This window comes from Schistocerca serialis, chromosome 6 (genome assembly GCF_023864345.2).
Source record: "Schistocerca serialis cubense isolate TAMUIC-IGC-003099 chromosome 6, iqSchSeri2.2, whole genome shotgun sequence".
Classification (NCBI taxonomy): Eukaryota; Metazoa; Arthropoda; class Insecta; order Orthoptera; family Acrididae; genus Schistocerca; species Schistocerca serialis.
The window spans coordinates 530,779,840-530,851,928 of NC_064643.1; positions in this window are offsets into that span (position 1 = coordinate 530,779,840).

A 72,089-nucleotide genomic window follows, 5' to 3' on the forward strand; every position below is an offset into this window, starting at 1 on the left:
CTTATTTCCAATTATGCAGTTGTTTATGCCCAGTAATAATTCGTACTTATTTTCTGTCGTGTATAGTTATTATTACTTGTGTTCTCGTATTGTATCTTTAAACTTTTGTATTCACCTTTCTACATCTTTCTGTCAGAATATTGTTTTTGTAAAGTAAAATTTCTCATTCTCAGTAACGTCACTGACATCACCTTGCCTTTGAAATTCTGGTCCACCAGACCGCAGGGTAATGATAGGTGTCACGTATAATTTTGGTATGTGAATTTTTGGTATCTGAATCGATTGTGAGTGGGCAGCGATGTTGTAAGCTGTATTGCAAAGCTAAGCTAAAATCTTTGAGCTGCGCGAGGGTGCAGTGAGGGAAGACAATGTTTAGCTCTGGTAGCAATTGGAGTCGATCTACAACTGTGTTAGAGTTAAGGAGATAATTTTAAGCAGTGTTAGTGTGGAAGCTATGGCAATATTATGATTCAAATTAAAATTTATCTTTTGTTCAATCAACATGATTATGAAATGATTTGTGAATGAAGAAATCTAACGGGATGTTAGGTAATTACAATAATGGTCTTATTAGTTTTTTACTATTGCTGCGCCATCGAACGAAATTGGTTATTGTACTGAAAGCTGTTACATTTGAGAGATAGGAAAGTGATGTTGAGAAGTTCAATAAATTTAAAAACTGCCTTGAGCACTTTTTCTCAATATATGAAGAAAATAGAGTGTTGCCATTTATGCGCACATTTCATTTTCTTACAACCTTTCTCTTACAATTCTTTCTAATGGATGACCCAACCACGTATATTCAATTTGCAATTAACAGAGAACTCATTGCACCTCTCGAGTGTCTCTGTGTAGATACAGTAATTTTCAGCTTTAGCACAGTGGCACACAAGACAGAGCAGTACTGCAACGTGTTATCCCGAATTGCATAAATTAGAGGTAAGGAGAAAATATTTTGATTGTTTTATTTATTCAATCAGGGCCAACTTATGTTATTCAGAGACAGTTTTTGTGATCAAGTTTTGCAAAACCAAATACTCTAGGCTTCATGTCCAAATTAATTATTCAGGCAGTTTATACCGTTCAAAATTCTTGGAGTCAGATTGCTAATTTTTACAGTATGAAAGACTTCTCATTTCATTATGACAATTAATTATTATTACTGTGAAGCCTGTCTTTCACTTTACGACAGCTGATTTACTATCACAGCTCTGGCTTACAACCAGAGTACTTGAGCTATATATTTTTTATTATTTAGATAACTTTCAAGAGTGGCACCTGAAATCTCTGTCACCCCCTACACATGACGCCCTCTCTTGAGGCCATGTGCAGCCCGGCACAAGAAGGTATTACTAGTGACCTTCAGATAAGATCGTGATCTAATCTCATACAGACACTAGATAACTATTCTGCAGTGAGCCAAAAGGTTTGTGAAAACATCAGAAGCGATAAATACCCACAAGTCCTGTCATCCATTCGTACTTCACAAAATGTCATCAGTGAATCTTTCATTACAGTTCATCTACCCATCTGGTAAGATTAAGATTAGAAAACCCAGATGGATAAGATTAAAAAGGTGTATCGCTTCAATCCACAAGAGTACTCTAACTTCTATAAGGAAATATTGCAGTGGCTCACAGTGTCTAATGAATATTATGGTTCCAGTGACTGAGAGAGATGATTATAATGTCACTACAAGACATGTCAGTATGTGATCCATTATTATTACTGTCATTAATAGTAGTATAAAATTATTATTTTTTATTATTGGACAGCAGTTGAGTCCCATCTTATTCGACCTCTCAAATACACCATAGATGAAATATCAGGTAGGATCTTCTTTTTTTTCTTGTTTGTTCTTGTCGTCCAGTACAGTGCTTTGATTTGTGAAAACACACACACACACACACACACACACACACACACACACACACTACCCGTTTGGTACAAAATCCAGACGTCATCTGAGTGTTTTGTGTTTTCTCAAAACCGTCCAGAGGTGTCTTAGGCACATTTAAGACTCACCTGTTCAAATGTTTCACCAGTATTGTTGTCCATGATCGTGGAAGGCTTACAAAAAACTACTGATATAGCCAAAGAAATGTCGAAGAAATTGTCTACGAGTTTCGAATGATGTTATAATGTGAAAAGAAAATTTTGTTTCCAATGTGATTTAGGAAGTGAAGGTAACGTGGAATACAATGAATTATTTGCAAAAATTACAGTGAAACTGATGATGTCTTAATTTTTGCTGAGAAAAATTGTGATAGGAGAAGGTGAAAGGTGGCTACACTGAGTCACAGCGCCAGAGATTGCGCCAAAGAGTTTTATTCCGCCGCCTCCACTGGCAGTGCTTGTTCAGAAGTTGCTGTGGGAAGTAGTGGTTCAGAGGTTGCTGCAGTCAGTGCTTGTTGAGAGGATGTCGATAGCAGTACTAGTTGTGAGCATGTCGTGTGTAGTTGTTCTGATGGGCTAGACAGCTGATGCTGTTCGAATGGGGATGTTGTAATGATCAGAGTGTATTTTTCGTCAATATATATGAAGGTAAAAAAAACATTTTTTTTTAGTTTTAAATTTCCTAACTAACAATGCCTCTTGGTCACAGGTTCAGTCAACAAAGCATCTGGCTTGTGTTCATGTATTAGACTGTAATTCGGGTTTCTATGTGCAATCATAGTATTTCAGTTTTTTAAATTACTTCAGTGTAAATGGTATTTAAAATATCTTGTCTTATTGAGGAAGAACCGTGCCAGATGTGTACGTTGAATCACACTTCCACACACAGAACAGTTACACATGTGCTTTGTTGTTTCGTAGGTTTTATAGTTGCTGGGGACTTAATTAATTAATTGTGTTAACGGAAATTTCCTTTCATTCTTGTTGTTATTCTATGCAGTCAGATTGTGGAGTAATGCTAGTCAGGGCGAACCGGTTACGAGACTGCGTAACCGGACAGACAGCTACTAAATCTAAAATTAAAAATATTTGCATTATATTTAATTATGCCCCCATGCCCGTGGCGACCGCTGCTTCGGATCGTCCCTTGGAATTCTTTTGATAGTAAAAATAGCAGACAGTAGTATTGTTGTAGCAATTTGTAGTTTAGTAATTGTAGTCTATATTGCATGTGTACATTTGGTAATTGAACATTTGTAGTTGTCTTGTCATTCTTCTGACGGTATTTTTGCAGAATTTAATTTTTTATGTCTTGTATACGGGTTTGACAATTTTGGGCAATTGTGAAGGTTTCAATTGTTCGTTAGTCGTGTTTGACGGGAAGCTTTTCGTGTGAATAGTATTGTTGGTGATAAAGTGTCATATTGTGTGTAATTTTCGTATAGTGACGAGTTTTGTATGTTTTGTAAATGATTACGCGATCGATGAAAAAGGCAAAAATGATGGATAGTCAGAATGACGAAATTGTTAAGATGGCGAACACGCCAACACAGGAGAACAGTATGATGAATAATGAAGGAGAAAATAATTTAAGAAGCAGGGAAAACAGTCAGGAACCAGTTCAAAACTTTTCACAATCAACAAATTTTCAGAATAAGAGATGAACGACAAAAGATTCTGGAATAGTATTGAACTCAGATAGCTTTACAGCTTTGACAGAAGAAGTTGGTTTTGCGGGAAATGTTAGGAGCGAAAAGAATTTCGAACAAGTTAATATGGAGCAGTTGATGAGTGCAATACTGAATTTGGGATCTGAATTAAAAACAGATATGGGAACATTGGCAACACGGTTAGAAACTGATATGGGAACAATGGAAACATGGTTAGACTCACTGGGATCACAGTTAGGATCTGAATTAAAAACAGTGGCAACACGGTTAGACTCACAAATAGGAACAATTAAAACAGAGATGGAAACAATGGAAACACGGTTAGACTCACGAATAGGGACATGTTTCAAAAATATGAAAGATGAATTAAAGAAAGAAATTAGAGAAGAAGTACAACCGATTTTGAATGCTCTCAATAATAGATTAATTTCAATAGAAATTAGACAAAGGAACAGGATAGAGAACAGGAAGAAAGAGATCGCGTGATATTACAAAAATTTTCAGAGTTAAATTTACAACGTGCACACGATAAGGAAGAAATATTTGAGAGAATCGAGGAATCCATACCAAATGACAGAATAAATAACCTAACACAACAATATGAACAGTTAACTACTAAATGTGTCAATACTGAAACCCGAGTCGCGACACTTACGGAAGACGCAAATAAACAGAAATAAAAAATAGGTGACTTATCGGAAAGAGTTGAGGAGATTTCAGATAAATTGACAAATCTTAGTTTACATGGGGACAGAGATTCAGATGATACAGCTCCATTGCCATTTGCAGAAACAGAAGAGTACCAGAGCATAAATAATCATGTTGAAAATCAGGGAAAATTTAATGAACGCATTAAAAGGGAATTTGAGGCATTACGAAAGCAAGTCAAACAAATTGAAGGCGAAATCGTAGGAAAAGACAGCAGAAGAAATTTAGAATCACAGATAGCAGAGGGCTTTGAAGAAAATAATTTATTTCATTTACGAGATGCAACAAGAGAGCGCCAGGCGCGCGAACTTGACAATAATCGACATTCGGACTGGGACAGATGCGGTAGGTCTTTGTCGCCACGAGGCAAAAACTTTGACTATAAACACTTTTTAAGTGTTTGGAAATTTAAGATCTTTCACAATTCTAAGAATGACTTACATCCATGTTCATGGTTAGATCAATTTATGTACGCACTTCCACCAAATTGGCCACTAAGTCACAAACTGGAATTTATGCGTTTAAGTCCTCAGGGGATTCGCCACACTATGTGAATATGTGCCGTAGCGTGCACAGGGCACCGAGCTGTCGTGGTGCTATTTCCATTTTAGTTTTCTGCACCGCTGCCTACTCTTTTACTATTCTTTGTATCTATCAAAACAACTCTTCGACTATCAATCTATCTAGAAAAGGAGTCAGCAAAGAATAACCGGATATGACTATTTTACCCAAAAGTGATTTCGGAAATTACCGTTTGGACTTACTGTATCTTCAGCAGCATTCATTCGTAGTTTAAACGAAATTTTACCTGTTTATCTTCGTGACAATATTACTTCATATGTTGACAATATTCTTATTGCTAAACGTTCTTGGAGTGAGCATAACAAAATTTTGGTTTCATTATTACGTATTTTTGCAAGAGTTGGCATTACAGTGAACTTGGAAAAATCTGAATTTGGTCGTTCTCGGGTGAAATTTCTTGGTCATATTATTTCTACAGAAGGTATTCTTCCTGATGCAGAGAAACTAGATGCTATTCGTAATTATGCTCTTCCTACTACAAAACGTGATGTTCGTAGCTTCCTTGGTGTCTGTAATTTTCTTAAACACTTTGTTGGATTGGAAAATTTGGCCACACCTCGTTGATGTGAACTATCTGGAAAGAATTCTAATTGGTGTTGGTATGAGGAAGCTCAATCGGAATTTGAACAACTTCGTGATGCTTTAGTTGCTGCTCCACTTCTTTCACATCCGGATTTATCTAAAGATTTTTGTTTGGCGACGGACTCATCATACAAAGGCCTAGGTGCACACTTATTTCAAGAGATAGAAGAAAACGGCGTTATAGTACAGAAAACTATTGCATTTGGAAGTCGTGTTCTCTCTAAATCAGAAAAGAATTATTCGATTACGGAACTTGAAGCCTTGGCTGTTGTTTGGGCTTTCACAAAATTTCGGACATGTTTGTTTGGCAGACATACTAAGGTTTACACCGATCATCGAGCTCTGGAATTTCTTATGTCAACAAAATTAACTCATGGAAGTTTGTCACAATGGGCACTGTATCTACAGGAATTTGGTTTTAGTATTGTTTACACACAGGGTTCTTCAAATATTATTGCTGATGCTTTATCACGTGCACCTATGGGTTTGAAACAAAGTGCTGAAGAGGGCTGCAAAGAAAACAATTATTGTTTGATGTATATTCAAGGTGTTGCGTTTGAAAATTTTATTTCGTCTTCGCTCCAGGACATCGCTAAGGAGCAAAATAAGGATCCAATCTGGAAGGACATTAAGGAGAAGTGGAGGAGAATGGAAAGCATAGCGATTAGACAGTATTATTTAGTTCGCAATGATATTCTTTTTAAACGAAAATCGGTCGACAACTCTGTTTGGTTAGTTTGTATTCCTGATGAGTGGGTTAATAAATTGATTTGGTATACACATTTCAGCTATGCGCATTTTGGTCCCAGAAAATGCTTTCATAAATTACAAAAAAATTGCTACTTCAGCAATATGGAAAAACGTATTCGATCTGTTCTTGCCAAATGCAAATTATGTCAAAAGGCTTAGCCGCCAACCATTTCTCACAGAGCACCGTTGTTTCCTATCATTCCAGCGAAATTAAAGGACATGGCTGCAGTCGATTTGTTCGGTCCAGTGGTTCGTTCTACTAATGGTTTTGCGTACATTTTGGTAGCAGTGGAATTGACATCAAAATATTTGTGTTTTACACCTTTACGCAAAGCAACAGCTCGTTCAGTATCTAATGCCTTCATCAAACATTTTCTTAAAGAAGTGGGTCATGTTGATAAGGTTATATCAGATAATGGATCACAGTTTTGCACTAAAATTTGGCTTCGTACTCTACGGCGTCGTAAGATTAAACCAATTTTCATTTCTCTTTTTCACCCTCAATCTAATGCTTCAGAGAGATGGATGAAGGAAATCAATAAACTGTGTCGACTTTATTGTCATCAGAATCACAGAACTTGGGATCAGTATCTTCATATTTTTCAAAACATTCTGAATGAACTCCCTAATGATTCAACTTCTTTACCGCCTATATTGATATTAAAAAACAAAGCACCGACAAATCGCATTTCTGAAATAGTTCCTTTTCCGCCTACACAGAAACTGCGGCATTCTGAAGTTGTTAACCCGGCTCTACAAAATATTGCATCTGCGGCTGCTAGAAGAGAGAAATCAGCTAAACGTCCTGGTCGTTTAAAAACCATGTCAGTTGGTCAAAATGTGTTAATTAAGTCTCATCGTTTGTCTCAGAAAGGAAAAGGCTTGTGTCGCAAATTTTTTCTGCTTTATAACGGTCCATGTAGAGTTCGCAAAATTAGTAGAAACTCTCAAATCTCGACGCTCCAAGGGAATACATCATATATCTAACGTTAAAATTTTTGTGGAATGACATACTTTTGAGAAACTAACAGCTACATGTAAACATGCAGAGAATACAAGGATACCGCGCTGTGTTTTGGCGGCGGCACATCCTCAAAGCAACAGTCAAGTCTGTGCGCCGCACAAGGCAGTCGTTGACCGCCAACAATTACTTCCTACGTCAAGCGCCTACAGCTGATCGAGCGCTCAGTGCGAATGCACTGACAGACGTAAACAAATACACAGTTTAATTTCTCCGATTAAATTCAGTATAAAGCTCAGTGACTTGATAAATTATGTTATTAACTTTCAGTATTTTTCAGGATACGGTTGTATAAAATATTTAAGAACTTTAGGTAAATTCTGTGTGTGTCAGACGTTAAGAGGACTTGCTATCGAGAAAATTTCAGGAAGAATGTAATTTCGAAGAAGAAACTAATAAACTAAAAAGGTAACTATTAATTGAGTTTATTTTTCAGGTAACATATTTCCACTTAGGTACATACTTTAGACGTAATTTGCTGCTCGCGATTACGTGATTTATACTTTGAGTTGACTGATTTTGACAATGATTGATTAATGAACAGGGTTGTTACTTATGTACACTCCTGGAAATGGAAAAAAGAACACATTGACACCGGTGTGTCAGACCCACCATACTTGCTCCGGACACTGCGAGAAGGCTGTACAAGCAATGATCACACGCACGGCACAGCGGACACGCCAGGAACCGCGGTGTTGGCCGTCGAATGGCGCTAGCTGCGCAGCATTTCTGCACCGCCGCCGTCAGTGTCAGCCAGTTTGCCGTGGCATACGGAGCTCCATCGCAGTCTTTAACACTGGTAGCATGGCGCGACAGCGTGGACGTGAACCGTATGTGCAGTTGACGGACTTTGAGCGAGGGCGTATAGTGGGCATGCGGGAGGCTGGGTGGACGTACCGCCGAATTGCTCAACACGTGGGGCGTGAGGTCTCCACAGTACATCGATGTTGTCGCCAGTGGTCGGCGGAAGGTGCACGTGCCCGTCGACCTGGGACCGGACCGCAGCGACGCACGGATGCACGCCAAGACCGTAGGATCCTACGCAGTGCCGTAGGGGACCGCACCGCCACTTCCCAGCAAATTAGAGACACTGTTGCTCCTGGGGTATCGGCGAGGACCATTCGCAACCGTCTCCATGAAGCTGGGCTACGGTCCCGCACACCGTTAGGCCGTCTTCCGCTCACGCCCCAACATCGTGCAGCCCGCCTCCAGTGGTGTCGCGACAGGCGTGAATGGAGGGACGAATGGAGACGTGTCGTCTTCAGCGACGAGAGTCGCTTCTGCCTTGGTGCCAATGATGGTCGTATGCGTGTTTGGCGCCGTGCAGGTGAGCGCCACAATCAGGACTGCATACGACCGATGCACACAGGGCCAACACCCGGCATCATGGTGTGGGGAGCGATCTCCTACACTGGCCGTACACCACTGGTGATCGTCGAGGGGACACTGAATAGTGCACGGTACATCCAAACCGTCATCGAACCCATCGTTCTACCATTCCTAGACCGGCAAGGGAACTTGCTGTTCCAACAGGACAATGCACGTCCGCATGTATCCCGTGCCACCCAACGTGCTTTAGAAGGTGTAAGTCAACTACCCTGGCCAGCAAGATCTCCGGATCTGTCCCCCATTGAGCATGTTTGGGACTGGATGAAGCGTCGTCTCACGCGGTCTGCACGTCCAGCACGAACGCTGGTCCAACTGAGGCGCCAGGTGGAAATGGCATGGCAAGCCGTTCCACAGGACTACATCCAGCATCTCTACGATCGTCTCCATGGGAGAATAGCAGCCTGCATTGCTGCGAAAGGTGGATATACACTGTACTAGTGCCGACATTGTGCATGCTCTGTTGCCTGTGTCTATGTGCCTGTGGTTCTGTCAGTGTGATCATGTGATGTATCTGACCCCAGGAATGTGTCAATAAAGTTTCCCCTTCCTGGGACAATGAATTCACGGTTGTTCTTATTTCAATTTCCAGGAGTGTATATTATGCATCGCTTGGCTGCTCTGCTTTTTCACTGATGTCATATTTTTTTATTATGTGCCTGCTGTGCTTATTTATTTAAATTATAATTGTCACCAGATTAGTCGTGCTGATATGGTTATGTATGTAAGTTATACTTTGTGATTTATCTGCTTGCGCCTTCATGTTTACTTATTAAGATTACATATGAACATTTATTTGCTTATGCTGATATGATGCTAATGACCTGTTTATTATGTAAGATATATATTTGCTGCTTTGCGTATGGATTGCATATTTACACATTTTTGTTTCGTTGTCATAACTACTCTTTATTTGGTATATAGAAATGCTGATATACTGTGTACGAACATGGAGTTTAGGTCACACTATGGTATTAATTATAGATTGTTCGCTTGGCAGAGCCTTGCTCTAGGGATTGTGCTGCATCCACTTGTTGACATTCTGTTCTCTACTGGTATATTTACTCGCTATTGCATGTTTTGCTTACGCTCAGTGCTTTATATTTTAAGATAAGAAAATGAACTGCTATAATTCTATGAACGACATTGGTACAAGAAACTTCATTGAAGTCACATGAGCTGGAGGTTTTATGGAAGCTGTATAAATTTATGCTAATAGAAAGGAAGCTAACGACATGAAATACCAACACTAGGTTTAAACCATTGACAGTTATTACACTGCATTCTTCGTGAGCAATTGAAATAGCAAGTGACACTTGACACAAGAAATACTCCACATGTTTGCTTCTGTTTTGCCATGATTCTTAAAGTGGTGTACACACTGTGAAATATTACGATCATTCACACTCCGTACTCGTACTTACTTACTGAAAGTTATTCAAACTAAAGGCTGTTAGAGGTCATGTGTGCATTTCTTTTATTTAATGATGGACAAGGTAAGCAAAATGTATTTTATAATTCATAATGAGTAGAAGATTTGGGTCAGGTGGATTACACAGAGGTTGTGTGCGGACATTGTGTCTTCGGATTGTATGGGATGATGAATTGAAGTTTGCACTAGGATTTTATCTGTACTTGTTCGAGGAGACTGACTAGAGGAAAGAGTTGTTATGGAAGTGAAATGATATTGGCGATAAGGTTTATATGTGTCGACGTATTGAAGAGGTATTATTGAGGTATTGAGACTGTGTGAAGTTGATGATTATTGGAGTTTTGGTGGACAACAGGTAAGGTAAATGATATTGATGATAAGGTTTATATGTATCGACGTAAGAGGTATTATTGAAGTATTAAGATTATGTGATACTGATGATTATTGGAGCTTTGGTGGATAAGAGGTAAAGTAAGTGAGGAGCATATTTTTTTTGTTGGTTTATATGGAACAAGGAGGATGAAGATGACAGACTAGAACACTCAAGTGGAAGGAAGATTGTCCACACACACACTTTGTTAAATCAAAAAGCAGTATACACTTTTTTTCTTTTTGGAGAGAGGAAGTATTTTCCTATCTTGGCACAATGACAGTTGTTCAGCAACTGTACATTTTGATTTGGCTTGGCAAACATTGGTCTTGACATGATGACTATGACATTGACTAACTATTATTGACTGTTATACACTGCTGCCACTACTACTTAATATACATGTTGAACATCCAATTTCTGACAGAATTGCATTTACGCAGTTAACACTATTCAATTACACAGTAGTACTTAAATGTGGATGAAAGATGAATGAGTGTGTTTTGTGTGTTTTCCTTTCCCAATCCCAAATAATTGGTACCGACCTATCTCCTAAATATTATTTTACTTGTTTGTTATGGCTTGCACTGAAACCCACAAATATTATACGTTTATTGATACTTGTGTATTTGTAATAGTTAATATGACAATTATCTGATACCATTTGTGTGTTTATTATAATTTGTATGTTTAGTGTAAGAGCATTGATAATAATTTTGTAAAAGCAATTGTGTGTGCGTTCAAACTGTTGTTCATGCTTACACGTATTAACATTGGTGGGTGCCACTTGGAAATGTTTAATTTCTGCTGATAAACTCTGATGAACTGTCTAATTAGTGATAGTGAATATTATGGACTGTTACCTGCACTTGTTCAACATGATGGGTGCCACTTGGAAATGTTTAATTTCTGCTGATAATCTCTGATGAACTGTCTAATTAATGATAGTGAATATTATGGACTGTTACCTGCACCTGTTCAACATTACTGGGTGCCACTGTTGGAACTGCTTCTACTGAAATGATGTCACTTGTTGCTGTCTGCACATGTTCAACATTGCTGGGTGCCACAAATGGAAGTGATTCTACCGAAATAATGTCACTTGTTGGTGTCTGCACCTGTTCAACATTGCTGGGTGTCACTAATGGAACTGCTTCTACTGACATAATGTCACTTGTTGGTGTCTGCACCTGTTCAACATTGCTGGGTGCCACTGTTGGAACTGCTTCTATTGAAATAATGTCACTTGTTGCTGTCTGCACCTGCTCAACATTGCTGGGTGCCACTGATGGAACTGCTTTTACTAACATAATGTCACTTGTTGGTGTCTGCACCTGTTCAACATTGCTGGGTGCCACTGTTGGAACTGCTTCTACTGAAATAATGTCACTTGTTGCTGTCTGCACCTACTCAACATTGCTGGGTGCCACTGATGGAACTGCTTCTAATGAAATGATGTCACTTGTTGGTGTCTGCATCAGTTCTACATTGCTGGGTGCCATTGATGGATCTGCTTCTACTGATGATGTCACGTTTTGGTGTCTGCGCCTGCTCGCCATTGCTGGGTGCCACTGTTGGAGCTGTTGATGAAATGTTATGAGACTGCTATATGCACCTGTTGACCATTGCTGGGTGGTACTGTTGGAACTGTCAACTCCTCTGAGGAGTGCTACTTGTTTATTGAAAAGATTTTTTGTGAAAATTTGTATAAACTGATTTTTTGTGTATTTGCTGTTTATGAAATGTTATGAGACTCTTACCTACACCTATTCGTCATTGCTGGTGCCATTGATTGAATGATACTTGCGTAAACTATTATGTAAAATCACATGCATTCAAGCATTTGTATTCCTTACTGTATTTTATACATTAGGTTATTGAAGGGTCAGTGCAAAGCCAAAATTTATCTAGTTATGTGATATTTACTTATTAATATTATCTTTTATTTTTGTCTGTATTTTTTTTTGGACGAATTTGGTGGTATTTTCGCCACCAATGCTGGCAAAAATACCATCAAATTCTAGCCCGTGGAGGAGGGGCATATGAAAGGTGGCTACACTGAGTCACAGCGCCAGAGATTGCGCCAAAGGGTTTTATTCCGCCGCCTCCACTGGCAGTGCTTGTTCAGAAATTGCTGTGGGAAGTAGTGGTTCTGAGGTTGCTGCAGTCAGTGCTTGTTGAGAGAATGTCGATAGCAGTACTAGTTGTGAGCATGTCGTGTGCAGTTGTTCTGATGGGCTAGACAGCCGATGCTGTCCAAATGGGGATGTTGTAATGATCAGAGTTTATTTTTCGTCAATATATATGAAGATAAAAAAACATTTTTTTTAGTTTTAAATTTCCTAACTAACAATGCCTCTTGGTCACAGGTTCAGTCAACAAAGCATCTGGCTTGTGTTCGTGTATTAGACTGTAATTCGGGTTTCTATGTGCAATTGTAGTATTTCAGTTTTTTTAATTACTTCAGTGTAAATGGTATTTAAAATATCTTGTCTTATAGAGGAAGAACCGTGCCAGATGTGTACGTTGAATCACACTTCCACACACAGAACAGTTACACTTGTGCTTTCTTGTTTCGTAGGTTTTATAGTTGCTGGGGACTTAATTAATTAATTTTGTTAACGGAAATTTCCTTTCATTCTTGTTGTTATTCTATGCAGTCCGATTGTGGAGTAATATTAGTCAGGGGGAACCGGTTACGAGACTGCATAACCGGACAGACAGCTACTAAATGTAAAATTAAAAATATTTGCATTATATTTAATTAAGCCCCCATGCAAAAGTCCTAGGTCGTTGTCATGAAATAAAGATTTTTTTAGGAGACCCAACACGCCGATATGTTCATTGCACGTGTAGAACATAATATTTTCATCATTGACACCAGATAATGCAAAATAGTTATTCTTAAAACTAATTTCAAGGCAATAAAAAGTGTCTTCATTTCGTAAATGATAAACAGTTAAGGTAATGAATGTTATTGAATTTCAAATGCATTTATTATTTCTATCACTTTTTATTGAAAGATGGTGAATAAATGTTTTTATTCCTGTTAGTGAATAATGTTTCGGACAATATTTGCCATTCACAAATAATAAATAACAATTTTATCTATATTTGTTATTCGTCATTCGCCTAAATTTTTTCCTGACTCCGGTGGTAAGTAAAGCGCATCATGCATGTGCATATTGTAGTTTTTTTCTGCCTATGTGCGAGTGAATGTAAGTGAATGGCATATATGTGGCCATGCACAAGCATACACTCAGCTACCATTTTTGTCACTGTGTACAAGTGCTCACTTGGTTGTCATTGGGCGAGGCAGCATCAGCAATCTTCGGCAACTTCCACCAAAGTATTGAAATTGTACACATGCTCTCTTTCTCTCACACACAGTTGTCATGTGGTTGGGCACGTGCTTGCAAGTGTTTTTAGTAACCACAGTGCACAGATCGGTGTGCTGGAGGAGCGATGGGCCAGCAAGGGTCATCAACCCAGTTGGGTTTGGCTGACAGGTTGTGCTCATCTGCACAGTCCTATAAGCCAGCTGAGCTCTTCTATGACAGGTTGTGCTCATCTGCAAAGTCCTATAAGCCAGCTGAGTTCTTCTACGTATCATCTGGGCTATTCCATGAGGCAAGGGCTGAGCAGGCTGAAACGTGCACCATGCATGACTCTACTGGATGCCGCCGAAGTCCCCTTTCTACATGTGTCTCATTTTGGTCCTCCTCTGAAAGATTCAGTCAGTACTCCCTGGCAGATATGAGGTGTGTTCAAAAAGTAGTTGGGGATTTTACAAATTTTCGTTGCTGTGCTGATAAAAATCCCTAAAAAGTACGCGAACACTATTAGCCAGGGAGGTTACATATTTATGAAATAATTTTTACTACTTCAGTCAATTTTTACCAACATTGGCATGGTACGTTTCAGCAGCAAGGTGCCATTATTAGCTGCATTACAGTTACATGTATTTTATTTATTTCAAGTTTCTGCTACAAGTCACTTTTTATTTTATGCTTAATCTAACATACTGCAACGTGTTTCAAACATGTTTTGTTCATCTTCAAGCGTTTGTACATACATATATACATCGAGAAATGGTACTTAAAAATAAACAGTCTTAAACTAGATTAATCTAGAATACTTTGTTTTTTACTGTAGCTGCTGGTGTGGCATTTGGGGGGAAGGAGGGGGCAGTGTATATCTAGAAATCGAAGTCAGTGATGTCTTCTGCTGGTTTTCTTCTTTGTTGTTGACTATGTATATCACAGCCTGTATCGGATGCTGATAGATTTGCGTCAGTTATGTGTTACGAAGATAGTGTGAAAGGCTTTCATATGACAGTTGATCACTTACAGTTACATCATATTCCTGCTTCACTTGCGTCACTGGTGTAGTGGCGGAGTTGTTGATTGACATTACACTATTGCACATTATATTTGTCACTGATTGCCACTGAACAAATTGCTTCGATGTTATACACACAACACAAGATGGGGGACTGTATCGATTATCGAGGTTTTCTATCGATATTCTTGGTTCTAGTCAATTATTTACATTGACATTTCTTGAATCTATTGAGTTAGAAGTGGCTTAAGACTGTTGAAGAATTTTGAGTTTTTGAATACGGTTATTTCATTAAGAATGTTATCTCCATGCTTTGTTTATGTATGAAAATTTCAATTTCTTCCATGATATCCATTCTTTTACGTTTTCTTATTTTGTGTAAAATTTCGAGGTTGTCTTCGATTTTCAAAGGGTGGCCTGTGTCTTTAATGTGAGTTGCTACTGCTGATTTGTTACATTTATTTTCCTATAATAGGTATGTAGATGACACCCTAATTCTATTTGATGGCACAGAGGATGAAGTGACAAACCTTTTTAACAAATTCAATAGCCTACATAAAAATATTCAATTCACCCTTGAATAGGAAGAAGACAACACCATACCTTTTTTTGACATAAAAATATAAAAACAGAACCAAAAGGTAGCTTTCAATGTTTACAGAAAACCTACTGGCATGGACACCACTATACCAAACTCCTCCACACAACCCTCCTCCCATGAAAAAGCTGCTTACAGGTCAATGCTGTACAGAGCATACAAATTTCCACATCAACATACAGAACTCCAACAAGAAATAGAAACAATAACATATACTCCAATGAACAAGGGATATGACCATTCTCTAATTAATACCATGTCACAACAGATAAAAAATAAAATGAACAAACAACATCAAACTACACTCACAACTGACGGTGCTCCAGGAGTCAAATACGTAAAAATGTCATATCTTGGAATGATATCTGACAAATTAGCAAGACTATTCAAAAACACAGAAGTAAAAATTAGCTTCAGCACCAACAACAACCTATGTAGGAAGCTTATTCACAATATAAAACAACCAGATACAAGTCTTGATGCATTTGGCATTTACAAAATTACCTGCAGCCAATGTAATAAATATTATATCAGCCAAACAGACAGAAATTTCAGAACACGATTCAAAGAACATTTAGACCGCTACAGGCTTGATAAATGTAACAAATCAGCAGTAGCAACTCACATTAAAGACACAGGCCACCCTTTGAAAATCGAAGACAACCTCGAAATTTTACACAAAATAGGAAAACGTAAAAGAATGGATATCATGGAAGAAATTGAAATTTTCATACATAAACAAAGCATGGAGATAACATTCTTAATGAAATAACCGTATTCAAAAACTCAAAATTCTTCAACAGTCTTAAGCCACTTCTAACTCAATAGATTCAAGAAATGTCAATGTAAATAATTGACTAGAACCAAGAATATCGATAGAAAACCTCGATAATCGATACAGTCCCCCATCTTGTGTTATGTGTATAACATCGAAGCAATTTGTTCAGTGGCAATCAGTGACAAATATAATGTGCAATAGTGTAATGTCAATCAACAACTCCGCCACTACACCAGTGATGCAAGTGAAGCAGGAAGATGATGTAACTGTAAGTGATCAACTGTCATATGAAAGCCTTTCACACTATTTTCGTAACACATAACTGACGCAAATCTATCTGCATCCGACACAAGCTGTGATATACACAGTCAACAACAAAGAAGAAAACCAGCAGAAGATATCACTGACTTCGATTTCTAGATATACACTGACCTCTCCTTCCCTCCAAATGCCACACCAGCAGCTACAGTAAAAAACAAAGTATTCTAGATTAATCTAGTTTAAGACTGTTTATTTTTAAGTACCATTTCTCGATGTATATATGTATGTACAAACGCTTGATGATGAACAAAACACGTTTGAAACGCATTACATTATGTTAGATTAAGCATAAAATAAAAAGTGGCTGGTAGCCGAAACTTGAAATAAATAATTTTCCCACAAAGTCACGGTTCACAAACATAGACATAATGGCTGAAAATAAATACATGTACTTTAATCTGAAATGTTATGAAGTTTATTTGCTTGGTGTGCTTATGAGATTATGTACTGAAATTTAACCTTGTACACACAGATTCATTTATTTCAGTCCATACAGTACCTTAAGTGTGTTATATGTTTAAATCAGCTCATTATTGTTCATAGTATTTTTTCTGGGTGTGTATTTGTCTAGGAGAAAGACATCATCTAACACTTCACCACTTTTTACATTCCAGAAACGCTTTACTGCTAAGATGAACATATTAATTATGCTTATAAAAAAGACTGTAGTTTCATTTTTTACTATCTTATCAACTGAAATACGTTTATCTTAGCAGTTAATAGTCTTTGAAATGTAATTTGCTGAATGGAAAGTGTTACGTGTTGGTGCTGTGGTCTGTGCACCAGACAAATACATAACCAGCAAAAATGTAATAAAGAACATCAGTGAGGTCGTTTTAACCTACAACTCATTTAAGGTATACACTGAAATGAAGGACTATTTCTGTATAGGGTTAAATTTCAGTACATAAAGTCACTGGCTTACCTAACGAATACCTCATCACACTTCAGATTAATGAACATGTAACTATATTGCACTCAGTGATTGCACCATGCTGCCGAAATGCTTCAAGGTAATAAATATTAGTAAAAATAGACTAAAGCAGTAATAATTGTTTCATATATTTGTAATACAATCACAGACTTTGACCTTTTCAACACAACATGGATAAATCAAAGTTTACATGTTTTCCGATTGTGTCAGTGATTCTTTACTTTGTACAAAAATGGATCAGAGAATCTGTATTAAGTTCTGCTATACGAATGGAGTGAAGTTCATCAAAGTGTTAGAAATGTTAAATACCGCTTTTAGCGGGTCTGCTATGAGTAAAACAAATATTTGCGAGTTGTATAAGCGTTCTGAAAATGGCCATGGAAATGCTGAAGATGACGCCCTGAAAAAACTGAAAGAAGTGAATATGAGCGATTGCCAAATCACAATCAGAGAAGTTACTGATGATGTCGGTATATCAGCTGGGTCATCCTATGACATTGTTTTGGATGTTTTAGACATGAATAGTGTGGCAGCAAAAATGGTTCAAATATTTGTTGAATTTCAAACAGAAACAGAAGCAAATGGAAATTGCTCAGGAGCCGCTAGGTAACATCTACAACTGTGAACAACTACTGATATGACGTTGAACCTAATGGTTTGACCTCTTACAGGGAGAGGTCCCAAGTGGAGGACGAACATTCTGAAACCAAAAACACAGAGATGTAGGTTAAGATACCAAGTATCACACCCTGCATGCATCCACCTTGGTGGGCCCTCATTTGCGAATAATTACCGAAAAAATTTCGAAATTTTTTGTGCTGCTCAAAAACGTTACAAAAAACGTACCACATCGACTGGTTGCGTGGTGTAGTGGTTGGGCTAACAGGTTCACAAGCAGGAGATTGTGAGTTCGAATCTCTTCAGGTGTAGTGATTTTGTTAATTTTTAAGTCTTTATGAAAATGACCTTCATCATTATTTTTATTCAATTAACTGCTTTAAATGTAGTTTTTTTATTTCTAACCATGTGTCACATCATTTTAATCACTGTACAAACTTTTTCATTTGTTTCATTTTTTCTTTATATCATTCTTTGTACAATCGGAATTTTTCTAAATATGAATTCAGTTAAATGTATCTACCGTAGTATTCAATTGTTTGAAAATTCCGCTCATTCATTTAAAAAGCAAAAGACGAAATAATCTATTTATACTGACTGTGGAATGGTGTGAAAAATGTATTTTTCGTTACCAGATGTGCAATTTTTTTCACAGTAATTGTCATACAAACATGTAACACATAACCTAAATACCTGTTGCAAAAATAACGCAAGCGCACTCAGTGGGAAGAAAGGTACAAACGTGAAACTTTACTAATAAGTACTGTGACGTCCGACACGCACAAAATTCAAGTTTGGTGACAATGTGCATGCCCACAGATTCTGCAACGGCGCTGAAATCTGGCGGGAGGGCGTTTTTTTAAATAGAGAGTAGTGGACGAGCTGTACACCTGACAATCACGTCTTGACTTGTGAAGGACGCCAGGACGCACAGAATACCAGGTAGAACTGTTAGTTGTGACATTTCTCACAGTCAGTTTGAGAGGGGCCTAATGTAAGGCATGAAAACCGCAGGCTGGTCGACAGGCTGTGTGGCTCACCAAGTCGATCGTTCGGAGTATTCTGTCAGACGATGTCGGGAGCAGAGGACACTAGATGGCAAGCCACGTCTGATATAACCGGCTGGAGTGGCCATGAAGAAGACGAGGCGAGAATATCGAAGGATTGTGCGACAAGCAAAGAAGGATCCTACAATGACTTGCTCCACGATACAAGCAGAAGTAAAGGTGCCAGTTGTTCAAAAATCATTTCCAGAAGTCCTGTGGAAGCGAACTTGAAATCCAGGCAGCCTTGTCGTGTACTGCCATTAACACACAGAGATCAGCGATTCTGCCTACAGCTGTGCCGAGCCAGAATAATGTACACTGCCTCAGATTGCCAAAACGTGATATTTAGTGAAGAATTGCGATTCGTTTTGGGGACGGGTGATAATCGTTCAGCAGTGTTGAGGCAGCCTGGTGAACGGCACAGTTCGACCCACGCTATCGCGCGCCACAATGACCGCACAGATAGCGTAATAGTCTGCAAGAGGGGGGGGAGGGGGGTCGCGCATAGCTTACAGTAGCAGGTCCCCCCTCTAATTGTGGTACACGGAACCCCAATAGGCCAGGGTTAGGATGATAATGACATTCTTCAGCCTCATGTGGGACCTTTCCTATGCGGTCTACCAGGGACATTTTTTCTGCAAAATTATGCTCATCGCATACAGCTCGAGTTGCTCAAGACTTCCTATGTTATTTTCCGACTCTTTCATGACCGGTCTGCTCCCTGGACTAGTCCCCTGTAGAACTTGTGGGAAGCCAGCTGAAACACCAAATGCCACCATGTCACTCTGTACATGGTCTGGAGGTGGTTGTTCAAGATTTGTGGGCCATTTTTCCTCAGGCCAACATCAGACATCTAATCAACTCGATGCTGACCTGTGTTGTGGCATGTCTCGTATTGCAGCAAGCATGCCTTATTAATGTTGCACTGTATTTGTCTACTTGTTCTCACTTTCTTTGTTTACCAGTCTTGATTTGAGATCAAGTGAACCTCTCGTCTATATCATTATGTCTAATAAATTTCATTTCTATTCGATGCTCCCCTCTTGGTGCTCTACTTTCAATGTTATTGCGTGCACATTTGCGAGCAAGATGTGACCACATCCATTTAAGCGCTTGAAAATGAGATAAAGGTCGAAACTGATCGTTAGTAGTAAATAAAGAATTCATTGTAACTAAGCAGCTTGGTGGAAGTGGTGTCATTCTTTAAATTTATTGTTGCCATAGTGCCCAGAGGCAAGAAATGAATTCAGTAATAAGACTGCTCCCTGTTGACATTGGCACAATGTTCTGCCTTTGTGATGTGTGTTCAATGGAATTTTTATTTTCAGTATGAGTTTCGTTTGTTCTTCAGTATAGATGTTATTATTCAGAAGACAGAAAATGGCCTCCAGTTAAGAATACATCGCCTTAATCCAATATACAAATTTAAAATCTAAAATTCTTGCTAAAAATGTTAAATAAATAGCCTTCAAAGGGAAATTTCCTGTATGCTACAAAACAATGGTAGATAAACAATACTTAGAACTTTTATCGTACTTTCAGCTGTTAGGCTGTGATAATAGCTATGAACTTGAAAATGACATCACTAATAAATTAAATAGCTTTTAAATGATATGTGACACAATACAGAGAACATTGGCTGACGAGACAAGGAAGGAAATAAAGCTACAATTTAAAAAAATATTAGCTACGTCTGTTCTGATATATGGAAGTGAGTGTTGAACATTAACTAATACAAACAATGGAAGAATACACTTATGTGAAATGGAATTTTCAAAAAAAAATTAAAAGCTGTGAAACTCACACAAAACAACACTATAAGAGAAGAACTTCATATAACAAGTATCCATGAAATAGAAGCAACATATGAAGAGAATGGGGAAAACATAAGTTAAACAAATAATACATTATAAACTGAGAAGAAAGAGAGACGTCAGACAATCAAAGAATAGGTGACTTCATGCAACACAGAACAGGCTGTAAGCTTACTGCATGAGGTGAAGACTTCAAAATTATCTCCATTTGAGAATGATTTGTCCAATCTACGAAACAGTTCTGGAACTCAGCCTTTGGAATAGCTTTTAGCTCTCTCTCAGCGATGCATTTTTAATCTCGTCTAAGCCTGTAAAACGATGCCCCTCTCAGGTTTCCTTTATTTTTTTGGCACATACAGAAGTCACTTGGGGCCATGTCTCGAGAATGTGATGACTGGGGCATCATTACAATTTAATTTTTGAACAGAAATGTACAAACAACCAACTAAACGTAACCAGATGCAGCATCGGGCTGCAAAGGCCATGAATTGATTCTTCACAAGTCTGGGAAATTTTTTCGGATTGTTTCACATGAACAGCTTTAAGGTTGTAAGTAGTACTCCCTGTTGATCGTTTGATACTGTAGCAAGAACTCATGGTGAACAGTGTCATTAAAAGTGAAGAACACTGTCACTTTCTGAGGTTTTCTTTTTTCAATTTCGGCGATCCAAAATGCTCCCACTAACAAGGAGAGGTCCCCAGCGGTGGGATCTACTTTTTAAAACCATCTATACAGTTACGTGGGTTACGATCCCAGGTATCACACACTGTGGCCACTCATCCTGAAGGGCCCTCGTTTGCGAGAATCTCACTAAAAAATTTCTGTATTTTCTGTGACACTCAATAACCTTAAAAAAAGTTGCACTCTGTAGTCTGGTTGCATAGTGTAATGGACAGGTCAGTAGGCTCTTTTGCTGGAGGTTGTGGTTTCAAACTTCCTGAGTGCAGTACTTTTTTATTTTTAAATCTTTATTGAACTGACTTTGATCATCATTTTATTCAATTCATTGATTTAAATGTAATTTTTTATTTCCATTCCTTTGTCACATCATTTTAATCATTTTAATCATAATATCAGCTTCTTCATTTGCTCTCATTTTTCTTCCTATCATACTTTGTCCACATTAATTCTTTGTTCATGTGTTTTTAATTAATTTTATGTATTAATTTCGATGTAATTTCTTTTGTTTTACCACCCCGTTTTTTTCGCCCAAATTATTGCGTTCATTATAACTATTTCTCAGTTTGCCTAAATCTGTCATTTAAATCTTCACTTGCGTTGGGAATAGAAGTCAAAATGAATGGGCAAATCTATTGGGATCATTAGTACAGGGGGCATGAGAGAGACCTTTCCAGCTGCTAGATCTGTAAGGATAGTAGCTTCATTGACTGTATTTCACATGATTTTAATCCAGAAACAGATAGGATTATAAAGTTAGCCATAAATACGACTTTCCTGTAATCGACTGTTGGATCGTATCTGAATGCCAAACGTTCAATTCGAATTGTCATGTTTGGCCGTTTGTTTTGTTGACGTCCAAAATTATTTGGTTGAAGCTCCAACTGAGTCGATCACAACGGTATCCTTTGCTCCGGAGTCATAAAGGGTCGCACTTGAGAAATTCTCATTCGATTTGTCTGCAAACGCTGTCTACACTGGGTATCTGTCTCATTGACTCGACGATCACGTAGATGGCCTGTGTTGCGAGTACGTCAACTGATATATTGACGCGTCACCTGTGGCCTTTTTCCCGAAGAAATAAACCACAAACTGAAATCAATTGGATGTTTGCAACACACCAAATTACCGCGAACTGACATCAATTCAACCTTTGTAACATACCCAATAAAACACTGAAATATTGCTTTCAAGTGTATTTTGTAGCAAAATATCAATATTCAATGCGGAATTTTGTTGTTGTTAGTAATATGTGCGAAGCAGAACTGTCAAACCGACCATCACATTTCTTTATTGAGATTTTCGTACAAAAATACCACGCAAATTACCGACTTTTCCGATGGATTTTTCAAAAATTTTCTTTCGTACGAGCCTTGTCCTGACAATTACAAGGGACACTTCATGAATAAAGTACATAAATTTTTTTATTTACACTTTTATATTTTTAGCATCTCTTTACAGCAGTCATCCAGTATAGCCTCCTTGCTTCTCTATGGTTGAATCTCAACGTCTCAGAAGCTCTGTTATTCCATCCAGGACACAACTTCTGTTCATCTGTCGAATGGTTCGGGTACCGGTGGTAGAATACTGTTCCAGAGAAAGATAACGACGTCCAGGTAAAGGTTTTTACAGCTCTGGAAACAAGTTAAGGTCTGATGGACTCATGTACGGGCTGTAAGGAGGACTCGGGAACACTCCCCATCGTATTCGCGCAGTTTTCGGTCTACAACATTGCCGACATGTGGGCGAGCGTTGTCGTGGAGAATGAGTGGCCCAGTCTCGAGTGACTGAGGTCGGAGTTGAGCAATTTTCTGCATTGGTTTTGCATGAAGTTAGGATAATACACTGCTGTGACACTTGTTCCACATGGGACTCTGTCATGATGATTCCTTGATGATCATAGCAAAATTTATCATTTACTTACCTCTGATTGAGCGTGTCGAAATGTTTTTGGACGTGGAGAATATGAAGCTCTCAACTCGCAGGACTTTGATTTCAATTCCAGTTCAAAGTCTCTAGTCCTCGTTTCATCAATAGCGACAGATCGACAGGAAAACCTTGACCTATGTGGGACCCATCTCGAGGAATTTTTTTCTTCTTCAAATCGTCGGAATATGGAATAGCGATGCTGGGGGAATTCCTGAGGTTCAAATGGTTCAAATGGCTCTGAGCACTGTGGGACTTAATTTCTGAGGTCATCAGTCTCCTAGAACTTAGAACTAGTTAAACCTAACTAACCTAAGGACATCACAAACATCCATGCCCGAGGCAGGATTCGAAACTGCGACTGTAGCGGTCTTACGGTTCCAGACTGCAGCGTCTTTAACCGCACGGCCACTTCGGCCAGCAATTCCTGAGGCTTCAGAGTGCTTCTCACAAATCGCACTGCGATCTTCTTCGTTAGAATCTACTATAAGTTTCACACTTCGTTGATCTGTCGAGGTTTTTGGTTTTCCAGGTCATGAATTATCGTCTATGTACATATGACCAGCACGAAAACGATTAACTCAATGTGAAACTGTACTATGCTCCACTGTAAATTCACTACAAAGGCACTTCGGATTTCTGTCGGGTTTTTAGCGCGTAAAGTTTCGGTCTTGATGTACAACCACTGGTTACAGTACCCGAGACCCCTGCAGCGTCAATTTCTGCCTCTCAGCACAAAGCAAAAAAACAAACACGTGCTTCTTCATCATGCTTCCAACTACATCTGACGCAGTTTTCATTGTTGCTGCATCAAACAATCCACAGTAAAACTACCATGTGCATTATTTATGCCTTGTGGATAACATTGGAAGTTCACTCTGAGGCATTTTGCGGATGATGCTATGGTATATCGAGAGGTTGTAACAATGGAAAATTGTACTGAAATGCAGGAGGATCTGCAACAAATTGACGCATGGTGCAGGGAATGGCAACTGAATCTCAATGTAGCCAAGTGTAATGTGGTGCGAATACACAGAAAGAAAGATCCTTTTGTAACGCTGGAAATGTATATCCTCCTATTTCCATCTATTGTACTATAAATTTTTTTTTCCTTATTTTGTTACCTGAAGATATGACATTTCTGTGTCTTTATATATTGTAATTGTTTATGCATTTATGTTGATGTATAATTGGTTTATTTTGTAAATATTATTTGCATTTTTACGCTGGGTCTTGCCTAGGGAAAACTATGCTATCGAACGATTACATCGATAGGTCGTGTGGAGAACCAATGTGTTGAGGATCTTTGGTAGTGTTCACTCTGCCGCATGGAGCGCAAGCAGGGAGAGCCTGGCTGGAATAGGGCGGTGGAGTATGTGTGTTGTGCGACGCTCCCGCGAGTTGCCGCGCTTTTGGGGTTTGGCAGCATGTAATTGCGCTCGACTTACTATGATAGTGTCTGACATGGTGTCGCGGACGGGAAGCATTAGCTGGCACATATCAAGAGCCCGTTTCGCCTGGTGACCGTGTCGAGAAGAAGGCACGCCAACATTCAGCTTCTGCAACAGCGACGGCCGACAATGAGTGACTGTCGCCACCTCCCCAATCGACCACTTCAAACCTTCAATCAACCAACAAGGAAAACCGGAAGCACGTAAACTTTTAGAACTGTATGGCAGACCTCAGCTTTTCAAACTGTTCAATTCGCCTCACAAAATTACAGCAGCGTAGCATGAACCTTTGTTGCTCATTGTCCCAATTACATTACCGAGCAGGGTCCCCTCCTTTTCCGGAATGAACCCGAGTGTCGTTAAAATTCAAATGCCAGCATTAATGGAATATCATTCCATTTCACTGTTTTTTTTTCAAAGTTCAGTTAAAGTATTCATAGCTTTCTACAATATTTAGATTACACAAGCACAAATTAAGAGTGCGAGTTTTGTTACCATATTTTAGCTTACCTGTGACTGCAGCTCAGTTTGGTACGTACTAAATTTTACTATTGTTAATTGTTCAGAATCATTTAATTCAAGTTCAAAGTTAAATCTCTTATTTCTAAATTGCGTAGATTCAAGTAGCTTTTGAAATGATTGTTGAGGTAGCCCAAGACTAATCTTATTTTATTGAATTTCGTAGTGCTTCAGAAACAAAGTTCACTATTAATTTCAGTCACTAAATTAACTTTCAATTTTCTGGTTTTATTAATTCTTTTGCTAAATTAAGTCAGAGTGTAGCGAAATTTATTACTTCTGACACACATTCAGTTTTCACACAACACGTGTCAACCTTCAGTTGCCACGCTTTTAGTGCTAATTATATGTGCATTAATCTTTCATTTTCAGTTATTATAGTAGTTGTCCATAGGACTGGCGACCATAATTTTCCCCAAATCTCAAATATTTAATTAACGCCAATTAATTGTTAATGTAACGACCACACATTTACTTTCTTTATTAATTTTACCCTTTTCTCACAGTTAATTTCCACCAATTTCATTTGCATTTTTACTTTTATTTAGATGTAACCCATTCCTCCCTCTTTACTGACAAATTAACTTTGGTGTCGATTGCTTTTCCCAAATTTCCATTAGGTGCACGTGATTTAATTTTTCAGTGTCACTAAGGTTGATAAGTGATGGGAGGTTACACTTTATCATTTAGCTACAATACAGCAGGTCAGCAACTGGAAGCAGTTAATTCCATAAATTATCTGTGAGTAGGCATTAGGAGTGATTTGAAATGGAATCATCATATAAAGTTGATCGTCGGTAAAGCTGATGCCAGACTGAGATTCATTGGAAGAATCCTAAGGACATGTAATCCGAAAAGAAAGGAAGTAGGTTACAGTACACTTGTTCGCCCACTGCATGAATATTGCTCACCAGTGTGGGATCTGTACCAGATGGGGTCGATAGAGGAGATAGAGAAGATCCAATGGAGAGCAGCACGCTTCGTTACAGGATCATTTAGTAATCGCGAAAGCGTTACGGAAATATATAAACTCCAGTGGAAGACTCTGCAGGAGAGACGCTCAGTAGCTCGGTATGGGCTTTTGTTGAAATTTCGTGAACATACCTACACCGAGGAGTCGAGCAGTATATTGCTCCCTCCTACGTGTATCTCGTGAAGAGACCAAGAGGATAAAATCAGAGAGATTAGAGCCCAGACAGAGGCATACCGACAATCTTTCTTTCCACGTACAATACGAGACTGGAATTGAAGGGAGAACCGATAGAGTACACACCGCTAAATCGGTCAAGGTGTTCTCAAGTGTCGATCTTTCACAAGTGCGGCAACTGATTTTTATTTATACAGATGATACTGCTGAAATACTGAAGAGATTTTATTTGTGTAGTAAGGACCTATACGCCACTGGTGCAAGTGGCCTGCCGAGTCTGACTGGAGCCAGAGGGATGTGTCAGTTTGCTTCGGATCGGCTGGAACACACGAGAGTGTAAGCTAGTCGTTGTTGTCGTGGTGGCGGCGGCCAGCGGCGGCTTCGGCCGCGTCGCCCAGGGCGGCGCCGACGGTGGCGACGGCGCGCACCGCCGTCCTCGCGAGGCGGACGACGACGTCCAGGTGGCGCGGCAGCACCTCCGTGAGCAGCCAGCGCGCCGCGTCTGGCGCCAGTACGCCGACGGCGAGGAGCGCGCCCGCCAGCGGCCACAGCAGCGCCAGCAGCAGCCGCAACGCCGCGCCCAGCAGCGCCCAGCCGCACACCAGCGCCGCCGCCGTCACCAGTTGCGCAGCCGCTTCCGCCGACATCCTCGCGGGCATGCCCCGCCTCTGTGTAAAGGGGTGCGCGGGAAACGAGACTGTCAGTAGCGTCTGCGAGAATAACGTGGCCGGCAGATGCGCAGTCGGCAAGCCGCGGACTGAGAGAGCGGTAGTGGTGGGGGTTATCGGCAAGTACTGCAGGGGAAATGCCGAGCGCTGGAGGGGAGTGCTGTTCTAAACTGAAGCCTACGCTTACGTTTTTTGTAAGTTACTGGCCATTAAAATTCCTACACCACGAAGATGACGTGCTACAGATGCGAAGTTTAACCGACAGGAAGAAGATGTTGTGATATGCAGTTGATTAGCTTTTCAGAGCATTCACACAAGGTTGGCGCCGGTGGCGACAGCTACAACGTGCTGACATGAGGAAAGTTTCCAACCGATTTCTCGTACACAAACAGCAGTTGACCGGTGTTGCCTGGTGAAACGTTGTTGTGATGCCTCGTGCAGGGAGGAGAAATGCGTACCGTCACGTTTCTGACTTCGATAAAGGTCGGATTGTAGCCTATCGTGATTGCGGTTTATTGTATCATGACATTTGCTCCTTAAAGTAGTAAAGGAGTTTTGCTATTTCGGGAGCAAAATAACTCATGATGGTCGAAGTAGATAGGATATGAAATGTAGACTGGCAGTGGCAAGGAAAGCGTTTCTGAAGAAGAGAAATTTGTTAACAACGAGTATAGATGTAAGTGTCAGGAAGTCATTTCTGAAAGTATTTGTATGGAGTGTAGCCATGTATGGAAGTGAAACATGGACGACAAATAGTTTAGACAAGAAGAGAATAGAAGCTATCGAAATGTGGTGCTACAGAAGAATGCTGAGGATTAGATGGGTAGATCACATAACTAATGAGGAAGTATTGAATAGGATTGGGGAGAAGAGAAGTTTGTGGCACAACTTGACCAGAAGAAGGGATCGGTTGGTAGGACATGTTCAGAGGCATCAAGGGATCACCAATTTAGTATTGGAGGGGAGCGTGGAGGGCAAAAATCGTAGAGGGAGACCAAGAGATGAATACACTAAGCAGATTTAGAAGGATGTAGGTTGCAGTAGGTACTGGGAGATGAAGAAGCTTGCACACGATAGATTAGCATGGAGAACTGCATCAAACCAGTCTCAGGACTGAAGACCACAACAGCAAACATCGACATTTGCTGCTCCCGTTGGTCGATATCTGATGACTGTCCAGAATCAGTGGGTTCAGGTGTGTAATACGGAACACCGTGCTGTGTCCCAATGGCCTCGTATCACTAGCAGTCGAGATGACAGGCATCTTATCCACATGGCTGTAACGGTTCGCACAGCCACGTCTCGATCCCTGAGTCGACAGATGGGGACGTTTACAAGACAACAACCATCTGTACGAACAGTTCGACGACGTTTGCAGCAGCATGGACTATCAGTTCGGAGACCCTGGCTGCGGTTACCCTTGACGCTGCATCACAGACAGGAGTGCCTGCAATGGTATTCTCGACGACGAACCTGGGTGCACGAACGGCTAAACGTCATTTTTTCGGATTAATCCAGGTTCTGTTTACAGCATCATGATGGTCGCATCCGTGTTTGGTGACATCGCTTTGAACGCACATTGGAAGCGTGTATTCGTCATCGCCATACTGGTGTATTACCTGGCGTGATGGTATAGGGTGCCATTGTTTACAAGTCTCGGTCACCTCTTGTTTGCACAGACGGCACTTTGAACAGAGAACGTTACATTTCAGATGTTTTACGACTCGTGGCTCTACCCTTCATTTGATCCCTGTGAAACCCTACATTTCAGCACGATAATGCACAACCACATGTTGCAGGTCCTGTATTGGCCTTTCTGGATACAAAAAATTTTCGACTGCTGCCCTGGCCAGCACATTCTCCAGATCTCTCACCAATTGAAAACGTCTGGTCAATGGTGGTTGAGCAACTGGCTCGTCGCAATACGCCAGCCACTACTCTTGATGAACTGTGGTATCGTGTTTAAGGTGCATGGGCAGCTGTATGTGTACACGCTATCCAAGCTCTGTTTGACTCAATGCCCAGGGGTATCAAGGCTGTTATTACGGCCAGAGGTGGTTGTTCTGGGTACTGATTTCTCAGGACCTATGCATCCAAATTGCGTGAAAATGTAATCACATCTCAGTTCTAGTATAAGATATTTGTCCAATGAATACTCGATCATCATCTGCATTTCTTCTTGGTGTAGCAATTGTAATGGCCAGTAGTGTATTTAGTGGAGCCCGTCCACGCCCACACTTGCATGGTGACCATTCACAAAAATCTGTCAGCTCTGCATTGGTTGGTACTTAAAAGAATCCTGCTGAAAACGCAACAAAAGCAGTATTTTCACCTGGATTGTTAACCATTTGTAACTTCCAGAGAAGTGCCACAAGTGGTGAATTCTCTCCAAAAACATTTCTCTTGTTGCCTTGTTAAATTCTGCTTCTTTTGCCAAAACCTAGCGCAGTTTACACAGTCTCACCTCACCAACATGTTGTGCAGGCGACATTGTGACAGAATTCTGAAATAGTGGTTTATTGAGGTCAGTATCTTACGAAAACGAACATCCTCGCTACAAAAATTAACGTGTAATGTCTTCACTTAGTGTTGCTCCAAAAGCCACAGCATTTTTCGTTTCACCAGCTATCGATGGCCCTAAAAAATTACATTCTTTCATCGAAAAAGGTCTGCATTTAGTGCAATGACAAGGTAGATAACGAATTTTTGCAGAATAAAAAATGGCAAAATACTCTTCTCTTCACCAAAATCCCATTTCGATATCTCAACCCAGTTTTGAAATGTGAGGCATATAAGCATATTTCGCGCTGGCTTTATCTCTGGCTAGCGCGATCGCAAATGAGTATGCTACATCAGATGAATTTTCTCGAGATCAGTGACAGATAGAGACTTCCACCCAAGACTACAGAAAAATTCTGTATGTTAGCTAAATTTCATATTCAGCAACATGTTGTGTAATGTGCACCAAACACAAAATCATAGTGACCTCTATTTTCATTGCAAACTTTTTCGAATTTTGCGAAGTGTATTACTTCCATTCAAATATCACAATAACTGCGACCATTAACTAAATGATGGGGACATCATCATGAAGTTGATATATAAAGCTATCCAAAAATGGAACTTTTTTACCAAATGCTTTCAGTAAAATCGTTTGAGAAGGATTTCTGGGCGTGCGCCTCAATTCTGTCATCACCGACCAGCCAAAAAGCGGGGCAAACACTGTCGGCCTCCCCTTATGAACAAACGAATGAACTCGTCCAGGGCTTTGGACGAAAACTGGTCACTGCGAATCGGCCACAGTATCCTGCGCAAACTCTAAGGCTCCATATTGTCACCAAATGCTAGGTGTCATTTGTAGTCACCAGCTGGCGATGGGTGCGTCACATATGCAAAATCCGAAACGGATAGATGACGACGAATTATCGTTAGAATTTGCACAGGTTTAAACTGAGAAAACTTTTTACAGCCAAGATTACATTAATTAATATTTATTAGACAACCATTTTCCACTGCCATCTTCTGATTTTCACAACATATTTTGGTTATGAAACATATTCTATTATAAGATTAACACTCGTGCCATGTTATCATTGTGAAATGAAGGGAAGAAGGTTCTACGACCAGGTGTTTGGAAATGTATTGTTTCCATGGTAGATGGCGATGGTGAATGACTGTTCCTCTGACCAGGTGCCATGTGTTCCACGTGTGTCACAGGCTGTGTGACTCACGAAGAGTACTGTAAACAGGAGATGGAAACAGTCGAGAGTCAGCACAACTATACGAAAACAAATAACCTCAAACACAGCAACCACATAACACAACATTTCAAGTCCGTTTTGGGCGTTTGTGTGATCATGGATCCTTTCAGGCAGACGAACGTGCAGGGAGGTGGCGGACTGTGTGTACACCAGATTTGGAGGATTGGGCTCTACAGGACAGTACAATCTCCAGGCCAGTGGCCCACCTACACGGTGTAAGACAAAGTATGATTATGTGTATCCTGCATGACAACCACTACAGCCCCTATTATCTGCGAGCGGATTTCCCTCTAGGAGAACGAGTTTGTAGATGGTTTTTGCACCAGACCACCACAACTATGGGATTTCCATCGTCAGTCCTCTTCATCGACAAAACAATCTAGCGTCATCAGCTTGTATAGTCGTGATACGTGGGCTGCAGACAATCTTTGGGGAATGGCTGTGGTGTCTCATAAGCATCTGTTCAGCATCAGTGTGTAGGCAGGGGTTCTTGGCAGGGTATTTGGATCAGTTATTATTTCACAACGCCTCGACACAGGAACATTCCTGGACTTCCTGTGGAATACTCTGGATGGGCTGCTTGAGAAGGTGCTTTTGGCAATATGATAGGTTATGTGGTTTCTGCATGACTGAACATCACTCCACTTCCGCATTACGGTTCGCTGACACCTCAGCAGCATCTTCCCTGGACGTTGGATAGGACACAGAGGCCCATAGCAAGGCCTGCTGGATCACTGGACTTTAAACCCCTGGATTTTTACCTCTGGGGGCATCTGAAAGCGTTGTGTATGCTGAGACGCTTCCTGATAGGCAGACCTTTCAACATTGTGTTCATGACACCTGTGACACTATTTGGAGAGAGGCCACAAAGTGCGAAGTAGTGTGGCAATCCATGATGCATCACGTGAACGATTGCAATGCATCCCCTGGAGGTCACTTTGCACATCTCTTGTGACGTGGATACGATACAGCTCTATACTACACACATCAAAAAAGTTTTGCATCACCTCGGTTCCGAGAGTTCCGGACCTGTACAGAAAATTGGAACACAGATCAACATAATCATCATTTGTGCCCTTTTTATTGCTCTTGGATGGCACACATTGCATGTTGTATCACCATACAGCGAGACCTTCAGAGTTGGTGGTCCGGTACACACCGGTATCTCTAATGCCCAGTTGCACGTCCTCTTGCTTTGATGCATGCCTGTATTCGTCGTGGCATACTATCCAGGTTGATAGAAGGTTGGCAGCCCTGCAGCCAGGCGGACGAGCGTGTACGAAGCTCTCACTAAGTTAAGCGATTAAAATTGAAATTCGTCGTGGCATACTATCCAGGTTGATAGAAGGTTGGCAGCCCTGCAGCCAGGCGGACGAGCGTGTACGAAGCTCTCACTAAGTTAAGCGATTAAAATTGAAATAAGAGCTAATTTAGTTAATATTAGATTTTACACTAGTGCACTTGCTTCTTATCTAATCTATCTATGGAAAGTTTTGCTTTTCTAAACGTAATTACATCGAAAAGGAAGTATTTTGTAAAGGCCAGCAGTGGTGAGTTTGTCTACATACTTCGGCGTAAATTTCGTACGAGCGTAGATATTAGTTTTTGACTAGACTTAGCGCTTCAAAGTTAAATTAATTCGCGTCTATCATCCAGAATTTGTGTGGGTGCTTAAAAGTTTCTGAAGCAAGTTTATAAGTTTGTTTACATTACAGGTTAGTTACGTGTTAGTACAGGTTACGAAACTATTGCGTTGTTGAAGTTATTTTCTCCTTTTGTGTTACGTTTTAGTATCAAACCATGTGTGAGAAGTGTGGTGGTTGCCGTAGAAATTTGAAAGAGAGGGTGTTCTGTATAGACTGTAAGTTGCGGTTTCATTGGGGCGAATGCAACGGAGAGGAAACGAGGGTAGATAATGGGGCTCTTCCATGGCAGTGTAGGTTATGTAGAAAGGACAGAAAAATCGCGGAACAGGAGGCAAAGATTTGTGCTCTTAAGACTGAATTAGAAATCGCGAATTTGGAATTATGTAAGCTATGGGAGGAAAAGGACTCTGGGCGCTGGGAAAAGGTAGCAAGCAATGGACGAAAAAGGGAAACAATTGATAAAATGTCTGAAATTCTGTTAGCAAATCAGTTTGGCTTGCTATCTGAAGTAGTGGAGGAAGGGCCTCATTCAGATGTAGTTGAATGTAGGTTGAAGCAAAATACTAGCTTAAAGAAAAAAGACAAGTCAGGATCAAACCAAAATAGGAAAAGAAGAATTCTGCTTATAGGTAGCAGTCATGGGAGGGGGGTGGGCCAAAAGCTTCACGAGAAATTAGGGACAGAGCGCCAGGTCACAAATTTTGTGAAACCAAGTGCTAGCCAGAGGTGTACAAATTCCCCTTGCAGCCTGCTTGCCCCTAGCTCCTCTGCAACCATTCATGCAGGTCAGCCTGCCGCGATGTAAACACAAGAGTGCGCGTGTACTGAGGCATAGTGGGCAATGCGGGCGATACGGGCTCCCGCAAGCCCGGGCTACCTGGGTTCCCGCAAGCCTGCCAAGCTTCACGGGACCCGCTCAGCTTGCTGCGCCTGACAACAGGTTGCGCTGTCAAGCTACCGTGACTAGAGTAGCCAGGTAGTTAGCCTGCAGTTCATTTATCGCAACGGTGGAGGCAGCACAATGAATAGGTCGAACTTTAGTGAGATTGAAAAAAAATTGACAACTGGCGAATACATGCTGGTAACGAAACAGAGCACAAGTGCCGCATGGGAAACGTTTTCGTGTGTTTATGAGGCCGCTTCAAATAAATCGGTAGGTGTGTCTCAATGCAAACTATGTAAAAAGCTCTTAAGTACTTATTCGGGAACCTCGAGTATGTTACGACATGTGTGCAAATTTGACAAGCAGTTCCCTCACTCCGTAAATATCTTGAAAGAGGACAAAGATTTAGTGGCCGAAAAGTGCGTCGAAATGTGTGCTAAGGACCTGAGACCATTTAGCAGTATAGAGGGAGAAGGATTTCTTAATTTAGGGCAGACACTGATCGACATAGGTAAAAAATATGGCTCAGTTGATATTAAAAATGTTATGCCTTCCCGAGTGACAGTAGCTAGGAAAGTTCAAACCTTAGCTGATAAAGTGCGCAGCAAAATGCTCCCAGATATAGTGCATGCGATTCGTTCTGGTATATGTGCCAGTACAATTGATCTATGGACAGACAATTACAAAGGGGTGCATTACATGTCCGTGACAATGCATTACATAAATTCAGACTGGCGTTTGAATAAATATGTACTAATGTGCTCTGCGTTTCCTGACTGCCCAAAAACTGGCTCGAATATTCGAAACGAGTTGGAAGATGGCTTAGAAACTATGGGTATTTCTCGTGAAGACATTGCCAAAATTACGTTTGTCACAGACCAGGGCACTAACATTGTCAAAGCTCTCGAAGTATATCAGCGTCTTCCATGCATGGCTCATAGTATAAACACAGTCTTGAAACATGTTCTGAGCGAACAGTTTTTGAAAGAAAATGTTCCAAATATATTAGCCATTCGTAATAAAGTGCGGGCTACGGTTTCGTACTTCAAGAGAAGAGGTCTCTGTGTGAGACTGAACTCATCTTTAAAGCAGTGGGTTTCAACTCGTTGGAATAGTTATTTTGACATGCTTGTATCAGTCCATTCTCAGATTGATTCAGTGAAGGCTGTTTTACATAATGAAGGTGCCTCTGATAAGATGCTGGGTTATGACCACCATATAACTGGCCATCTTATAGAATTTCTTAAGCCGTTTAAAGATGCCACAGTTGATCTAGAGAGTGACAAGGATCCAACCCTACATTTAGTTCTACCGTGGTTTTATGCCTTAAAAACTCACTGTACCGTACGGGATAACGATGAAGAGGTTTGTAATTTTATTCCATCTGAATATTATAGAACCACTTGTGAAATATGTATGTTGAGAAAATGTATTTTCAGGACATGAAACCTTTGAAACAAGCCGCTGATGCCTTCCTAGAACAGAAAATGTGCGTTAGTATGTTGCATAAAATTGCAACGTTTATGGTGGCTAACTACCGCACATTAAGAAAGTTGACCGAGGATGAAAAAATTGAAGTTTACCAAGCAGCACGACAGATGTGTGCTGAAGGTAAGCTCCTAAGATAATGCATATATTCTTCATCTACATGTACATGGTTACTCTGCAAGACACACGCAAGTGCTTAGTTGAGGGTTCATCGAACCACTTTCAACTTATTTGTCTCCTTTTCTCGAATTTCGCGCGGGATAGAACACCTACAGCTCTCCGTCTGAGCGCTGCTTTTTTGTATATTATTCTGATGATCATTTCTTCCAATGTATATGGGACTCAACAATATCTCTTCGAATTCGGAGGTGTAAGTTGGTGATCGAAATTTCATATATAGATCGCGCCACGTCAAAAAACGCCATTGTTGAAATGATTACCACCCGAACTCTTGTGTAATTTCCGCGACACTCTTTCCCCTGTTTTACGATAATACCAAACCAGCTGCCCTTATTTAGACTCTTTCGACCTCTTCCGTCAATAGTAAGGCTCTCCAACTTCGTAGCAACGCTCCAAAACAGTGTTTTGTCATTAAAACGCCTACAGCATTTTCTGTGTGTCCATTCCTATTTAAGTAGGTCGTAATTGTAATCAGAGGTATTAAGTAGAATCTACAGCCTTTAGATTTGACTGGTTGATCTTGTAAACGAAGTTTAACGGACTTAGTTTAGTACACACAGGGATAACCTCGCTCTTGTCATTATTTATTGCCAACTGCTAATTTTCACACCAAAAATATATACCTTATTTAAATCGTCCTGCAGTTAGTTTTTATCTTCTGGTGACTTTACAGGGCGATAAATGATAGCATCATCTAAAACCTATTATAATTTCAACTATGTGTAGTACGATCTTCACATTATTCTGCAAATATTAATTGGAACCTGTACAGTTTCAGTACAAGTGCCCAATCACAGCAACCAAGAAACAAATCCAGGGCCGTACAAAATGGTGAAATTTGAGGACTGGGCAGAAGAGCCTCCTCTCCTACATGATGAAGTCAGCAGATACTTGCAAGAACACTGTGTGAACGAGGGAGATATTCTACAGTGGCGGAAAAATAACTCCCAACGACTTCCTCGACTTACGTGTGTGGCAAGAAAAATATTAAATATACCAGCCACTAGTGCGTCTAGTGAGAGAATTTTTAGTTGCGCTGGAAACCTAATTAGCGAAAAACGATCACGTCTTAATGCAGACAGACTTATCGATCTCGTCATAATTAATTCAAACACTAATCAGCAGACACACTGAAAATACAGTAGAAGATTGAACGGGAAACTATGAGTTTGAGCGCAAATTTACTAATTAAGAGTGCAGATTTCTTTCTTGTGCTTTCTGGGCGTCAATTTCTGAGATAGAAATTTTGTAATGCATACAGTTCATTTTTATTTTAGACTAAACTTTTTGATTTCAATCCTTCCAAGTGACATTAATTATTGTTTGTAAACCATTTTCTGTTACTTGGGTTTGCAAAAGTAGCCAAATATTTTTAGGAGTATGTGGTTTCGCCTAAATAATACTTTCAGGGGAACTGAAGGAAAATTTGTAAAGATTTTATGTTGAAAAGTGTTCTGCAAAATAAAATATTCATTTGTGGAGTAAGGCAATACACATTATGAGTTTAAATTACAATTTATTTTGTTGAGTTCCACACACATTGCAAAATGTAATTTTATTCTTGTATTTCTATATTAAGGGGAATCCCACATGCAGAGTCAAGATGCTGAAGACCTAGACACTACAAATACTCCTAAAATGAAGAGCGTCTTTTTCCATGAATGTATTGTAGTAGGAATATAATGGAAACTCTGAGCCACTCTCCACAGCGTCTATATCTGCGTCATGAGGATTCAGACTCGTCGTTTAGGTCTGTGTTATGAGGGTCTAGAGTCGTCGTTTAGATTTGCATCATGCAAGTAAACACTCGTCGTCTTAGTCTGCATCATGATGGTCCGAAATATGGTCCCTCATGATGCAGACCTAGACTACAAGTGTGGACTCTCATGACGCAAACGTAGAAGCCACGAAAAATGGCTCAGGGTCGCCATTGTATTCCCAGTACTATAGTTTTTAGAAGAACTGGATACGAAACAAGTCCTTCGATTTTGTTAAAATGCATTTTGGCAATTTAGAATGATTTTTCCAACTTCGAATGAATTCACAGAACCAGTAAAATACATCCTGGAAACGTAGTTAAATATTTATATAATTGGTGTCATACTTGGCTGAAACATACTAAAGTTAAAGAATCTAGACTTCCAAAATCTTAATTTGGTAGATAATTTATTCTTCTGGGGAGGTGACCAATCTTCTTTTTGGGGGGTGGAGGTTCACTTCTTTAGTAGAAATATCCATCCGTTTCGGTGTTGAAAAGTGCAGCACAGACTGCCTTGCGTTGCCTGGGCATTTATTTATTCCATACTCTCGTAGTCCATCTTCCCTCCCGTATTTTCTCTCTATCCATTTAGTCCTCTCCCACTATCTCTTTGATCACCTCCCCCCCCCCCCCCCCATTCCCCATCCCTTGGCCGGCCGAAGTCGCCAAGCAGTTCTAGCCGCTACAATCTGGATCCGCGCGACCGCTACGGTTGCAGGTTCGAATCCTGCCTCGGGCATGGATGTGTGTGATGTCCTTAGGTTAGTTAATTTTAAGTAGTTCTAAGTTCTAGGGGACTGATGACCTCAGAAGTTAAGTCCCATATTGCTCAGGGCCATTTGAACCATTTTTGAACCCATCCCATGGCCCATCTCCCCCCCCCCCCCCCACCCTCTATCCTTCTCCTCGTCCTCTCTCTGTTGGATTTCGCCACCTCAGTTCATCTCCTCTTCACCTATCTATGAAAACTCATATATATATCTGTCAACTTTTGTGGTGATCAGTGAATCAGTGTCAAAGTTTATTGCTAGGTAGCATTTATTGTAATACTTTTTGATACGCAGCATTGATAGTTTTGTTTTCTGGTGCTTAAACAAATGAAGTTGAAGGTGTCCCGACAGGGCAATATGCGACATACAAACAGCCATGTGAAAAACATGATTTTCAAGATTGATGCCACAAACATACACTCCTGGAAATTGAAATAAGAACACCGTGAACTCATTGTCCCAGGAAGGGGAAACTTTATTGACACATTCCTGGGGTCAGATACATCACATGATCACACTGACAGAACCACAGGCACATAGACACAGGCAACAGAGCATGCACAATGTCGGCACTAGTACAGTGTATATCCACCTTTCGCAGCAATGCAGGCTGCTATTCTCCCATGGAGACGATCGTAGAGATGCTGGATGTAGTCCTGTGGAACGGCTTGCCATGCCATTTCCACCTGGCGCCTCAGTTGGACCAGCGTTCGTGCTGGACGTGCAGACCGCGTGAGACGACGCTTCATCCAGTCCCAAACATGCTCAATGGGGGACAGATCTGGAGATCTTGCTGGCCAGGGTAGTTGACTTACACCTTCTAGAGCACGTTGGGTGGCACGGGATACATGCGGACGTGCATTGTCCTGTTGGAACAGCAAGTTCCCTTGCCGGTCTAGGAATGGTAGAACGATGGGTTCGATGACGGTTTGGATGTACCGTGCACTATTCAGTGTCCCCTCGACGATCACCAGTGGTGTACGGCCAGTGTAGGAGATCGCTCCCCACACCATGATGCCGGGTGTTGGCCCTGTGTGTCTCGGTCGTATGCAGTCCTGATTGTGGCGCTCACCTGCACGGCGCCAAACACGCATACGACCATCATTGGCACCAAGGCAGAAGCGACTCTCATCGCTGAAGACGACACGTCTCCATTCGTCCCTCCATTCACGCCTGTCGCGACACCACTGGAGGCGGGCTGCCCGATGTTGGGGCGTGAGCGGAAGACGGCCTAACGGTGTGCGGGACCGTAGCCCAGCTTCATGGAGACGGTTGCGAATAGTCCTCGCCGATACCCCAGGAGCAACAGTGTCCCTAATTTGCTGGGAAGTGGCGGTGCGGTCCCCTACGGCACTGTGTAGGATCCTACGGTCTTGGCGTGCATCCGTGCGTCGCTGCGGTCCGGTCCCAGGTCGACAGGCACGTGCACCTTCCGCCGACCACTGGCGACAACATCGATGTACTGTGGAGACCTCACGCCCCACGTGTTGAGCAATTCGGCGGTACGTCCACCCGGCCTCCCGCATGCCCACTATACGCCCTCGCTCAAAGTCCGTCAGCTGCACATACGGTTCACGTCCACGCTGTCGCGGCATGCTACCAGTGTTAAAGACTGCGATGGAGCTCCGTATGCCACGGCAAACTGGCTGACACTGACGGCGGCGGTGCACAAATGCTGCGCAGCTAGCGCCATTCGACGGCCAACACCGCGGTTCCTGGTGTGTCCGCTGTGCCGTGCGTGTGATCATTGTTTGTACAGCCCTCTCGCAGTGTCCGGAGCAAGTATGGTGGGTCTGACACACCGGTGTCAATGTGTTCTTTTTTCCATTTCCAGGACTGTATAACAACTGCCCCTGCGATTTATCTATCGACATGGCAAATGTAAGCTGCACTGGAAATTATAACCGTTTAAAGTCGAATGGCATGTCGGTCGGAATCTTAGTGATATTGGAATAAAACTGTCCTCACCTTTGTACTTTCCTTTTAAAATTGTGGCTGCGATTACGTTGTTCTTTAACTTCTTCCCCGCAAGCCGGTGCCATTACAAAGACGTGGCTGGTTTACCTTTCGCAACATGATTGCCGATCCGACTTAATTACAGATTGGGAGGCGGTAATCCGGGGAAATCCAGCGAATTTAAAAATTCCATAGGATAGTTGACTACATCATCTTAGTTAGTAACGGAATAAACCGACTTGTATGTCAGCAATTCGCCAGGTGTCATATTTTGAATCTGAAAATTCATTTCGTTAACATCAAGGTTTTTTGCAGCCAATATAACACGTTCACTCAACCAAAAATGGTTTGCAACTGTTAAACGACATTTGCTGTGCGCGAATTGTCCAACACGATGACTGTGAATGTGTCAGACAGCTCTCAAATTTCAAAAAGATCATAGACATTTCGTTTAAAAGAAATATATATATATATATATACATTTCTTTTAAACGAAATGTCTATGATACATTTCTTTTAAACGAAATGTCTATGATCTTGAAGAGAGTACCTTACAAAAGATTTTGACATCGTTTGCGGGTTACCATGAAAGTTCACTATGTACGCATGTTTCCATGGAGAAGGTTTTTGAATATTTACATGTGCATGTATATGTATATAAATATATATATTTATATATGTTTATGTATATATATGTATATGTATATGGGTATATATATGTATATATGTATATATATATATATATGTATTTGTCTATGAGTATATATATATATATACATGCACATGGAAATATTCAAAAACCTTCTCCATGGAAACATGCGTACATAGTGAACTTTCATGGTAACCTGCAAACGATGTCAAAATCTTTTGTAAGGTACTCTCTTCAATGTACTGTCCGAAATATTATGTAGACAGTGATGTTCCTCTTGATGGTCAAGTGTGCAAAATTTCTTCAAGATCGGAATAAAATTGTAGGTTGGTGTAGAAGTGTGTACGTAAAGTACCCTCCGCCATGCACCATTCAGAATTTTAAGCAGGCAGCGCCCTTCATCCTGCTTTGAATATCAAGTGTGCCAAATTTCATCAAGGTCGGAATAAATACGTACAATTTGTCGAGTTCCGTTATGTAAAGGAATCTCTGCCATGCACCATATGAAATTTTATGTAGACTGTGACCTTCCTCTTGGTTTCAAGGTATAGTGTGCAAAATTTCATCAAGATTGTATGCAATACAAACACACGGACACAATGGAAACGCACTTTCAGTTTTTGTCAAATTTTCCAATTTTTCGGTCGATTTTCGAAAAATTTTATTTTATAAAAACCTTGTCCTAAGAATTACGAACACAGCAAAAAAAAATTAGCCGAACTGGTCCAGGCGTTCTCGAGTTTTACGCTTATCAACACATTTGGCAATTAATTTTTATTTATATAGATAAGAAGCCCGAAATATACGCGTAAAGGAAGAATATACAAATAAAACCAATATTTTTTTTACCTGAAATTAATACATATATATATATATATATATATATATATATATATATATATATATATAATGTTGGGGTTTGTCTTTTGGTGCTCAGGTAAAATAAAAACTTTTGATTAACGTTCATAATACGACAATGACGCGCGCAGACTAAACGGCTGCGTAGCGCAGCTCAGCAGTAATATGGGCAGGCAAGCAAGGTTCCCGCAGCCTGCCCGGGTTGGGTTCTGCTTGGCTTGGCTGGGAGCGAAGCAGCCTGCCCTTTCTGTTGACAACGAGCGGCGGCCTGCCCGCCTGGCCACCGGGCAAGCATGGGCGGGTTAAAAGCGGGACATGTACACCTTTAGTGCTAGCCTTAGCCAGGTGACAGAAAACTTAGGTCAGCTATGCAAGGACTTTGAGAAGGAAAATCAGGTAATCATAGTTGGGGGAGCAGGAAACAGCCTGACTATGAATCCAAGATATAGTATTAGGAGTGACCTGGATAAAATAGAAGCAGAAACTGGGCACATGAATGTGGGGTTTGTGGAGGTCTTTCAGCACCATGATCAGCCCTGGGTAAACACTGCTGTAAGGCGTTTTAACACTGAGCTGAGCAGGATTCTCCAGACACCAGCAAAGTCTCACTTGAGTGTTGTTCCAGTTGGGGTTACACTATGCATGGCGTGCACCGTAATAGGAAGGAGAAAGATAAGTTAGCTTCAATATTGGCAGATACTGTAAGGGAGGGGGGGGGGGCACAGTCACACAAGGGGTGATCCCTGTAGTTATTGGGACCAGGCAGACAGGTTTTGTAGGTTAAAGCCAAATTCCAGACAGACAACAACCAAGGAAAATAGAAGAAACAAATTTCATGCACAGCAAATAGGGATAACGCTGAGGGTGGTATCAACTTACTTCACCAAAATGTCAGGGGAATAAAAAATGAAGTAGATGAGCTGTTAGTGTGTTTAGATCATCTCAAAAATAAGAATGAGATTGATATACTTTGTCTGTCTGAGCACCATGCAACTATTGGGATGGAAAATATCAGTATAAATGGGTAAAATTTAGCATGTTACACTTGTAGATCTAGTATGGATAAAGGAGGAGTTGCCATTTTCATAAAACAAGGGTATAAATACAGAACTGATGAAGTAAGAAAATTTTGTGTTGATCAGCACTTTGAGGTTTGTGCATGTGAACTTCAGCTAGATAATGTTGTGTTGATATTAGCAACAGTGTACAGGTTTCCACAGGAGATTTGGAGCTATTCATAAAAAAGTTTGGCTCCCTGTTATGTTGTCTGTCAGACGAAAAGAAGAAGTTATTAACCTGTGGTGATTGCAATGTTAACTTTCTAAGCGATTCTGATAGGAAAAGTGAGCTAGAAGTGTTGTTAACAACATATAACTTAGAATCAGTGACCAATTTCCCTACATGTATAGCTCAGGACAGTAGTACCCTAATAGATAATGTATATGTACAGCAAGAGTATGTAGAACAAACACATGCTTTCCCTGTGGTAAATCGATTATCTGACCATGATGCACAACTGATTAACTTACAAAACCTAACAGGGTGTACACTTCAGAAACCATTAAGTAAAAGTGTGAGGGTGCTCACCCCAGTATCTGTAGATCACTTCAGAGAAAGTTTAGGAAATGTAAACTGGGAAGATGTATATAATGAGCCAAATGCTAATGATAAATGCAGCATATTTCTTGATAAATTTATATCCCTTTTTGAACGTTGTTTTCCAAAGACAATTACTGAATGTAACACCACAAACTTTTCAAAGAAACCTTGGATTGCTACAGGTATTAAAGTGTCTTCAGAAAGAAAAAGAAAACTGTATGAGACATCAAGAACTAGTAAAGATCCAGAAGTTGTTTTACATGATAAAAATTATTGTAACATACTGAGAAAAGTTGTACAGAAATCAAGAAATATGTATGTTAGATAAGAAATTAACAACTCCAGCAATAAAATCAAATCAGTATGGAATGTTGTAGAAAGGAGACAGGAAAAGTAACCACTGGGATAGTTAGTATTACTGTTAAAAAAAAATTAGACCATCTTAACCAACAGTACAAAGGTAGCCAATGTATTTAACAATCACTTCTTAAGTGTAGGAGAAAAAATAGGTGAGAATAGTTCAAAAGAAAAAGCCAGGCAGTACATGGAAGAGCCAGTTTCGAAAAATTTTAGTCAGATTAAGTTTTGTCTAACAACTTTTTGTGAAATAAGGAAAATTATTAAATCTTTGAAAAATAAATGGTCTGTTGGAGTAGACGACATCTCTAACAAGTTATTAAAACAATGTGGAGCAATTACAGCTGATGATTTGAGTCACATTTGTAATGCATCACTGACTCAGGGTATGTATCCAGACAGGTTAAAATATGCCACTGTCAGGCCTCTCTACAAAAAGGGGGAAACTACAGATGTCAACAATTACTGGCCAGTAACCTTGCTAACAGCATTTTCAAAAATCTTCGAGAAAGTAATATACTCAAGAGTGGTTAGCCATCTCAACAGTAATGGGGTACTTAGTAAATCACAGTTCGGATTTCAGAAATGCTGTTCCACTAAGACAGCAATGTGCAATTTCACTGTCCACGTAATAGAGTCCTTAAATAGTAAATTGTCTCCAATAGGAATATTCCGTGACTTATCCAAAGGATTTGACTGTGTGAACCATGACATTATGTTAGAGAAATTACAATTCTATGGTATAAATGGAACAGTGCATGAGTGGTTAAGTCATATCTACAGGACAGGAAGCAAAAAGTTTCTTTATATGTTTCAAGTGATTCAAAGGAGTTTGCCACTTCATCTAACTGGGGTTAAATTACAATAGGTGTTCCACAAGGCTCGATCATGGGTCCCCTCCTGTTCTTGATATATGTGTATGACCTTCTTTCTTATGTCAAACAAGATGCTGAACTGACAATGTTTGCTGATGATACAAGCATAATTATTAATCCAGTAAAAGAAAGTCCGATAGAAAATTATACAAATAAGGTCTTTGGAAAAGTTATTAATTGGTTTTCTGCGAATGGGCTTGCTCTGAACTTAGAAAAAACACAGTACATCCAATTTTCTGCTGCAAAAAGTATATTTCCTTCAATAAACGTAACACATCAAAAGAAATCAGTAGCCAGGGTAGAGCATACTAAGTTTTTGGGTGTAAATATAGATGAGAACCTTAATTGGAAAATTCATATTTTGGATCTCCTAAAGCGACTAGGTTCAGCAATTTTTGCAATCGCAATAATTGCCGATTTTGAGGATGCAGAAATTAGTAAGCTAACATACTTTGCATCCTTCCACTCTCTGATGTCATACGGAATAATATTCTGGGGCAACTCAACACTTAGGCAAAAGGTATTCACAGCTCAAAAGAAAGTAGTTAGAATAATGTGTGGGGTTCATAGTCGCACATCTTGTAGGCATCTGTTTAAAGGTTAGGAATTCTTACAACTGCTTCACAGCACATTTACTCAGTAATGAAATTTTTTCTCAACAACATGGACCAGATTAAAATCAACAGCGACATTCATGATTACAATACCAGAAAAAAGAAAGACCTACACTATCCGTTACTTAACATATCTTTGGCACAGAAAGGGATAAAATATGCTGCTATAAAACGTTTTGATAAATTACCGGGTGAAATAAAATGTCTGACAGACATCAGTAATAGTTTCAAAAACAAATTGAAATCATACCTCCTTGACAACTGCTTCTATACCATAGATGAATTCCTGAATCTGAGTAAATAAATCTGGAAATGTAATATGTGCATTTTGTGCCATTTAAGGGAATAGAATAGATAATAGAAATATTTAGGTATAACACTATAATGTAAACAAAAAAGGAAAAAGAAAAAAACTTGTTTCCTGTGCGCATCTCTTGTGCATCTGACAAGCTCCACATCATAACGAATTTCCGTGCTATTGATCAATGGAACAAGTAACTAACTAACTGACTAACTACTAACTCCATAAGTTCATCAAAGCACTATTGGTCCAGATTGTTCCACTCCTCAACGGCGATTCGGTGTAGATCCCTCAGAGTGGTTGGTTGGTCACTTCGTCCATAAGCAGCCCTTTTCAATCTATCCCAGGCATGTTCGATAGGGTTCATGTCTGGAGAACATGCTGGCCACTCTAGTCGAGCGATGTCATTATCCTGATGGAAGTCATTCACAAGATGTGCACGATGGGGGCGCGAATTGTTGTCCATGAAGACGAATGCCTCGCCAGTATGCTGCCGATATGGTTGCACTATCGATCGGAGGATGCCAATCACAGTGGTGTACGTCGGCCCCACATAATGCCACCACAAAACAGCAGGGAACTTCTGTACTCGCTGGACAGTGTGTCTAAGGCGTTCAGCTTGACCAGGTTGCCTCCAAACACATCTCCGACGACTGTCTGGTTTGAAGGCATATGCGACACTCATTGGTGAAGAGAACGTGATGCCAATCCTGAGCGGTCCGTTCGGCATATTGTTGTGCCCATCTGTACCACGCTGCATGGTGTCGTGGTTGCAAAGATGGACCTAGCCATGGACGTCGGGAGTGAAGTTTCGCATCATGCTACGTATTGCACACAGTTTGAGTCGTAACACGAGGTCCTGTGGCCGCACGAAAAGCATTATTCAACATGGTGGCGTTGTTGTCAGCGTTTCTCCGAGCCATAATCCTTAGGTAGTGGTCATCCACTGCAATAGTAGTCCTTGGGCGGCCTGAGCGAGGCATGTCATCGACAGTTCCTATCTCTCTGTATCTCCTCCATGTCCGAACAACATCGCTTTGATTCACTCAGAGACGCATGGACACTTGTTAAGAGCCCTTCCTAGCACAAAGTAACAATGTGAACGCGATCGAACCGGCGTATTGACCGTCTAGGCATGGCTGAACTATAGGCAACACGAACCGTGAACCTCCTGCTTGGTGGATTGACTGGAACTGATCGGCTGTCGGACCCCCTCCGTCTAATGGGCGCTGCTCATGCGTGGTTGTTTACATCTTTGGGCGGGTTTAGTGACATCTCTGAAGAGTCAAAGGGGCTGTGTTTGTGATACAATATCCACAGTCAACGTTTATCTTCAGGAGTTCTGGGAACTGGGATGATGCAAAACTTTTTTTGATGTGCGTATGTCCTGGGACAATTTATAGTTGTTGCGCGCACTTCTCCCGCTTCAAGACAGATGTTCATAGGACCTGTTTTTCCTCTATTTCCGGTCAGGAATCCGTCCCTGCAGTTTTTCAGTTTTATTAATGTTTACCTTGCATACGTCTATCAAAAGTAAAACCATATACAGATAAAAGTAGCTTGTGCAGATGGGCATGCTCACACACAAAGCACTCCAATTGATAGTTACAGGATGCGAAGGAGATTGGGTTTTAATGTCTCATCATTCACTAGGTCATTACAGGTGCAATGTTCTTTTCAAAGGAACCATCCCACCGTTTGTCCTAAGCGATTTAGGGAAATAACTGTAAACCAAAATCTGAGTGGCCATACAGGAATCTGAACCACGGTTCTCCAAATGTGTGTCAAATGACCTACCACTGCACTTCGTATCTCGGTTTATGAAGTGAAGATTGAAGCTCGAGAAGTTGCAGAAAGGCTAGAAATGAAGACGATGGGGCCCAAATAAGTTGAAACAAACAGAATTGCTCTGAGCACTATGGGACTTAACATCTATGGTCATCAGTCCCCTAGAACTTAGAACTACTTAAACCTAACTAACCTAAGGACATCACACAAAACCCAGTCATCACAAGGCAGAGAAAATCCCTGACCCCGCCGGGAATCAAACCCGGGAACCCGGGTGTGGGAAGCGAGAACGCTACCGCACGACCACGAGCTGCGGACGAAACAAACAGAGATTGCTGATAGTTTCAAGGGAGGTATCAGGCAACGATTGACAGAAATAGTCGAAAGAAATTCAATAGAGGATAAGTGAGTAGGCGTGAGAGATGAAGTAGTGAAGGCACCAGAGGAACAGTTAGACAAAAACACAAGGGCCAGTAAGAATAATCGAATAATGTGAGATATTTTTATTGTAAGGGGGAGAAAAAAAAATATAAAAATGTGGCAATCGAAGCAGACCAAAGATAATACAAGCGTCTCAAAATGAAATTTACCGAAAGTCAAAAATGACAACATGAAGCGAAAAAAAAAAAAAATGGTTCAAATGGCTCTGAGCACTATGGGACTTAACGTCTATGGTCATCAGTCCCCTAGAACTTAGAACTGCTTAAACCTAACTAATCTAAGGACATCACACAACACCCAGTCATCACGAGGCAGAGAAAATCCCTGACCCCGCCGGGAATCGAACCCGGGAACCCGGGCGTGGGAAGAAAGAGCGCTACCGCACGACCACGAGCTGCGGACGAAGCGAAAAAGAAAGTGAAAACTGATAAATGACTAGTCTACACAGAGTAGGCGAAAGAACTTGTTCCTCTTCTATCAGCCGTGTACCATAGATCGCAATAGAAGCTAAATGTTCCTACTGACTGGAAAAAGAGCGCAGGACGTTCCCGTTTTTAAGAAGGTGCATCGAAGAGACACAAAATTATAAACGCGCAGCTCCGACGTCGGACTGTTCTAGAATTTTAGAGCATGTTTTATGCTCGCTTATGATGTCATTTCTGGAGACCGAAATTCTCTTCTGTAGGAACCGACATGTGTTCCGAAAGCAAAGATCGGATGAAAACTAGCTCTGTCTGTATGAATGCATAGTTTCGCGGCAATATGAATTAATAAAAATAAAATTTTCTCGGGCTTCCAGCAGCATCAGGTGGGTAAAATCCCACGATCTTTCGACCGAGCTCTCCTCAGTCATTGTCAAGTGGTAAGACTGACTGCTTTGTCGCCGTGGGAGCGTCTTTATATAGCCGCTCTGCTGGCTGTGACGTCACTACTGCTCTCTATCTCGCCATATATGGTAATGTTTTCATCCCGCGTCCGTCGCGCCCGTTTTAGCCTCGCGATGGCCGGATCCCTGGCAGTACTGAGCTGCAAACCGCCGCCCTTGTTGAAGGTGTTTTCAAAGGTTTTTATTTCAAAAAATGGCTCTGAGCACTATGGGACTTGACTTCTGAGGTCATCAGTCCCCCCAGGACTTAGAACTACTTAAACCTAACTAACCTAAGGACATCACACACATCCATGCCCGAGGCAGGATTCGAACCTGCGACCGTAGCGGTCGCGCGGCTCCAGACTGTAGCGCCTAGAACCGCTCGGCCACTCCGGCCGGCTTTTATTTCAATAGCTTCTTTTATGACACTATCCCAAGGACGATCTAGGGCTTAGAACGCCTGAAGTGTACAAGATACCATGTCAGTGTGAACACACCATTAACAAGGACGGCGGTTTGCAGCACAGCACAGCATCGCGGGCTAAAACGAGCGTGACGGACGCGGGATGAAAACATTACCATATATGGTGAGGTAGAGAGCACTAGTGACGTCACAGCGAGCAGTGCAGCTATATAACGACGCGGCCAAGGCCACACAGCAGTCAGTCTTACCACTTGACAATGGCTGACGAGAGCTCGGTCGAAAGCGCGTGGGATTTTAACCACCTGACGCGCCTGGAAGCCCGAGAAAATTTTATTAGCTCTGTCTGTCCACGCGACCCAGAAAGCAATCAATACCGGCGCCCAGGTTGATGCTGTGTTCCTTCGCTTCTGGACGGCATTCGATACAGTTCCACACTGCCACCTAATGAATAGAATACGAGCGTACGTAATATCGGAACATCTGTCTGATTGGATCTAGCAAACAGAACACAGCATGCCATTCTCAATGGAGAGAAATCTTCAAACGGAAAAGTAACTTCAGGCGTACCCCAAGGGAATGTTGTAGGACCATCACTTTTCACATTACATGTAAATGGCCTATTGAATAACGTTGGTAGTTCAATGCAGCTTTTGGCACATGAAGTCGCAACGCTAGAAAACTGTAGCAAAGTTCCACAAGAGTAGAGAGTATCAGCGCTTGGTGCAGGGACTGGCTACTGAACCTTTTTTTTCTTTTCTTTCTTTCTCTTTTTATTTTATTTTTTATTTCTTTTAAGAAAGAGAGTCGTATTGCACATAAAGAGGCAGAAATACTCATTACTTTATGATTACAGTAGAATAATTCACATACATAGTAGGAGTAATCCATCGAACTACAGACCTATATCATTGACGTCGGTTTGCAGTAGGGTTTTGGAGCATATACTGTATTCAAACGTTATGAATCACCTCGAAGGGAACTATCTATTGATACGTAATCAGCGTGGTTTCAGAAAACCTCGTTCTTGCGCAACGCAGCTAGCTCTTTATTCGCACGAAGTAATGGCCGCTATCGACAGGGGATCTCAAATTGATTCCGTATTTCTAGATTTCCGGAAAGCTTTTGACACCGTTCCTCACAAGCGACTTCTAATCAAGCTGCGGCCTATGGGGTATCGTCTCAGTTGTGCGACTGGATTCGTGATTTCCTGTCAGGAAGGTCGCAGTTCGTAGTAATAGACGGCATATCATCAAGTAAAACTGAAGTGATATCAGGTGTTCCCCAGGGAAGTGTCCTGGGACCTCTGCTGTTCCTGATCTATATAAATGACCTGGGTGACAATCTGAGCACTTCTCTTAGGTTGTTAGCAGATGATGCTGTAATTTACCGTCTAGTAAGGTCATCCGAAGACCAGTATCAGTTGCAAAGCGATTTAGAAAAGATTGCTGTATGGTGTGGCAGGTGGCAGTTGACGCTAAATAAAGAAAAGTATGAGGTGATCCACATGAGTTCCAAAAGAAATCCGTTGGAATTCGATTACTCGATAAATAATACAATTCTCAAGGCTGTCAATTCAACTAAGTACCTGGGTGTTAAAATTACGAACAACTTCAGTTGGAAACACCACATAGATAATATTGTGGGGAAGGCGAGCCAAAGGTTGCGTTTTATTGGCAGGACACTTAGAAGATGCAACAAGTCCACTAAAGAGACAGCTTACACTACACTCGTTCGTGCTCTGTTAGAATATTGCTGCGCGGTGTGGGATCCTTACCGGGTGGGATTGGCGGAGGACATCGACGGGGTGCAAAAAAGGGCAGCTCCTTTTTTTATTATCACGTAATAGGGGAGAGAGTTTGGCAGATATGATACGCGAGTTGGGATGGAAGTCATTAAAGGAAAGACGTTTTTCGTCGCGGCAAGATCTATTTACGAAATTTCAGTCACCAACTTTCTCTTCCGAATGCGAAAATATTTTGTTGAGCCCAACCTACATAGGTAGGAATGATCATCAAAATAAAATAAGAGAAATCAGAGCTCGAACAGAAAGGTTTAGGTGTTCGTTTTCGACGCGCGCTGTTCGGGAGTGGAATGGTAGGGAGATAATATGATTGTGGTTCGATGAACCCTCTGCCAAGCACTTAAATGTGAATGGCGGAGTAATCATGTAGATGTAGATGTAGAAGTATGCGTACGAAGCGTTTTATAGTGGAACGACCTCATAAAACAGATCACTGGCAAGGCAGATTAATTGGAAGAATCCCGAGAGGAAGTGTAGTCCACTCGCAAAAGCGGTGGCTTATAAAATTCTTGTTTGATCAATACATCAGTACTGATCGTCAGCCTGGGATCCGTACCAGGTAGGACTGAAAGAGGAAATGGAGAGCAGCCAAAGAACATCAGTATGTTCTATTGCCAGTTCATTTAGTAGCCGCGAAAGCGTCACGGCGGAGCTCAGACAGTTCCAGCGGCAGACGCCGCAAGAGAGGCATTTTGCATCACAGCGTGGTTCCGAGAACATACGTTCCTACAGGAGTCAACGAATATATTGCTTCCTCCTACGTACACTATGTGATGAAAAGTATTCGGACACCCTCATAAACATAAGTTTTTCATATTAGGTGCATTGTGCTGCCACCTACTGCCAGGTATTTCGCATCAGCGACCTCAGTAGTCATTATACATCATGAGAGAGCAGAATGGGGCGCTCCGCGGAACTCACGGACTTCGAACGTGGTCAGGTGATTGGGTGTCACTTGTGTCATACGTCTGCATGGGATATTTCCACACTCCTAAACATCCCTAGGTCATAGTGAAGTGGAAAGGTGAAGGGATACGTGTAGCACAAAAGCGTAAGGCCGACCTCCTCTGTTGACTGACAGACAACGCAGACAGTTGAAGCGGGTCGTAATGTGCAATAGGCAGACATCTATCCAGACCATCACACAGGAATTTCAAACTGCATCAAGATTCATTGCAAATACTATGACAGTTAGGCGGGAGATGATTTAAAGTCGAGCGGCTGCTCATAAGCCACACATCACGTCGGTAAATGCCAAACGACGCGTCGCTTGGTGTGAGGAGCGTAAACATTGGACGATTGAACAGTGGAAAAACATTGTTTGGAGTGACGAATCACGGTACACAATGTGGCGATCCGATGGCAGTGTTTGGATATGGCGAATGCACAGTGAATGTCATCTGCCAGCGTGTGTAGTGCCAACAGTAAAATTCGGAGGCGATGGTGTTATGGTATGGTCGTGTTTCTCGTGGAGGGGCTTGCACTCCTTGTTTAGCGTGGCACTATCACAACATGGCTTACATCGATGCCTTAAGCACCTTCTTGCTTCCCACTGTTGAAGAGCAATTCGTGGATGGCGATTGCATCTTTCAACACGATCGAGCACATGTTCATAATGCACTACCTGTAGCGGAGTGGTTATACGACAATAACATCCATGTAATAGACTGGCCTGCACGGAGTCCTGACCTTAATCCCATACAACAGCTTTGGGATGTTTTGGAACGCCGACTTCGTGCCAGGCCTCACCGACCGAATCGATACCTGTCCTCAGTGCAGCACTCCATGAAGAATGGGCTACCATTCCCCAAGAAACCTTTCAGCACCTGATCGAACGTATGCCTGCGAGAGTGGAAGCTGTCATTAAGGATAAGGTTGGGCCAACACCATACTGAATTCGAGCATTGCCGATGGAGGACGCCACGAACTTGTAAGTCATTTTCATTCATGTGTCCGGATACTTTTGATCATATAGTGTATACCTCCCGAAAAGACAATGAATGTAAAATGAGAGAGGCTCCAGTTTACCAGTAGGCTTATCAGCAATCATTCTCCCCACGAACAATTCAGGACTAGAAGAGGAAGGGGGCGATGTGACACTTGTATACACGCTACGGTGACTTGCGCATTATAGATGTATATATACCGGATGGAAGTTGGATACGGTTGAAGCTGCCTCAAATCTAAAATAACGGAATCAATGGGGGAACTATAATCCTGAAACGCGAGTTAAGAACTACCCTACATTACCCATAACACTTAATGTAGTTCTCTGACACGTACCACACAGTAACAGATTGATTTCGAGCTGAACTATCAAATCACAGTCTACAATAGGCCCCCAGCAGACATTAGAAATAGAAGCTAAGAAGTCATATCCCGAAGACGCGATCAGAAAGAAATGCCAGCCTCGTGACGGCCCGTCACTTCTACCAATCAATATTTACTTCGATCAAAGTATTTATAAAATTCCCTAAAATGTAACGCAGCGTTTAACAGGAAAAAAAATCAGTGAGAACGTGTAACCATGAAATGAACGTCTACGTTGTCACTTGAGTCACCGGCAGTATTGATCACCACAGACAGAAGAAACGGTGGAATTGTTGTTGTGGTCTTCAGTCCTGAGACTGGTTTGATGCAGCTCTCCATGCTACTCTATCCTGTGCAAGCTGGAATTATGTGAGATGAAGTTGACAGTTAAAAGAACCGTCCCAGCACGGGTGAGAAGTTATTTAGGGAAAGCACAGAAAACTAAGACGACGACGAATACCGCTCCTGCCGAGAGACAGTGCACTGTCTTAACGAAGCGCCTCCTCTTTCGATATGACACCCAAAGATAACATGCTCTGAAAGCAACAAACGACGTAGAAGAGAGCTTTTCGAGTACCCACTGAAAATTCTTCACGATATCTCGCAGCGCAAACAGCTGATATTACCGTTACAAATGCAGACGTCATTTCAATGTCATACGTAGCATGTCTTATCGGTAAAAGCAAAAATTGTTTCTAGACCTACGAAACCATTAGAGACTCACCCGCTCTGGTAGCGTTGACTGTCGTCACTGGAGATTTTGGTTGATAGTTTCCGAAAATAATTGGCCCAGATGGGTTCTGTACCCTGTCACACCATGTTGCTGTTGTTACTAGGTATACAATCTTTGGTCTAGGATAATCGACAGTCAGAGATAATACGCTAGTGCCTTAAGAAGACATTCTACAGCCACAGTCTAACATAACTGCCGCGACACTTCGTCTCGTTTTTGTTACCTACAGCGAGCGAGGTGGCGCAGCGTTTAGCATACAGGACCAGCATTCAGGAGGACAACGTTTAAATTTAGGTTCTCCGTGATTTCCCTAAATAGCTTCCGGCAAATGCCGGCATGGTTTCTTTGAAAGAGCACGACCAGCTTCCTTCCCCATCCATCTGATGGGACCGATGACCTCGCTGTTTGCTCCCCTCCCCAAATTCAACCAATCAACCAACCTACAGCGATAGCAGCGCCAAAAGGGGCCAGCAAGCGACATTTCTGAATACGACATCGAATAACTGCGCACGCTAACGTTTAAGTTGATTCGTAACATAGTTTTTATAAGGGATTGTATCTAGTGCCATAAAAATCGACATTAACTAAAAAAGACACCTTATTTGTAATTCTTTAGATACCTAAGAACCCTGGGATGTACGAAACAGGACATTACAGGACAGTTTGTTTACAATTCCCTTCAACGTACAGATATTTACTGGAGGATATCATTTTCCTTTAAGAACAAAATATTGTTAATGAGCGCCAGAAGACGTGAGCTTTCGCAGAAAGATGTCGTATACGCACCCGACGAAGCGGAGTTTTGTTTGCTACACTTTCAGACAAATCAGTGAATCCGGAAGGTAGGAAACTTTTGTTGTTGTGGTCTTCAGTCCTGAGACTGGTTTGATGCATGCCACTGTATCCTGTGCAAGCTTCTTCATCTCCCAGTACCTACTGCAGCCTACATCCTTCTGAATCTGCTTAGTGTACTCATCTCTTGGTCTACCTCTACGATTTTTACCCTCCACGCTGCCCTCCAATGCTAAATTTGTGATCCCTTGATGCCTCATAACGTGTCCTACCAACCGGTCCCTTCTTCTAGTCAAGTTGTGCCACAAACTCCTCTTCTCCCCAATCCTATTCAGTACCGCCTCATTAGTTATGTGATTTACCCATTTAATCTTCAGCATTTTTCTGTAGCACTACATTTCGAAAGCTTCTATTGTCTTCTTGTCTAAACTATTTATCGTCCATGTTTCACTTCCATACATGGCTACACTCCATACAAATACTTTCAGAAATGGCTTCCTGACACTTAAATCAATACTCGATGTTAACAAATTTCTCTTCTTCAGAAACGCTTTCCTTGCCATTGCCAGTGTACATTTTATATCCTCTCTACTTCGACCATCATCAGTTACTTTGCTCCACAAATAGCAAAACTTCTTTACTACTTTAAGTGTCTCATTTCCTAATCTAATTCACTCAGCATCACGCGACTTAATTCGACTACGTTCCATTATCTTCGTTTTGCTTTGGCTGATATTCATCTTATACCCTCTTTTCAGGACACTGTCCATTCCGCTCAACTGCTCTTGCAAGTCCTCGCCTTCTCTGACAGAATTACAATGTCATCGGCGAACCTCAAAGTATTTATTTCTTCTCCATGGATTTTAATACCTACTCCGAACTTTTCCTTTGTTTCCTTTACTGCTTGCTCAATATACAGATTGAACAACATCGGGGAGAGGCTACAACCCTGTCTCACTCCCTTCCCAACCACTGCTTCCCTTTCATGTCCCTCGACTCTTATAACTGCCATCTGCTTTCTGTACAAACTATAATAGCCTTTCGCTCCCTGTATTTTACCCCTGCCACCTTCAGAATTTGAAAGAGAGTATTCCAGTCAACATTGTCAAAAGCTTTCTCTAAGTCTACAAATGCTAGAAACGTAGTTTTGTGTTTCCTTAATCTTTCTTCTAAGATAAGTCGTAGCGTCAGTGTTGCGTCACGTGTTCCAACATTTCTACGGAATCCAAACTGATGTTCCCCGAGGTCGGCTTCTACCAGTTTATCCATTCGTCTGTAAAGAGTTCGCGTTAGTATTTTGCAGCTGTGACCTATTAAACCGATAGTTCGGTAAGTTTCACATCTGTCAACACCTGCTTTCTTTGGGATTGGAATTATTATATTCTTCTTGAAGTCTGAGGGTGTTTCGCCTGCTTCATACATCTTGCTCACCAGATGGTAGAGCCCGCATCTCGTGGTCGTGCGGTAGCGTTCTCGCTTCCCACGCCCGGGTTCCCGGGTTCGATTCCCGGCGGGGTCAGGGGTTTTCTCTGCCTCGTGATGGCTGGGTGTTGTGTGCTGTCCTTAGGTTAGTTAGGTTTAAGTAGTTCTAAGTTCTAGGGGACTTATGACCACAGCAGTTGAGTCCCATAGTGCTCAGAGCCAGCCAGATGGTAGAGTTTTGTCAGGACTGGCTCTCCCAAGACTGTCAGTAGTTCTAATGGAATGTTGTCTACTCCAGGGGCCTTGTTTCGACTCAGATATTTCAGTGCTCTGTCAAATTCTTCACGCAGTATCACATATCCCATTTCATATTCATCTACATCCTCTTCCATTTCCATAATATTGTCCTCAAGCACATCGCCCCTGTATAGACCCTCTATATACTCCTTCCACCTCTCTGCTTTCCCTTCTCTGCTTAGAACTGGGTTTCCATCTGAGCTCTTGATATTCATGCAAGTGGTTCTCTTTTATCCAAAGGTCACTTTAATTTTTCTGTAGGCAGTATCTATCTTACCCCTCGTGAGATAAGCCTCTAAATCCTTACATTTGTCCTCTAGCCATCCCTGTTTAGCCATTTTGCACTTCCTGTCGATCTCATTTTTGAGACTTTGTATTCCTTTTTGCCTGCCTCATTCACTGCATTTTTATATTTTCTCCTTTCATCAATTAAATTCAGTATCTCTTCTGTTACTCAAGGATTTCTAATAGCCCTCGTCTTTTTACCTACTAGGTCCTCTGCTGCCTTCACTATTTCATCCCTCAAAGCTACCCATTCTTCTTCTACTGTATTTCTTTCCCCCATTCCTGTCAATTGTTCCCTTATGCTCTCCCTGAAACTCTGTACAACCTCTGGTTCTTTCAGTTTATCCAGGTTCCATCTCCTCAAATTCCCAAATTTTTGCAGTTTCTTCAGTTTTAATCCACAGTTCATAACCAATAGATTGTGGTCAGAGTGCACATTTGCCCCTGGAAATGTCCTACAATTTAAAACCTGGTTCCTAAATCTGTGTCTTACCATTGTATAGTCTATCTGATACCTTTTAGTATCTCCAGAGTTCTTCCATGTATACAACGTTCTTTCATGATTCTTGAACCAAGTGTTAGCTATGATTAAGTTATGCTTTGTGCAAAATTCTACCAGGCGGCTTCCTCTTTCATTTCTTAGCCCCAATCCATATTCACCTACTACGTTTCCTTCTCTTCTTTTTCCTACTGTCGAATTCCAGTCACCCATGACTATTAGATTTTCTTCTCCCTTCACTACTTGAATAATTTCTTAGGAAACTCATATGGAAAGTAAAACCTACATCATTTAATATGCCAAACAAATCACCACGCATGTAGCTATCTGCAGCTTAAGGGAAAACCACATATGTAATATAAATGGTGAAAAGCAGTATAACTGTTTCCCTACACAGAGGAAACAGTTCCACAGTTGTTGCTAAATCTGAGCCACAGACGCAAGACTCTTGAGCACAATCGCTTTTGAAGAAAAGTAACTACATTTACAAAAATGTTCGCGTATTACGAAGTCGAGTGAAGTGTAAGAATGCGCGAATCATTAGACTCTATAAAAAATTTTTAAAGTGTCACGGAAAGTACCTATGATAATAATATCAGACAACAGAAATGTATGCTTCCAATACATAAAATATGTCTTCACATTCTCTTGCTTTCAGCGGAGTAAGCTGCAGGTATATTCGAAAGTATTTCTTCGTGAATAAGTTGTAGCTTATGTCACTGGCTGATGTTTCACGTAGGTATTTCACGATAATTAAAGTTTCTTGGCAATTTACTAACCATTTCGTTAACGAAACAGTAAGCAATTGAAAACAAACATTATCCTTACGGCACATTTGATTACCTGCTTTCTCACTGCATGGAGCGCTAGTGTCGCTGTCAAAAAGTAAGAATTTCCGCACCAGATTGTGACATGAATGTTATGTATTAGACTTTGCTACTGCCATGAACGAGGAGACTGTCCGCTAAAAGTACACACTGATTAAAAGTCAATGCCAATCTTGTAGGTGTTAATAGACAGTGGTAACTACATACGGCACCAACCAGATATTTTCCTTTAAGTTGTATGTGAATGCAGTTAATGTTTGCATTTAATATCGGTGTCCATTGGTCTCATGATCCTCTCTCTAGTCTATTGCTTAGCGTCGCTGGGTGTTGACATTTATGTCGCAACTACGATTTCAGCCGATATCTTCGGATCAATTCACACAGATATAGCGTGGCGCCGACGCCTGGCGCCGGCGAGTCAGGAACGTGGCTCTGACGGGACTGAGCATTTCACACTGAAGTGGCCCTGTCAAGAAATATGCGGGATGGTCGTGCTACATATCGATAAGAAAATGTCATCTTCATCAGACGAACGTATTGATGCGTTCGACCTTTTGTAACTGGTAAACATTGAACAGTAAAGAAGATATTCAGTACATCTGTTATGGTTCAAAAAACGGAAGAAATATGGCACATAAAGCGTAATGGAAGAACAGAACCTGTATCCTGAACTTTACCAGCATTTTTTCTCAAAAGATTTTCCACATTGAAGCGCCAAAGAAACTGGTATAGGTATGCATATTCAAATATAGAGATACGCAAACAGGCAGAATACGGCGATGCTGACATCGAAATAAGTGTCCAAGGAATTGAAAAGCAACTGAACTCACACAACTGAGGAAAGTCCACTGGACCTGACGGGATACCAATTCGATTCTACACAGAGTACGCGAAAGAACTTGCCCCCTTCTAACAGCCGTGTACCTCAAATCTCTAGAGGAACGGAAGATTCCAAATGATTGGAAAACAGCACAGGTAGTTCCAGTTTTCAACACGGGTCGTCGAGCAGATGCGCAAAACTATAGGCCTATATCTCTGACATCGATCTGTTGTAGAATTTTAGAACATGTTTTTTGCTCGCGTATCATGTCATTCCCCCCATGAACCATGGACCTTTGCCGTTGGTGGGGAGGCTTGCGTGCCTCAGCGATACAGATAGCCGTACCGTAGGTACAACCACAACGGAGGGGTATCTGTTGAGAAGCCAGACAAACGTGTGGTTCCTGAAGAGGGGCAGCAGCCTTTTCAGTAGTTGCAAGGGCAACAGTCTGTATGATTTACTGATCTGGCTTTGTAACAATAACCAAAACGGCCTTGCTGTGCTGGTACTGCGAACGGCTGAAAGCAAGGGGAAACTACGGCCGTAATTTTTCCCGAGGGCATGCAGCTTTACTGTATGATTAAATGATGATGGCGTCCTCTTGGGTAACGTATTCCGGAGGTAAAATAGTCCCCCATTCGGATCTCCGGGCAGGGACTACTCAAGAGGATGTCGTTATCAGGAGAAAGAAAACTGGCGTTCTACGGATCGGAGCGTGGAATGTCAGATCCCTTAATCGGGCAGGTAGGTTAGAAAATTTAGAAAGGGAAATGGATAGGTTAAAGTTAGATATAGTGGGAATTAGAGAAGTTCGATGGCAGGAGGAACAAGACTTCTGCTCAGGTGACTACAGGGTTATAAACACAAAATCAAATTGGGGTAATGCAGGAGTAGGTTTAATACTGAATAGGAAAATAGGAATGCGGGTAAGCTACTACAAACAGCATAGTGAACGCATTATTGTGGCCAAGATAGATATAATGGCTCTGAGCACTATGGGACTAAACTGCTGAGGTCATTAGTCCCCTAGAACTTAGAACTAGTTAAACCTAACTAACCTAAGGACATCACACACATCCATGCCCGAGGCAGGATTCGAATCTGCGACCGTAGCGGTCTCGCGGTTCCAGACTGCAGCGCCAGAACCGCGCGGCCACTTCGGCCGGCGCCAAGATAGATACGAAGCCCACACCTACTACAGTAGTACAGGTTTATATGCCAACTAGCTCTGCAGATAACGAAGAAATTGAAGAAATGTATGATGAAATAAAAGAAATTATTCAGATAGTGAAGGGAGATGAAAATTTAATAGTCATGGGTGACTGGAATTCGAGTGTAGGAAAAGGGAGAGAAGGAAACGTAGTAGGTGGATATCGATTGGGGCTAAGAAATGAAAGAGGAAGCCGCCTGGTAGAATTTTGCACAGAGCACAACTTAATCATAGCTAACACTTGGTTTAAGAATCATGAAAGAAAGTTGTATACATGGAAGAGCCCTGGATATACTAAAAGGTATCAGATAGATTATATAATGGTAAGACACAGATTTGGGAACCAGGTTTTAAATTGTAAGACATTTCCAGGGGCAGATGTGGACTCTGACCACAATCTATTGGTTATGACCTGTAGATTAAAACTGAAGAAACTGCAAAAAGGTGGGAATTTAAGGAGATGGGACCTGGATAAACTGAAAGAACCAGAGGTTGTACAGAGTTTCAGGGAGAGCATAAGGGAACAATTGACAGGAATGGGGGAAAGAAATACAGTAGAAGAAGAATGGGTAGCTTTGAGGGATGAAATAGTGAAGGCAGCAGAGGACCTAGTAGGTAAAAAGACGAGGGCTATTAGAAATCCTTGAGTAACAGAAGAGATACTGAATTTAATTGATGAAAGGAGAAAATATAAAAATGCAGTGAATGAGGCAGGCAAAAAGGAATACAAACGTCTCAAAAATGAGATCGACAGGAAGCGCAAAATGGCTAAGCAGGGATGGATAGAGAACAAATGTAGGGATGTAGAGGCTTATCTCACTAGGGGTCAGATAGATACTGCCTACAGGAAAATTAAAGAGACCTTTGGAGATAGGAGAACCACATGTATGAACATCAAGAGCTCAGATGAAAACACAGTTCTAAGCAGAGAAGGGAAAGCAGAAAGATGGAAGGAGTATATAGAGGAACTATACAAGGGCGATGTACTTGAAGACAATATTATGGAAATGGAAGAGGATGTAGATGAAAATGAAATGGGAGATACGATACTGCGTGAAGAGTTTGACAGAGCACTGAAAGACCTGAGTCGAAACAAGGCCCCCGAAGTAGACAACGTTCCATTGAAACTACTACGGCCTTGGGAGAGCCAGTCCTGACAAAACTCTACCATCTGGTGAGCAAGATGTATGAAACAGGCGAAATACCCTCAGACTTCAAGAAGAATATAATAATTCCAATCCCAAAGAAAGCAGATATTGACAGATGTGAAAATTACCGAACTATCAGTTTAATAAGTCACAGCTGCAAAATACTAACGCGAATTCTTTACAGACGAATGAAAAAACTGGTAGTAGCCGACCTCGGGGAATACCAGTTTGGATTCCGTAGAAATACTGGAACACGTGAGGCAATACTGACCGTACGACTTATCTTAGAAGAAAGATTAAGGAAAGGCAAACCTACATTTCTAGAATTTGTAGACTTAGAGAAAGCTTTTGACAATGTTGACTGGAACACTCTCTTTCAAATTCTGAAGGTGGCAGGGGTAAAATACAGGGAGCGAAAGGCTATTTACAATTTGTACAGAAAGCAGATGGCAGTTATAAGAGTCGAGGGACATCAAAGGGAAGCAGTGGTTGGGAAGGGAGTAAGACAGGGCTGTAGCCTCTCCCCGATGTTATTCTATCTGTATATTGAGCAAGCAGTAAAGGAAACAAAAGAAAAATTCGGAGTAGGTATTAAAATCCATGGAGAAGAAATAAATACTTTGAGGTTCGCCGATGACATTGTAATTCTGTCAGAGACAGCAAAGGACTTGCAAGAGCAGTTGAACGGAATGGACAGTGTCTTGAGAGAAGTATATAAGATGAACATCAACAAAAGCAAAACGAGGTTAATGGAATGTAGTCGAATTAAGTCGGGTGATACTGAGGGAATTAGATTAGGAAATGAGACACTTAAAGTAGTAAAGGAGTTTTGCTATTTGGGGAGCAAAGTAACTGATGATGGTCGAAGTAGAGAGGATATAAAATGTAGACTGGCAATGGCAAGGAAAGCGTTTCTGAAGAAGAGAAATTTGTTAACATCGAGTATTGATTTAAGTGTCAGGAAGTCGTTTCTGAAAGTATTTGTATGGAGTGTAGCCATGTATGGATGTGAAACATGGGCAATAAATAGTTTGGACAAGAAGAGAATAGAAGCTTTCGAAATGTAGTGCTACAGAAGAACGCTGAAGATTAGATCGGTAGATCACATAATTAATGAGGAAGTACTGAATAGGATTGGGGAGAAGAGAAGTTTGTGGCACAACTTGACCAGAAGAAGGGATCGGTTGGTAGGACATGTTCTGAGGCATAAAGGGATCACCAATTTAGTATTGGCGGGCAGCGTGGAGTGTAAAAATTGTAGAAGGAGACCAAGAGATGAATACACTAAGCAGATTCAGAAGGATGTATGTTGCAGTAGGTACTGGGAGATGAAGAAGCTTGCACAGGATAGAGTAGCATCGAGAGCTGCATCAAACCAGTCTCAGGACTGAAGACCACAACAACAACAACAACATCATGTCATTTCTGGAAACCCAGTATCTATTCTGTAGGAATCAACATGGATTACGGAAACAGCGATCGTGTGAGACCCAACTCGCTTTATTTGTTCATGAGACCCAGAAAATATTAAAGACAGGCTCCCAGGTAGACGCCGTTTTCCTTGACTTCCGGAAGGCGTTCGATACAGTTCCGCACTGTGGCCTGATAAACAAAGTAAGAGCCTACGGAATATCAGACTAGCTGTGTGGCTGGATTGAAGAGTTTTTAACAAACAGAACGCATCATGTTGTTCTCAATGGAGAGACGTCTACATACATTAAAGTAACCTCTGACGTGTCACAGGGGAGTGTAATGGGACCATTGCTTTTCACAATATATATAAATGACCTAGTAGATAGAGTCGGAAGTTCCATGCGGCTTTTCGCAGATGATGCTGTAGTATACAGAGAAGTTGCAGCATTAGAAAATTGCAGCGAAATGCAGGGAGATCTGCAGCGGATAGGCGCTTAGTGCAGGGATTGGCAACTGACCCTTAACATAGACAAATGTAATGTATTGCGAATACATAGAAAGAAGGATCCTTTATTGTATGATTATATGACAGCTGAACAATCATTGGTAGCAGTTACTTCTGTAAAATATCTGGGTGTATTCGTACGGAACGATTTCAAGTGGAATGGTGATATAAAATTAATTGTTGGTAAGGCGCGTGCCAGGTTGAGATTCATTGGGAGAGTCCTTAGAAAATGTAGTCCATTAACAAAGGATGTGGCTTACAAAACACTCGTTCGACCTATACTTGGGTATTGCTCATCAGTGTGGGATTTGCACCAGATCGGGTTGACGGAGGAGATAGAGAAGATCCACAGAAGAGCGGCGCGTTTAGTCACAGGGTTATTTGGTAAGCGTGATAGCGTTACGGAGATGTTTAGCAAACTCAAGTGGCAGACTCTGCAAGAGAGGCACTCTGCATCGCGGTGTAGCTTGCTGTCCAGGTTTCGAGAGGGTGCGTTTCTGGATGAGGTATCGAATATATTGCTCCCCCCTACTTATACCTCCCGAGGAGATCACGAATGTAAAATTAGAGAGATTCGAGCGGGCACGGAGGCTTTCCGGCAGTCGTTCTTCCCGCGAACCATACACGACTGGAACAGGAAAGGGAGGTAATGACAGTGGCACGTAAAGTGCCCTCCGCGACACACCGTTGGGTGGCTTGCGGAGTATAAATGTAGATGTAGATGCGGTTGTCAACGCCTATATAAGACAAGATGTGTCTGACGCAGTTGTTAGATTGGTTACTGCTGCTACAATGGCAGGTTATCAAAATTTAAGTGAGTTTGAAAGTGGTGTTGCAATCGACGCACGAGGGGTGAAACACAGTGTCTCCGAGGTAGCGATGAAGTGGGGATTTTCACGTACGACCATTTCACGACTGTACGTGAATATCAGGAATCCACTAAAACATCAAATCTCCGACATCGCTGCGGTCGGGAAAAGATTCTGCAAGAACGAGACCAACTACGACTGAAGAGAATCGTTCAACGCTACAGAAGTGCAACCTTTCCGCAAATTGCTGCGGATTTCAAGGCTGGGCCATTAACAAGTGTCAGCGTGCGAACCATTCAACGAAGCATCATCGGTATGGGCTTTCGGAGCCCAAGGTCCACTCGTGTGCCCTTGATGACTGCACGAGGCAAAGCGTTACGCCTCGCCTATGTCCATCGACACGAACATTGGACTGTTGATGACAGGAAACATATTGCCTCGTCGGACGAGTCTCGTTTCAAGTTGTATCGAGCGGGTGGACGTGTACGGGTATGGAGACAACCTCATGAATCCATGGACCCTGCAGAGGACTGTTCAAGCCGGCGCAGGCTCTGTAATGGTGTGGGGCGTGTCCAGCTGGAGTGATATGGAACCCATGATACGTATAGAAACAGCTCCGATAGTTGACACGTGCGTAAGCATCCTGTCTGATCACCCGCACCCTTTCATGTGGATTTTGCATTCCGACGGACTTGGGCAATTCCAGCAGGACAATGTGACACCCCTTACGTCTAGAATTGGTACAGAGTAGCTCCAGGAACACTCTTCAGAGTTTAAACGCTTCCAATGGTCACCAAACTTCCCACACATGAACATTATTGAGCATATCTGGAATGCCTTCCAACGTACTGTTCAGAAGAGATCTCCACCCCTTCGTACTAATACGGATTTAGGGACAGTCCTGCAGGATACATGGTGCCAGTTCCCTCCAGCATTACTTCAGACGTTAGTCGAGTCCATGCCACGTCGTGTTGCGGCACTTCTGCCTGCTCGCGGGAGCCCTACACTATATTACGAAGGTGTACCGGTTTCTTTGGCTCTTCAGTGTATATTTCGCCAGTGTTTAAGGTTAATTAAGTTTCATCTAATTTTACATCCGTACTTTGTTAACGATTTCCACACATTCTTCCACTCCTCTGTTTTTATATCTCGCCGATTTCACAATATTATAGTCAAATAGTCTTCGATTATTAAGCAAATGCTTTATGTTTAAGTCACATATCTATGATGTTTCTAAAGCAATGTGATGTTGATGGCATGTTAAATACTGGTGGAATTGCAGTGTTTCATCCTAAGTCTAGTACGAGCGATATCAACCATTTGCTTTTATGGTGTATTATGATTATAATTATGCTATTGCAGTTTATGCTTCTGTCGGTTTTCTTGGTGTTCAGGAAAAAAATGAGTATATACAGGGACGTAATAGCATTTTTAGTTTTCTAGTCATTCCTATGTATGAATGAGCATCACTTGGAAGTGACAGAAATGTAAGATGTTCCTGGACGGATACCAGTTAATGTTACATCACGTAGGCATATTATAGCGAAAATGAAATGTTGTCTGAGATCTTAGACTGAAATGAATACTACATTGAAGAGTTCTTTTGATTGTTGTACATCACTAATGGATTAGGAAATAAACTGTATGGCAGTTCTGACAGTCACTAGGTCCCTAACTGGAAGTTTTTTTAAACTTCATTATGGGGTTAGAGTGAGTACTAACAAGACTCCATAGAGAAGGAGGAGTAGGAGATTAGCGTTTAACGTCCCATCGACAACGAGACCATTGGAGACAGAAAGACTTCATAGAGTTAGCTCAGTAGCGTCTCTGTGTGTAAGTGTCAATAACGATTTCATATCGGGTAGCACGATCGACAGCACTTTGAGATATTAACGTCCAGCTTTGGTTTGTAGTCCAACGTAGATGGCCAACAAGAATAGAAGGAAATCATGCAATAGAGGTTGATAATTTATTTCTAAATTCAACTGTATTTCATAAAATAGATGTAAGTATGCACTTCGAAAAATCTTGGTTCATTATTGTTCTGTTCATTAACATGAGATCAATGCAATAAACGACTGAAGCATACTGCTACCTCAGTGAAATCACTGTTGCCTCATTCATCCAAGGAAAAAGAATGCAGCGCCATCTGGTAAACATATGCATATATATACATGTGTGTGTGTGGTACAAACTGTCAGTTACACAGTAACATCTGCTTATTATATATATATATATATATATATATATATATATATATATATATATATATATATATACGATAGTCAGATGTTAATGTGTAACTGGCAGTTTGTACCATACAAACAAAGCATAACCTAGAAGTAACTCCTATTATTACCAACGTGAGTAGATCAGAACTAGTCATTATTTATTATTAGAACATGGCTATGAAGTCTTTTGCAGTAAATCCTTGGATAAAAAATAATTAGATAATTAGACACATCAGAATTATATAAACTCTGAAAATTCAGCAATGGCTAAGGAGACTAATTAATAAACACAAGTTAATGTTTGATCAGACAAGGAGTCTGACTCATGTTTCGAAATACTGGATTCTGTGGTTAGGAAAACCATGAAAATGAGACTGTTTGCAAACTGCTTCACCCCACACAGCGAACCACTGATATGAGGCGTGGCGCTACAAATGGCACTGAAAAACGAGTACAAATAATGTCTGTCTCTAGAGGGTCCCACCTCATGATTTACCATCACCATGATTCATCGTGATGTAGTTTAGCCCATCAGACGCTGCCTATTGGACACAAATGTGGGAATCTCACCAGTTTTAAATAGTCGATGTAGCCACTGATGACAATCGTTGGCATCGCCACTGAAAAGGTTGAGATTTTATTAAAATTGGATGCACCGGTTTTTCAAGAATTTTTCATCCTATTGCTAGTATTCTTTCTACCTGTCGATATACAACTTGAATTATTCCACTTCCCTGGAGGATCTCCATGATTCACGTTTTATAGTTTACAGGATACTTGGACATAGGAACGTAAATTCTGCCTAGCTGCAACATTTGTACCAGACATTAGTTTGCCAGAAGATAGACAGCTAATAGTGGCCTGTGCAAAACTAAATTTTTTTGTTTGAAATATTACATAATTAGAGCAATTGAGTAGTACAAAAGGATGAGCAGTAGGCTTTTTCAAAGTAATTATGTCTTATCAGCTTGTATGGATTAGCTATAGTCATAATTTGTTGTTAATATACTTTTCAGAAGTATCCAGGAGTGGTGAATTCTGATTGATGTCCAGGTATGTTATGACTCCTTTAGTAACATTCCCAACAAGAACAATAGCATATAGTCAAACAGCGACTTAAAAAAAATAAACACAACCCTTATGTGTGTTTTGTGATTGCCAGAACACTACATATTAAATACATTAGCGTAATACAGTGAAAATAACGATGTCATAGTCAACATTTTAAAATAAAAAATAATACATTTTAAAATAAAAAATTATAAAAATAAATTTGAAAATCCCTTTTTTGTTTTGAGAGGTTTCAGGAAACAGGAAATTAGCAAACACTGGTACTCAAAACGAAAGGAAGAAGCGTAGCAGGCAGTCGAAAATACTTGAGACAATATATGATTTTTCATTGGCTGACATCACACACTGCAGACCAGAGTTACTAGAACTGCACACCAATGCAAGTGCTTTCGCCTTCAGTGGCCAGTTTTCTTTATTTGTGAGTAAAAACACGCCCTTTGTCATCTTTTCGACAGACACTGTCGCTGTAGTGTTCGCTAGCACAGCGAATTGAGAAGGCCTCCACTTGGCAGACCTGTATTCCGTGTGCAGTTGTTAGACAAACATATTAAAGCTTATCTCTCGCTTTTAAGTAAGATGTTTTAAACAGTAATTGCCATTTCCTCTCACAATAAATAATGAAGCCACGTAGAGGACAGTCTATCACCAAGTACTATAATTAATGATTCATATGTTACAGGATAGCTTGATGTATCTGTTGTTTGTATTGTAGGTCCAGAGGCGTGGGTACAATAAATGGCTTTACTGAGAGCGCCTATCTCTCTAGTGGCGATCGGCATCCACAGTTAACTGAAGAAAGAGTAATTGCTTGGCTCTGCAACTCTCATTTTTATAATACGTTGAATTTAGTGTTGTCACGTTATTTCACTTGCTCATAACCAGTGGTCTTCCTTCTAATTATCTGCAAACAGTCTCATGATAGTGGATGGCTGATGTTAATGACCTGTTAGATACATCAATATGTTTTTGAAACTTTTAATGTGGAAGATGCAGGTTAATTTTATAGACTTGTGATCTGATTAGACCTCTGTGCTAAGCATACATCAAACTTTTTTTAACTCAATGTTGTTCTCAAAAAATAATTTAAAAAATTTCATTCAGCCATTTCTAAAAGGTGCATAATATCTACCAACAGTTGTGTTGTTGCAAATTAATTTAATTATTGGGGGGTGGTTGCTCAGATTGTCTTGCATCATTTTCTGTATTTTAATGAATTGGTTTCTGTTTTTTAATAAATATGTTAGTAAATTTGTGGCCCAGTATCCTTCCTCTCAACACCAGCTCCCTACCACATTGCAACATACATATGTCATGCGACCATACAATTTTGTAGATCCTACATCCATACACTTTTACATAGGTAACATAATATATACCATGTACACATAGCCTCCTTGAAGTAAATTCATATATCTGTGACAGAGTATTTACCAGGTGAACAATCACAACAAAATTACAAACTTCCATGACTGAAAATGAAAAATATTGAGTCATCTTGATTATGACATATCTAATTAACATTTATACATAATTTATGTAATGGAAAACAAAATGAGTGATTTTCCCATTTCTAAAAATTCTTTAACTGAGTAGAAACAATGGTGTAATAAAAGTTGTTTCTGTGTGGCTCTCAATTCCACTGGTTACTGAAATGGTTTTTTTGAATTCTATTGGAAGATGATTTTATAATTTCATTTCCACATAGTTTGCACTGTTTTCATATAATTTTGTATTGTATGGTATGGTCTCTAAGGGACTTTGGTTTTTTGCATCATAAGGGTGTGATAAACGTTTTTGCTTAGGGACTCTAAATGCTGTGATGTAAAACAAGTCAAATAAATTATCTGTAGGCATACTAAGCGGGGGGGGGGGGGGGGGGGGGGACTTCAAGCTATTTGAAAGTCTCTGACAGTCTTCATACATGTTTTTTAAAAGAGGTTATTCTCACTCTTTACTACTGTAATTTGGAACTGGTAACAGATTCAGATCTATTTCCACAGAAAATCAGATCATAGGCATTAACAGTCTGTAATGTGCCTAAATATTTTATTTGCCAGGTGCAGATCATAGTAATTGTTTGCTGAGTAGATGCTGTTAGAAGTGTGTGCGAACTATTATCACTGCTGATGTTTGTTTATTCAATAGCTTCTTACTAAAAACGAAAAACTATACATTATCTTTTAGCCATTCTGTAGCCATTCTATCTTCTGTAGGAGAAGGAGGTATTTTGTTCATCATGCCAAAATTGGCCATTTTCTGTACTGATGAAGTTGTACTACCACAATGAACTGGGGTGCATATTTAAAATTTTGAGTACATTATCCATCATTGCAAACTGGTGAGAAGCACAATTATTTTACATACCGATTTGTAGAGATTAATATATCCTGCACATTAATTTAAATTATTTTTCATACTGTGTGGTGCTGCTGTTGATTCGTGGTCAAGCATGTAGAACTTGCACTTTGTAAATGTATGAAATTTTCTGCTACTTAGTTAAATTAATAAACATATTGCTGACCATTAGCTGCATAATGAATATCATGTATTGCCTTGCCACAATGATAAAAGGAATCACAATGGTAGCAGATCAAGAATCAATTTAATGGAATTATATTAAGGTGCCTTCACATAAATAAAAGAAGTAATATTTTGTTACATGTATTACTAAATTAGATCATAGTACTTAATTGAGAGTTCATTAATGAAAAAAGTCAACCAACTACATACCTGTTTAAATCAAATTCAATGAGTTAAAACTGTTTAAAGGTAATTTATACTGGCAATGAAATAAGTAATAACCTCTGAGACTGAAATAGGGAATGGAACACAAGCTTTAAATGTTTACGTAGTTACTGTCTTATTGTTCACAGTAAGAAACACTCTTGGATAAGCTGTTTTGATAGCATTCCTCTTTGTAGTTTCCTTCTTAGTGTGTCACAGGAGAGTAATCCAAGAAATTTGGCTTTTTTTTTACTATGGAAATACTATATCCACCAACAGGTATATCAGGACTGGATTGAGTTACATATTTTTCTTGTGCAGAAGCTCATATTTATTGTTCAAATGGCTCTGAGTACTATAGGACTTAACATCTGACGTCATCAGTCCCCTAGAACTTAGAACTACTTAAACCTAACTAACCTAAGGACATCCATGCCCAAGGCAGGATTCGAACCTGCGACTGTAGCGGTCGCGCGGTTCCAAACTGAACCGCCTAGAAACACTTGGCCACACCGGCCAGCCATATTTGTTGTTTTTTGTGCGTTTATCAATAATCTCATAGCCTCAAACCAATACTTTGGGTAGGGTAGCACTTTCCTCAATTATTCCTTGGAAGGTGTCCTCACTGTCAGTTATCTCTATATTTGTGTCATCTGCATATAGGAAAGAAGTAGTGTATATGTTCTGGAAGATAATTTTTGAAGAGTGTAAAGAGGGCAGTACCAAGAACAAAGTCCAGTGGGACACCATAACTGGTACCAAGTATTTTTTGCTTATATGATGTAGCTTCCTTAGAGTTCTTGATTTCAGTGAACTGTCTCCATCAATTTAAGTTATTTTGGTACCAGTTGTGAGCTGTACCTTAACACTTAATTGCTCAAGCTTTCAAAGGGGCAATATGTGTGTAACCATTTCACTTACTTTTGTTTTGTACAGAAATATGCCTATTGTATATTTTAATGTGCTATTAAACTTGTCATCTATCAAGAAAGTCATCCAGGGAATTGGTGGTGGACTAATTTTTGCATAATCCACATCGAGAGGATGAAACAATATTGTTCATGTTTAGGAAGTTCTCTAGTCTAGCTGCAGCAGTACACTTAAATACCTTGGAGAAAACGGAAAACAATCTGACTGTTTATAATTTGCTCTCTCTGTCTTTTCATCTTTTGTAAATAATACTAAATTTTTTGTTATTTTTAGGCAGTCAGAATAAGCTCCTTCCTCTAATTATTCATTTACGATATCAGACAGAAGGTTACTGATATAACATTGGCATTTTTGTGGCAAAAAAACAAGACATTACATCATGATCAGCAGACTTGACCTTTTTTTAACTTTTTCAAATAACATTTTGTGTTCCTTCTGCTGTTGATGGAATAAGAAAAGAGCATTTGTGGTGGGGAGATTGAGTACAGTGTTCTTAGTACCATGCGATAGATTTTGTGCGATATCTGAGAAGTATCTATTACAATTATTGGCAGTCACATATATGATATTATTGTTATTTGTTCATCAGCAGCTCTCTTTTTCCCAGTCTACATTATTAATAATTATGTCCCAGATTGTCTTACATTTGTTGGAAGAGTTTGTAATTACAGAATCATTGTAAGATTTAATTGTAGCTTTCATTACTTTCCTGTATTTATATTTTTTGAAATAACTGATAAGTTCTACAGTATTTACTACATATGTTTTCTTGATTTTGGCCAGTAATGTCACGTTTAACGATGAAATTTTTATGCCTTTTGTAATCCAATCATTTGTCTTTTCTGGCTGATGGCTTTTACTCTTTCTGTAAAGCGATTAGTAAAGAAACACTGAAAAACTTGCATGAAATTATCAAATTTTTCATTGACAGTTGAAGCATGAAGCTCACTTTCCAAGTTTTCGTTTTGTAGATCGAAAGGAAAAAACCTCAGACAATTATTACATTGATTTCTAGGTATCTGTACTGGTAATTACACCTTATTCATATATTTTTCACGACTTGATAAATGTCTGCATTAATGAATGCTATTTTCATTCTCGTATTTTAATTATGGTTTCATTATCTCTCCATCAAAGGTGTCAGGAGGTTTCCCTTTGAATTAAGTCAAACTATGGTAATCCATTGCTATTTATTCCGAGTCACGATCTCCTCGAGTCTGCTAGCAGCTCGACTTTTGATTGGTTGAAAAGGACTGCGAATCGCCAGATATCAAACACATCTTGGAGAAGAGACTGATAAGTACAACATATATATTTTTTTTAGTAATCTTACATTACACAGTTATTAATACTCGGTAGCCTCACATCTGATTCGGTAAATCATCGATAACAAGGAAATTACGTTTTGAAAGCTGTGATGCTAGGACAGTTGGCGACAGTTTGGACAAAATTACACTTATGTGTAGAGCTCTGAGGAGCTAAGAGAAATGAGATGAGCAAGTGATTTGCCCCCAGTCGAAGTCTCTTACGTGCTCTCACGGATATCAGAATTATGAAGGCAATTTGATCCCATTCATGACGCCACCGCTGTGATGGTAGGTCTGTGTCTGGCCCTAATTTTGTCTGGTGAGGTCGCTTCTCGTAATTCACGTTCAATTGTCTGAGAATGTAGACGTCAATCTTGGCCATATTTTGGTACAACACAGCCTGCTACATTCTTGATACGTTTGGTAAGTTACATTTTTTCTGATGTAACTAGTGACACTGAACTGGTGAACTTTGTTGTGGAATATTTCTGCAACATCAGG